At 40.8% G+C, this 72089-nt stretch overlaps 1 protein-coding gene across 1 annotated transcript; it reads right to left on the bottom strand.

Annotated features, from left to right (window-relative positions):
- Window positions 1-5907: 5907 nt before the first annotated feature.
- PLEK (pleckstrin) lies at window positions 5908-32947 on the bottom strand. Its single transcript, XM_043917612.1, has 10 exons — window positions 32828-32947; window positions 32121-32322; window positions 21508-21663; window positions 21085-21266; window positions 19077-19168; window positions 16915-17099; window positions 15156-15260; window positions 9860-9943; window positions 8959-9028; window positions 5908-7618 (listed from the first exon to the last, which is right to left on the bottom strand). The coding sequence occupies exons 2-10, from the start codon at window positions 32160-32162 to the stop codon at window positions 7482-7484; spliced, it is 1053 nt and encodes a 350-aa protein (XP_043773547.1). The 5' UTR covers window positions 32163-32322; window positions 32828-32947; the 3' UTR covers window positions 5908-7481.
- Between the last annotated feature and the right edge of the window lie 39142 nt (window positions 32948-72089).

Consider the following 72089-nt stretch of genomic DNA (forward strand, 5'->3'; position numbering starts at 1 on the left):
AATTCTAGACTTTCTACTAGAAATGCCTTAGCATCTCATTGCAGTTTTCATTTGCATTTCCCTCATGATGCTGAGCATCTTTTCATGTGCTTATTTGCCAACCATATGTCTTCAGCACAATGTCCCCCCTTTTATTATGTTTTGAAAGTGAAAGTCACTCAGTCGTGTCTAACTCTTTCCGACCCCATGGACTATACAGTCCATGGAATTCTCTAGGCCAGAATGTTGGAGTCGTAGCCTTTCCCTTCTCCAGGGGATCTTCCCAACCCAGAGATCGAACCCAGGTCTCCCACATTGCATGTGGATTCTTTACCCGCTGAGCCACAAGGGAAGCCCAAGCCTATACCTTCTTCAGTGGATCTTCCGGACCAAGGAATCAAACTGGGGCCTCCTGCACTGCAGGCGGATTCTTTACCAACTGAGTTATGTTTTAGTTTCTTATTATTGACAAAGCATGGCTTTTGAGCACATAGTAATTTTTCCTGTGCATCCACCCAGTGATCTCAGTAGTTAGGTTTAAAAAGTTTAAATACGCACATAAGCATACAAATAAATATATATACTGCATATGTGTCCATATATAGACACATACACAGTAGTCAACTCAGGAAATGTTTTGCCACATGTAACATTAAGAATACAATCCTCAAAAGCCTCAAAACCAGTATCAGGAGGGCAGAGCTATTTGCCTAGCTGTATCTAACCTTAGAGGTTTTCCTTAAGAAAAGCCTAGAAGGTAGCCGTGGCCTGACAGGAAACGGCTGCAGTTGACAGGGCAGGAGGGTGGGTGGAGTAAGCCAGGTGTTGCCTTAGCAACAAGATAAAGAGCAGAAAGGCAGTGAAAGCAAGGTCTACCACTACCGAAGAGAACACTTAAGCCCGGGGATTCAGAAGCCAGGCTGATCTGTGTTTGAATCTCCTTGGGCGACCACCTTGGGGCCCTTCCCCAATATGACTAAACACATTTCCTTCATTTGCAAACTGGGGACACAACCCAATAAATAACCCATTTCCAATCATTCCTCCACTCTGTGCCACAGGGAACACTTCTAGACCGTGCAACTTCTCTCTCCTTTCCAATCAAAGTACTGTCTTCCATTACTTGTAGATTGAGTATAAGGAAGCTAATTTTTTTTGAGGACTTATCAGATCAATTTGAAAAAGACGATGCAAAATAACATTCACCTAGAAAAAGGCAGGCATGGAGTCACAGCATGGTTGGGTTAATTCAAAGTGTGGCCATTCTACTATAAACTGCTATTAACTATAGTGAAATGATGCAAGTTCAAATCAAAACCTGGACTCAAATATATCCAAATTTTAGAAAAAAGTGAATTGTACAAATTAAGTAGAAAACTCATGTGGTATGTAGCCAAGTTCCTAGCATTCATAGTCAGCACCAATTAAACTCCAGCTCTTATGAAGGGGAAATTGAAAGTAGGGGTTAAAAGCATGAACTCTGGGGTCAGCCCGACCTGGCTAGAATTTCAACTTGGACAATTCCTAGCTATGTGTCCTTGGACAAGCCTTATCACCATTCCAGGCACAATTTTCTCATCTATAAAATGGGAATAATATGAGATAAACCTCCTAGATTTATTATGAACATTAGCTGAGTTCATATCTGCAGAGTCTTTAGAACGGTGGTAGCAGAGAGGAAATGTTTGCTGTTATAGCTGCAGTGATCTCTCTAAGCTCAAGACAGTGTATCTGGAGCCTCCTGTTGTGACTAGTAACTAATTCGTTCACATTACTTAACTAACAGCTATTTATAGTGCACCTGCTACACAAGTGTTAGGAAGGATTGAAAGAGTTGTAAGACACAGACAGTTCTCTGACCCCAAAGAACACAAACCCTAAAACAGGAAGCAGAGTTGGTAACTTCAGCCAACACAGTAAGCAACTGTTCATAAATGCCTGATGCAAGCAGATAATGGAGAAGTTCAGAGGTGTAAGGTCGACCACAGCCGTGGAGAGAGGAATATGAGAGAAGGGTGAGGCGCTAAGGAATCCAGCTGGACCCTGAAGGATGAAGAAGAATGAGGGGGCCAAAGAGAAAAGGAGCAGAGAGTGTTCTGGGCCTCAGGGGTCCCTTGGTGGTGCTGGTCTCTCAGGATCAGAGAGAGGGCAGGTGTCCGGAGATGGGGGCAAATGAGCAGTTATAGGAAAGGTACAGGGGGCCAGCTCTTGAAAAGTGTTTAAAACTAAGTTTTAATGTCTACACTAGAAGCAGTGGGGATTCAAGCACTTTATTGGTAGTTTTTAACTTTAATGTTGATTAAAATTACCAGTCTTGTTTTTGTTAAAAAGTAGATAGGCAAAACTTTAGATCCCACTGCACACTTAGGAAATCAGAATTCCTGACATGGAGGCTCAGGGAAAGAATTCCACAGGCTGTTCTGATATAAACCAGAAGTTGAAATCCATTGCTACAAAGCCTTAAAAACTTGGATTACCACGACGACTTCCCTGGTAGAGGGGTCAGGAGGAAGAAAACTAGGATTTGCTGAGCTCCCACGCGTGCCAGGGGACTCACACGTACTTTTCCATTGAGTCCTAACAACAGTCCAGTGAGGGGGTACTTTCTGATTCTCATTTCAGGGATAAAGAAGTCAATACTCAGATGTGTAAGTCACAGAAGTGAAGTGAAAGTCTCTCAGTCATGTCTGACTCTTTGCGAACCCATGAACTATACAGTCCATGGAGTTCTTCAGGCCAGAATACTGGGGTGGGTAGCTGTTCCCTTCTCCAGGGGATCTTCCCAAGCCAGTGATGGAACCCAGGTTTCCCACAATGCAGGCAGATTCTTTACCAGCTGAGCCACAAGGGAAGCCTGTAAGTCACAGTGGGGGTTTTCAAAGCCAAGTCCCAGGAGTCAGAATGACTGTACTTTGTACTGTATCACCTGATTACCCCAGAAACACCCGTACATCTTTCCCCTGTACCTTAGTGCAGTTCAAAGTCCAGCAGCAAAAGTGGCACCGGAAACACTCTCCCCCATCCCCATTTCTCTCTTCCAGTGAAATCTGAGTTTACCTTCACTTTGCCCTGAAGCTGAGCCAAAATCACTGAGGGCCATCATTTCAAATGGAGTTTATTCTTATAATCAAGCTTATTCCAACTTCCTTTTCCTTCCACTCTTTTCTCTGTGACATCTCCTAATCTATTCTATGCAGTTTTGTTTTGTAAAGTTTCTGGTGTACAGCATTATAGTTCAACATCTATATACACTACAGAATAATCACCATGAATCTAGTTGCCATCCATTACCATCCAGCTGACTCTCCTCACCCGTTTTATCCAACCCATAGCCCACTTCCCCTGTGGTGACCACTAATCTGATCTCTGTATGTAAGAGATTTTGTTGTATTTTGCTTTTTTAACTTTAGATTCTGCATATGAGTAAAATCAGACTGTATTTGTCTTTTTCTGACTTATTTCAAGCAGTGTAATACCCTTAATGTCTATCCATGTTATTGCAAATGACAAGATTTCACTCCTTTTTATAACAGAGTAGCATTTCATTGTATATATACATCATATCCCCTTTATCTATTCATCAATTGGTGGGCACTGAGGTTGCTTTCAGATCTTGGTTTTTGTAAATAATACTGCAGTGTACATGGGGAAAAACCCTATGCAGTCATGAAACTTCTTATTCGGAGCAGGACACAATGGAACATGAAATCTTAAATAATTCTTTCTGTGGTTTTATTTTTACCCTGAGGGTAACATAGGTGGTAGCTGGGGATGGGAGGGGGTTTGTCTATAGGGGACTTCACCTGAAATCCACAGGAAATGATATGGATGCACTGTTTAGCTCTCTCACCAGCAAGCGTTGGGAAACTGGTTGTTCTTTTAATCTAAGCCTGTTCTTCATTCTGGTTTTGAAAGACATCTCCCAAGGATAGGATTTTAGCCACTCTATGTGTACCTATGTGTCTGCAAGAGACACCTAACATCTTTCCTTAAATTAGTCTTGGGATTTCCACCTGCATGTAAGATTCTCACCTCACAAACTAAAATTCTCTCAGTTGTGTCAGACTCTTTGTGACCCCATGGACTGTAGCCTGCCAGGCTCCCCTGTCCATGGAATTCTCCAGGCAAGAATACTGGAGTGGGTAAGCTGTTCCCTTCTCCAGGGGGCCTTCCCAACCCAGGGATTGAACCCAGGTATCCTGCATTGCTGGCAGATTCTTCACCATCTGAGCCACCAGGGAAGTCCAAGAATACTGGAGTGGGTAGCCTATCCCTTCTCCAGGGAATCTTCCTGACCCAGGAATTGAACTAGGGTCTCCTGCATTGCAGGCAAATTCTTTACCAGCTGAGCCACTAGAGAAGCCTTCACCTTACAAGTCCTCCTTCCAGTTTTTGTTTTCCAGAAGGGTGTTAGATTTAGCAGACTTAATGCTTTATTTTTCTGACTTGCTGTCAGTTACATGATGTAAGAATCCATATTCCCCCTTTATATATATTCTTCTAATTATCTTATAAATTATTCTTTTCCAGTTTTTTTCTCCCCACTCTAAATTGGAATCTTGGGTGAATGCTGAGCAGCCCTTTTCCCAGCTTCTTATGTTCTTCAAACGGAATGACAGGTAGTACATTCCTTCACCCTCATCACTGAGGGCAATATTCATCACTCTGGGGCTCCGCCCTGTGTGGTTTGCTTATTTCTGCACTGAAAGGCTAATTATTTACTAGTAGTAAAGAATATGACTGCCAATGCAAGAGATGCAAGAGACTCAGGTTGGATCCCTGGGTCTCTACTCTAGGGGTTGGGAAGATTCCCTGGAGTAGGAAATGGCAACCCTCTCCAGTATTCTTGTCTGGAAAGTTCTATGGACAGAGGAGCCTGACAGGCTACATACAGTTCATGGAATTGCAAAGAGTCAGACACAGCTGAACCATTAAGCATGCTCACACAGATGATTTCTGAGCCAAAGCAATTCAGACATAATATCTATGCATGCTCAGTCACTCAGTTGTGTCTGACTCTTTGCAACCCCGTGGGCTATAGCCCACCAGGCTCCTCTGTCCATGGGATTTCCCAGTCAAGGATTCTGGAGTGGATTGCCATTTCCTACTCCGGGATAATATCTATACCTATACTCTACATATCTACTTTGGCAAGTGATAACCTTCATTCCAATTGCCCCCATTAGGAAGCCATAATGATGTTTTGAATTCTTTGCAGACCACAATATTCAAATGTGTAATGCAAATTCCAGGGGATGACAATCACCTAGACTACAGAGTGAATAAGGCCCCCTGAAGTTGAGCAGTGCACATCCTGCTCAACAATACTGAGCAGCCTTTCAGTGAGAAACTTCTTTCCCCCTAATGTAAATAGTTTTCAGCATTCTTAATAGGTAATGGCTAGGTATGGACCCTTTTGCTTGCCTAAACATTATAATCAAGTTCTCATAAGTTAAAAATTACTGGGACTTCACTAGTGGTCCTGTGGTTAAGAATCTGCCTTGCAATGCAGGGGACATTTATTCGATCCTTGGTTGGGGAACTAAAATCCTACATGCTGAGCAGCAACTAAGGCCACAACTAGAGTCTGAGTGCTACAGTGAAAGATCCTGTATGATGCAATGAAGATCCCACATGCCACAACTAAGACCCGATGCAGCCAAATAAATAAGAAAAGAAAAAAGTGTATAATGCAAGTAATTTATTTTTTTAATCACTGATAAAGGTTTAGGGACTAGAAAGATGTCCATATATCTTTCTAGTCCCTAAGCCTTATCTTTATTTTCCCTTTCGTCTTGCTCCCTAGAATACACTGACTTTGTTTTTTAAACAATTTAAAATTCGTGGGGATGACTTGATAGATGACAGATGGTGTGGAAATCAGTAAGGGAAAGTAGGTGGTAGAAAAGAGTCACGACAGGCAAAACGTCAGAGTCATCACACCAAGATGACACTCAACATGATAAAATTTATTTCAAAACTTAAAATTGACTACACATTAATAAATACTTCTAACATGAATGTAGAAAAACTACTGTGCATGTTCTAATACAGTTTACTAAAGAATCACAGAAAAGGTAGTCTTTTACCTCTTGGCCAATGAGAAAACAATCCGAGGGTAAGAATAGCCTCAAGGATATTGTGTGGAATTGGGGGAGGGAAAAAGGAGCTGATAAAATCAAGAAGAACTTTCTACTCTTCTTTCCTCACTAGGGCCTTAAAATTAAAAATCTAAACAAACATATTTAATTTCTTTCTCAATTTTGGTTTAGAATCATTAGTTGGCAGACAGGATAAAAAAAACTGGAAACAGGTACACAATCTGAATCTATATCAGATCCCTCTGAATGAAGGTGGGCCCATGAGGCCCCTTGTTGGCCAAGCAGGAGATGGGACAGCTTGTGCTTAAAGCACATGCTTTAAGGCATGACCACAATCTCAACAACTTAAGAACTGAAGGCATGGTGTGATGTGACAGCCGCCTCCATGTGCAAGCTAAGTCCTTCCAGAGCTGTCTTTGTATAAACTCATCATCCTGTCAGCTGGCCTGTGATCTAGACCCTCCACCTTCTGGAGCTGGAGTGGGGGTGAGGGTGGGGAGGGGCTGGGGGAGGGGACATTTCAATCAGGCAGCTGTCCAGCCCCCTCACCCAAGCAGAGACCCCACAGAGAAAACCCCTCTGGCCACTTTTTTCTGTAAACACTCAAATGAAGCAGAATCTCACAGTTTTAGAGTTCCTGCTCCTAATTAGAAATGCTCTCTGGAAAGAGGCAAAGATAGCTTCTTGTCTGACCAACCCCCAGTAGAGTGCAACTGCCTGCTCTGGGAGGCCTCAGGGAGAGGAGAGGACCCTCAGCTACCCCTGGCTTCCTCGGGTCTTTTTCTCAGAAGACAAAACTTTCCAGACTGAAGTCACAAGGCTTCAAGCTAAAAACCACCACTGCAGTGTGGGCTGTCAGGAAGTTTCCGGGGAGAGCAAAGAAGGAAGAAGAGGGTTCTCCTTGGTGTTGATACATAAACTTGTGCCAAGAGCAGGAGAAGGCAGCAAAAGGGAACAAAAGAGGCTTGTGCTACTGCTTAGTACAGATGGGCAATGGCTTTAAAGGGAACAGTTGTTTCAGGTTCTGAAGGCCAGGACCTGGTCATGGAGGGACTCCTGCTGCCCTGCCATGGGTATTAGATTGGCAGGCTTTTGAAGCTAGGGAGGACAGGACTCCTCTAGTTCAACTCCTTCATTTTCCAGAGGAGGAACCTGAGGCCTGAGAGGGTAGGTAGCATCCCCAGGCTACACAGCTTGGCATGTCTGCCCAGGGGACACAGAGAGTGGCAGAGAGGCTTCAGCGAGTGATGTGGTCAGTGTGGGCAAACATCACGCGGCATGTGGTTAGTTACATTCAGGACCCCCGAGGATGACAATATCCCACCCCTGGGCCTTCTGTTGCAGAAGTGGCCAGGCCCTGGACTGAGCTTATCCATGTGGTTCCCTCGGGAGGGAGTGTCTTCACTTCCCCGTCCGGGAGGCCACCTGGATGGCTTTGATCCACTCAATGCGCTCCTTGGGGGTGGCTGCTTGCAGGAAATAGTGAACTTCATCAGCCGTGATGATCTCAAAGAGGTTCTCTTCTTCACTCTTCTTGCCTGGTGAGAGAGAAAGTGATGACAGTGAGCCTGGGTACCAGAAAGGCCACCAAGCTCACCCTCCTTCTGCAAGCAATGAAATCCCCATTTTCCAAGCGTTCTAAGGAAATTAAATGTGATTTTCAAACTTACCATTATTGTATGCTTATACATTTATATATGTATGATTTATATATATATATATAGTACTTGTATAGACAGGTATGTAGTATGATTGTGTTTGTGTGTTTAAGAAGTAAGTATAACAGTCAGTCAAGAAGAAACATTTTCTTTTATAAGCAAACTAAATTTCTCATTTGTGCACTCAGTGTATAATGAGTAACCTATAATAGTGTCTGTGAGTACCTTTCCTCCACTCACAATATAAACCAAGAGCTGGACCTCAATATTAGCTTTCTTAAAAAAGAAATTAAAAAAAAAAAAAAAAGATGTGCCACCAGTACCATCAGTGTAGTCTAAACTAATTTTTATCAAGCCCTAAGTGAGCATTTCTACTGAAAGATCAGAAGGCAGAAAACTGGCTAATACTGTGACAAGACTCAAAACACATCCATCTCAGATCAAAAAGGAGCACACTCCCCACCCTGACAGTGAAGGATGACTCTAAGGGGAGAGGGGAGGGAGCAGATCCAGGAATAGTTAAAATCTAGGCATTTCCAGCTGCAGCATTTCCAGTCCACCTCTATAGTATCACTAGCCCAAAATGACAAAGAGAAACCAGGCTCTGGGGGTCTGAACTGCATCTCCTGCTGACACTACTCACTCATTCCTACACCTGAGAAGACAGTCATTTCATCACCAAATCATAGACTTGTGATCAGCTGGTAGAACTCCATCATTCTCAGAGAAGGAGCCAAGACCAAGATTAGTTAGGCAACTTACTCAAAATTGTGCCCCTAACTAAGTAACCTAGACCTAACATAACCCCAGAGCACTTCCTGTTCCCCACACTGCCTCCCGGCACAAATGTTCCTCTTGTTGTGGGACATTTCCTGGTCTGTAAAGGTACACTTAGAGGAAGGTTGGGCTCCATCACAGGCATCAGGAGGTAAAAAGTCTCCCCACCCAAGCCGGTTCTGAGGTGACGGGTTTTTCTCAGCATTGTGCTAGGATTTATTCAAGGCATCCACAAAACCACTACAGCTCCCCAAGACCCAGAGAGCCAGGGCAGCAGTTGAGAGAGAACAGCTTTGGTTCTCTCTGAAGTTTTCAGACAGTGAACTCATTCATGCCTGAGTAAGGGAGTGAGTGAGGGACTGGCTGCTGTTGGCTCAGGGTGCACAGGTGTGGGAAGGGAGCCCAGAGAGACACACCTGTCTCTCCCCAAAATTCATTCTTACCATCTGGGTTGCTCTCCACTGAGGTCACCACACAGCCTCTCAAGCGAATCGCTCCCAAGGGATCTTCCCCCTGAAGGAGAAAGGAGTCCTTCATTATGTTTCCAAAGTAAAATATAGGCGTATACTTGATCCTCTTGGTGCAAAAGCCACACAGGTTCACTGTGGTTTAGAGAAGAGTGGAAGGAGATTAAAGGGAACCCGTTCTGGATCCTCCACCCCTCTTCCCACTTCACACAGCGGGGAGGCGGGGAGGACGAGGAGACGCAAGTCAACCTGAGCTTTATGTCTGGAGGAAAGTGGCAGCTGGGGCAGGTAGGGAGGCCGAACCATCACACCCCCTGGGAGAATGGCCAGGTGTTTCCAGAGTCCTTTGGCCCCAAGCAACAGACATAGTAGTAGAACCCGCATAGGAGGGAGTCAAGAGAGCCCTGCAGAAGCTGAGGACCCAACCCAGATAGACATGACTCAACTTATTAAGGAAAAAGCCCTCTTCTGAATAGTCAACAGCCTACACGATTGGGCTCAAAAGATGCTCTCATCGAAATAGGCCTCGAAGAGGAATCATCACTTTTTTGCACATTAAACCAAGAGCACAGTGTTGGGTTGGTTGAGTTCCTCTGAAAATATCAGCTTGGGATAAATAATAAAAAATTATGTTGTGTTGATCAAATAAATGACCATATAATGATATTTTCTTCCACCCCCTGAGATTCTACTGGCCTCAAAGCCTAAGGTCTCAGATCTTTGCAATAAGAAGGGGTTGGAAAAGGTAGAGGAGGGTGAGGAAAAAGAAGACGGAGGGTGAAGACAGAGGGTGCAAAGCAGGAAGGGCCTGGGCAGCCCCGTGATTAGGAGCAGCGCAAGCTTTTCGTGGGAGGGTTTATGGAGCACCGTTTCTCACCCCAGCAGGGTCGTAGTAGTGCAAATAGGCAGGGTCTTCTCTCAGGATGAACTTCCTCACTTTCCAGTTCTTCCGCCTATGGCCCTATATCCAGGATCAACATAGAAAACAGAAGGATGAGTTTTTAGCCTCACTCAGTACACATCCCACAGGATAAGTCTACACATCCTACACGATAAGTCTTGTTGAATTGAAAGAAGAAAAAAATAAAGACATTCTATCTCCAGGAAAATCCAGGCCACAACCCAGGCCTTGTCAGAGATAGCACTAGAACCTATGAACAATTTAGATGTTATTAAATTGTGGGTTAAATTATTTCTAAGATCATCTCACAGCTTTAGCATCATATAAGGCAGCACCATGTATAACATGCTATGTTAGGTAATGTGGGGCTATCAAGAGATCTAAGACATGGCCCTGCTCTTCAAAGAGTTTATAATCTATGTGGAAATATAAAATAGCAAATGTCCAAATCAAATAATCTCTATAGATCAGAGTTTTTCAAAGGATTTTTCATTTTATTTTACGTATGATAATGTAAATGTCCATGGTACCCTCTGCATACATCTCACCCTCTCCTCCCCTCTCCTCATGTCCATAAGTCTATTCTCTATGTCTGTTTCTCCATTGCTGCCCTGCAAATAAATTCTTTGGTACCATTTGTTTAGATTCCATATATATGGATTCAAAGGATTTTTTCTTAATTTACTATTTATTTATTTGAAAACTTCATTTGTGTTTTTTTTTAATTTTCATTGAAATATAGTTGATTTGCAATGTTGTGTTAGTTTCCGGTATACAGCAAAGTGATTCAGTTATACACACACATGTATATTATTCTTTTTTAGATACCTTTCCATTATAGGTTATTACAAGATATTGAGTATAGTTCCCTGTGCTGTTCAGGAGGTCCTAGTTTCAAAGGATTTAAATGAAGGATATATAATTGTGGGTTTGGCACATCAAAGAGAGCCTCATAAAAATCTTCACTTATCCATGTGGGACACATAGACAGGTGAGAAAGAGGTGGGTGGGAAGACTGTTGACAACAAAAAAAGCAGCGGTGGGAATGTCTAAGGCATACTCAGAGCCTGACGAGTAAGACCATCAGGTTAGAAGTCAGGGTTCATGAGGTATAGTAGAGGCAAGTTTGGAAAAGTGGAAGGAGACAGTAAAAATAAGACACAGGGTTTGTCGTCACTGATAGCTTTTGAGTTGGAAGCAAAAAGATTACTGTAACATTTTAGAAGATTAATATGGTGACAAAATATAGGATGGATTAGCTAGGGGTTAAAGATAAAGCCAGGGGAAATATAATAAGGTAGAAAGAAGACCATCAAGAAATGATTACAATAATTCCAACATAAAATTAGTAGAGACTAACAACAGGGAGCAGCAATGGAAATTGGAAGCAGTAGTTGTGACAGACACAATGAGGAAGAACAGGACTTGGCCCTTCGCTAGAGAACCAATGACTCTTCCAATGTCAAACACTGACATTGTCTAGACTGTGGGTTTTGAGGCAGGATTTGTGTCTGTTTCTCTTTGTTCCTCCCATGCCCAGCACTGTGCCTGGCATGTGGGAGCCACTTCGTATCTATTTGTAGTTGCCTTGAATTACCCAGTTATTTCAATTAGCTGATAGTAGTTGTTTAAAATATTGTGCTAAACCTGATTCTATGATTTCCTACAGTAAATTCAAGTGACTTTTAACTCCAGAAGTTAAAAAAATTAGATTAGAAAATATATAGTTTCCATGTTGCCAACATAAAGAATATTATGTGTTATTTCTGAAGAACCGTGTATTAAGAGGCACATACAGAAAGCTTCCAAAGTTTTCCACTGTGTTTGTATAGAAAGCAATGGAACATCTGCGATTTTAGCAAACGATGTCTCCTTCATAATGCCAGGTCAGAGCACTTTCAAGAATGGGTTTAAGTCATCTGGCAGAGCATTTGGTCAAGGAGCTCATCTCCAAAGAACACTATACTTGCCTGAAGGATGGAGCCAAGAACACTGCAGAGTCATATGGGAGAAAACAGAATATTTCTATCTGCAATATTATATGGCTTTTGTAAAGCATCAATTCTAAAATTCTTTTTATTAGTCCCTGCTCTTTGCCTTAATTGATGTTACCCATAGGCTAAGAACACTAAGGTTACTGCCCCACACCATTTTTGCCAGATCTATAGGCACACAAATCATGTTCTCTTACACAATCACTGGGTGAGTATCAAGTACTCAGGAGTCAGTGGAAGAGGAAGGTACAGGAGGATGTGAAATCAGCCAACCCTGGCCAACTACCACATTGTCTTGAGGTCCTCACTGGCACACGGTGTGAGGCGCTGAAGAGTTGTCTTTCATTGACTGAGTGTTACCTGAGGCACTTTAAAGAATACAAGCACAGCTGGGGTTTCCCAGAATTGTTGCTGCTCTATCAACATCTTTTATGTGCGGCACAATTTTATATAAGGGACTTGAGCATCCACAGATTTCGGTATCCATGGCGGGTACTAGAACCAGTCCTCTGTGGGTACTGAGGAACGGGTGTACTTACATTCAACTTAGTTCACTCTAAAAATGTTTGCTGTCTATTACAGACTAAGAAGGATGCTGAACTCAGCAGCAGATATAAGAAAAGTACGTGTAACACATTGTCCTTTCTCATCAAAGAATCTACATGTGGTTGAGAAATGAGGTATTTTATTCATCATAGTCACAGAATGAATTATATAAAAAGGATTATGTTGAATATAATCCAGTATCATTCATCTTCAAACTGGCTATGTCCCCCAAACAGAATTAATGCCTCTGGAACCAGTGAAGGGGGTAGAATGAGGGTAGGGACTGACCCCCCAAGTGGATGCATCTCCTTCCCACCTATGAAGTATGGAGCACAGGTGCCCTTTTTTGAGATAAGGCTTCTACCAGGTAACCTGGGCTAACTCACAACAGAAGACACAGGGTTAATTAGTTTTTTTGGTATTTAAAAAGATTTTCAAAAATCTCTCAGATGATCCTGCTATGAGCTAGGATCATAAACCACTGAGATAAGGGACAAGAAACATTAAAGGGGGACTAAGGCTCAGACAGTAAAGCGTCTGTCTGCAATGCTGGAGACCCAGGTTCGATCCCTGGGTCAGGAAGATCCCCTGGAGAAGGAAATGGCAACCCACTCCAGTACTCTTGCCTGGAGAATCCCATGGACAGAGGAGCCTGGTAGGCTACAGTCCATGAGGTCACAAAGAGTTGGACACAACTGAGCAACTTTACTTATCAATTCAAGTAGAAGAGGTTTTTCTTCCCTCTCCTTCCCCTAAAAATTAGAGGCGGGGGGAATATTGAAAAAGAACAAAATTCCTGAATGAAAAAAAAATTGTTTTCTTCATGTTAAAAGGCGGTTTATGACTATTTAAACAGTGACATTTTGATAATAGGATAAACTAACTTTTAAGAAAATGGTGAACTCTGTAATTTTTTATATTGGCCACACACCAGAATCTCTTGGGGACCTGTAACATACAGAGACACTGATTTAACTGGCCTGGGGTGCAATTTTAACAGATCCCTGAAGGATTCAAATGTACGCCACCTGAGCTATTGAAGGCTGACCTGTACCTATCAACGGCCATGTAAAGAAGATGAAGAAAAATGGAAGAGTAAGCCTACATCTAGTCCCACTACTTTCAACACACACTCACACCACAACCCTCAGCTGACTTTTGACCATCCAGCATCTCCATGGCATCCTTTGCCCAGACCTCACTCCAGTCCAGGCTGGACTTCATCTATCCCTATTCAACCTTCATGTTCAGTTTTCTCAGGGTTCCACTCTAAATTAAGGCTTGTCAGATCAATTAATTCAAGAAAAGTCGTCCATGGCTGATAATAACATAGAATTATAGAAAATATCATAAGGAAATAATGAAACTCCTTTCCAAGTGACTCCTGCCTTAACAGCCTATGATCAGAGCCATATGCATACAAACATTCGCCAGAACCAGTGAGGAAGCAGGTGATGGGCAAACTGCCTATGGGCAACCTCTAGAACCTACCCTGTGTAAGGTTGACCCTGCTCCTTTGTTCATTCTTTAATCTAGTCAGTGGGCATACAAGTTATTAGAATAGTCTGGAATTTTTTCTAAGCTATGGCTTTTTTTATTTCTTAGGACCCTGTTCTCTCAAAATATAATGTGAAGGTAAGTTTTCCACATTAATGCTCTACTTCTAGTGAAACTCAAAAATCTCTATCTATACTTAGTCAACCCAAAGTTCTCCTTTTTAAATGTAAATAAATATATGCTCAACTTTGGTTCCTCCCTCTTCACCCAGAAGTTCAGGCTTCTATCATGAGATAAGTCGAATCTCTCAGTCCCGTGAGATCTATAGACAATGCACAGAAATCGTGCAGCAGCCAGATTCTCTCTTTTATTAACATATACGGAGCGGTGCCTTTGAGACAGCTCATGGCACAATCACAAGGGGCAAGACCTTGGCCTCATAAAGCAGCTTAGGCTTTTATGATAACATATACTAGCATCAGTTGTTTCACTCTTAATATTCCTGTTTTTCAATTGCTTCTTGTCTACCAGGTGCTGACCCTGGCTTCCTCACTCAGCTCCAGCCATCGGGTTCTCCTTCCTCTTGGTGTCCCAGGCCTTTGCACTTGGTAACTGACCAGAGTTCTTCAGCTCACCCCAGCCCCTGTCTCCCAGACTGACAGTGGCCGGTATCTGTTGATACCTGATAATGACTGAGTCTATGCCCTCTGACCGGATTTGACCTTCATCTGTTGCTGCTCCTGCAGAGCTAGCCTGGGTATGGGCTCACCGTGACCTCCCCACAGTCTGTAATGGTACTTTTTGGTCTCAATTGTTTATGATGTTTCTCTTCTGGGTGCGGCTTGTCTCTATTTCCTGCTTACTTTGTAGGGCGGAAGGATAGACCAATGGAAGAACTTTCATTGTGAAACATCTGTCTTTTGGATGGCATCTCTTTGCCAACTGATATCCTCCAACTAATGAAAAGGTCAGTATTTTCCTGAAACATTGATAGAAACTTCCCTATTTTTAGGTGCTTCTGCCCTGCCTGCCTCAGTCCTCCTGACGTAATGCCACTTTGATCATCTACTTAACTATTTGTCTGTCTTTCACCAGGTCAGTTTCATTCTCTAGTTGACTATTCACCAAACAAATTACCATTTGATCCTATAGAATACAAAATACCGTTTGATCCTACAGAATACAAAGGGCCCGGTTAGGGAGAAAGCCTAGGGTAGAATATAGTGACCACTCACCTGCTTCAGTAAACATCCCTGCTTGATAATGACTCCTCTGAATTCTTCTTTCAAAATCACATCATCATCACTGGAATTCTCTTCACAGAAGAACCCACTGTCTGGCTGTTGGGGAACCAAAGAGCCAGCTTATTTTTCCAGTCTTAGGCATAGTGCTAATTATACCACCTTCATCTCCCCCTTCCCTCTAGCCACTCCTTCTCCCTGTGATTCACATCCCAACCTAAACGTTAAAGGCTACTCCTTGGTTAGCTTGTTTCCCCTCCCAACTTTTCTTGTTTCTAGATGCCTATTTCTTCTTTTTTTGTTTTGTTTTGTTTTGACTGCACCATGCAGCATGTGAGATCTTAGTTTCCTGACAAGGAATCAAACCAGAATCCCCTGCAGTGGAAGCACAGAGTCTTGACCACTGGACCACCGGGGAAGTCCCACCTAGATGCTTATTTCTTGTTGCTAGATGCTCCCTTGTCTCCGTGCAAGTATGATCTGGTCAATATACTTTCATTTTCTTGGGTTCCCCAAGCTGTATTAGAAGTCTAGCTCAGCACATCTCTCCCTTCAAAGCCTTCCTTTTCTGGGGACCTCATGGCCACACCGCTGAAAGCGAGCTGGCTGGTTTATAAGACATTGTGCATACAACATAACCTCCACATGTCCCCTGCCACTTGGCTCCCCCACTTTAAGAGACCAAGAGCCCAGGTCCAGCCACATCCTCTGAGTTCAGGCAGGAACTGGGCCTTGCTCAGCTACACGAGACCAATGAATCACACAAGCCACTGTGCTCGGTATTTTTAGACCTACATTTTTTTTAGAGTCCTACATTTAAATAGCTATAAACAACCAGGTTGAAATTCTGAAAAGAAAAAAAATTCTGACAGAGGAACTTCCCCAAAGTGAAATGAAACTCTCTTTGGTACATTCACTTCATTTTTATAAGTAGCTTCCTTACTTTTGTGCTCTGACCCCAAATAGAAATAAAATTGCCAGAATCCCCCTAGAAATCCACTGTTGCCAGATGGCTCATGTGACCCAAGATTAAGTCCATGTTGTACTGTACAGTGTGTCCCAGTCTGTGGGAAAGCATGCCACTGGAGGTATCCATGATGACAGGGGGAAGGAATAAGGATGAACATATTTTGTATTGAGTCATGTATTTCAATGTATATTTGGACTCCCAGGGGCCATAATTTTGCCAGTTATTTTTCCCTCCACTACTGGATCTACTTTGACTAAGTGGGTGCCTGGCATGTGCTCAGTCCCTAAGTCACATCCAACTCTTCGTGACCCCATGGACTGTAGCCCGCCAGGCTCCTCTGTCCTTGGGATTTCCCAGGCAAGAATACTGGAGTGGGTCGCCATTTCCTTCTCCAGGGTATCTTCTCGACCCAGGGATCGACCCCTCATTTCCTGCATTGGCAGGCAGATTCTTTACCATTGAGCCACCAGGGAAGGCCCACCTGGCATGTTCTAGGGCCTAATAAGCTTTTACAAAAGAAAGTCTTGCTTAAAATAAAAATAAATATAGCAAATTTTTAAACAAAAATAAAACTATTCAAGTAAACAGTATTCTCCTTTAGACTAATTCACTGGATGTGACAGGCATTTTGGAGAGGGAGAGCTGTGAGGTCAAGGACATGGACCAAAGCTGTAGGGCTAGGTGCTTTCTTTCACATCAGCAGATATGAACTGAAATCAACCCAGAACCCACCCAGGCCAACCCCCATGCCCGGGGGAGTAGATGGGTAGCTCCCTCACTCACAAAGTAGTAGAAGGCATCAGGGTTGTCCAGGAAAGGGTTTTCAGCAGTTCCATCCACCGCGTTCTTGGAGAGGTCTCCAGCAGGCTGCAGGTACCCTTCGTTGAGCAAGGAGGAGGCGATCATGAGGCCTTCCTGGCGGTTCCGAACAGACTTATTGGAAACCAGCCAGTCAATGACACAGTTACCTGGATGGGACCATCAGAAAGCAGGTTAACTCTCTTAAAGAACAAGGCACTGACAGTTGCCCCTAGAGAGCTGCAGAGCACCCGGGTGTCTTACTTATTTCATCGTCCTTGTTACTCCAAAAAGGAAAAATGAAATTAGTGAGATGGATACCTGGAAACAAGAGGAACCATGTAAACGGTTTTAAAAAAACGTCTACATGCTCCTTAAGGAGCAATGTATGCGTAAAGAAATCATTTTTTACTAACCCACTCATTTCTTCCATTGATGACCCAGAAATTCTGCTGAGAGCTAAGTTCAGTAATGGCTGTTGGGGAGGCTCCCCCGGGGGAGTCTAAAAGGGAGATCTGGGTAATGAGTAAGTGTTGTAACAAGTGCCTTGCCCTGGGGTCAGTGCAGTGGAGCTGCTGGGTCAAATCTGCAGGAAGGCGTGGAGGGGTGGGTGGGGCAATGGGTACTGTTTCACAGAGGAAGTGACAATCTTTGTCAAGCATTTGCTTAGGCAGGGGCCAGAGGAACCAGCAGGAGCTGAGGGAGCAGCAGTGTGAACAGACTCAGACAGGCATGAGGGATCCCTGCGGGGGGATGGTGGGAGAGGGGCTGGTGGGCAGAGGACAAAAGAAGACAAGAGAGAGAGGAAGACACAGGGTGGGTGGGGAGAGCTTTGATGGTACATGAAGAATTTGACAATGAGGAGCTGTTGCAAGTTTTTAAGCAGAAAACAACATGTGCTAGTATGTGTATGTCCTAATTTAGAATTTGATGTCATCCCTTACATCGAATGTCACACCTTTGCAGGGTCTAGCTGGGACCTTGAGAAGTCATTCAGTCAGCCTTCTGAATCAAGGGAGGACTGTGAGAAGAATAAAATGAAACTGACCCACCAACTGGATTCTTAGCAGGCTACAATGAAGCTCTGTATTAAAAATATTTTGTACAACCAACAAGGACCTATTGTATAGTACAGGGAACTATACTCAGTATTTTGTAATAATGTATAAGGGGAAAGAATCTGAAAAAGAATATATGTGTGTGTGCACGTATAACTGAATCACTGTGCTATACACCTAAAACTAACACAATATTGTAAAGTAACCATACTTCAATAAAAGTAAATAAATAAAACAAATTTCTTTCAAACATTTATATATACTATATATATATATAAATTTATGTTATTAAATATACTTATACATTATTACAAAATACTGAGTATAGTTCCCTGTGCTCTATTATATATACTGTACAAATATGGCCAACCAAAGAGCCAACTTAACAGGCCCCAGGTCATCAAACCAGTAAGGTATACCATCTTTGAAACAAGAGTGAAAGCAGTTAGTTGATAAGTGCACCTTTCATGAATTTCATATACAAAAGGCTTTCCCAGTTTTCTTTCTCTGGAAGGAAAAACTAATTAATAGTGCATTTCTGCTTTTAATCCTTGCAGTGACCCTGTAAAAGAGGTAGGGAGGTAATTACAGACCTCTTTTAAGAATGACTCAATGGACATGAATTTGAGTGAACTCTGGGAGATAGTGAAGGACAGGGGAGCCTGGCATGTTACAGTCCATGGGGTCACAGAGAGTCGGACACAGCTTAGCGACTGAACAATAAAACATTATGCAGCCTCAGACATCCCTAATATTGTCACTTAAATCTAACATTCAGTGTCTTGATTCTTATTTATCATCTTGCTCAACTCTGTGTCTATTTCAACATCCTGCCATTTTCTGGGGAAAAGTGACCCTTTGACTGATATAGCTGGAACTTCTAAGATTTTACCTTGAACCACAAAGTATGGGCCTACCTTTCTTTCTTTCTATGCTGGGGAAGTCCAGTGATCAGGTCCACCGGTCTGTGTTCCATGACACCAAACCCCCCACCTCACTCCACATCCCCCCCACACACACTCAAGGCTGAGCAAGACCTCCATATTGCCCGCCCCAGAAGCCCCACATCAGACCCACAAGACCTTTTACCTGTGAAGCAGTGATTGAAAATCTTCTTGTCCTTCTCTAGGTTCAGTTCTTTTACTCCTTTTTCAGTGTCTTTCATGGACAAATACAAGGCACTGCACAGATGAAAACACGTGGATGAGCAGGAGCAGTTCAGTATAGCCCGTCCTCTCGGACTCGCCAGCTTGGAGGGGCTGGTCCTGAGCACAAGCTTCCCCTTCCCCAGGTGAAACCTGAGCCTAATCTCTCCACTGGATCATAAGTAGGTCATTAGAAGGCAGAGCTCATACTTGCATGAACTCTGTGGTCTGCACAGCATTCGGCAAAATGTACTGGGAAGGTATCTAATAGCTCTTAAATTCACTCAATTCTGTTGATTTAACTTTTAGTATCTGAGATGGAGAGTTGTCCCCAGTTAGATGTCAAAGATTAAAGGTTCTCAGGCCTCAATATTCATGTCCCAGTTCTTTGTACCCTTTAAGAGACCATCTGGTGTAGACATTTGACTCCAAGAAAGTGAATGTGTTTTGGTGGGGTGTAGGGGTGAGCGACTTCACTTTCACTTTTCACTTTCATGCATTGGAGAAGGAAATGGCAACCCATTCCTGTGTTCTTGCCTGGAGAATCCCAGGGACCGGGGAGCCTGGTGGGCTGCCGTCTATGGGGTCGCACAGAGTCGGACACGACTGAAGCGACTTAGCAGCAGCAGCAGCAGGGGGGAGTGACAAGGGGTTAAAGTTTCTTTTTTTTTTTAATGTGGACCATTTTTAAAGTCTTTATTGAATTTGTTACAATATTGCTTCTTTTTTTAATGTTTCAGTGTTTTGGCTGCAAGTATATGGTATCTTAGCTCTACAACCAGGGATTGAACTCGCACTCCTGGCATTAGAAGAAGTCTTAACCACCAGACCATCAGGGAAGTCCCAAGAAATTGAATGTTTTGACTAAACTTATCCTTTATCCTAAAATTTATAAGAGATAAAATAGTGAGATGTTCTCATTTTTTGTCCTTGAGTAATAAAGATAACCTTATCAGAAAAATTGCAAGCAACAATTTTGTGTGTCTTGTGGCTCCATGTAGCACAAACATCATTCCCACTTAGCTCTGACAGTTGTGGCCAGAAATGCAGTCACAGGGACCACCCACCCAGCAGCTACAGCTGGACTAGGCAACTCCTCTTGGGTCTTTACCAGAAAGCTTTCTTGGTGAGAGAAAGTGCTCATTCTCTCTAAGCTCAATGTGCAAACTTGATCAAACTCCTATGACCTGCCAAATCCTGCATTAGGTGTGCATGGGGCTTTTTCCATTCTCCTCCTAGGGACTCCCTGCATTTGGTAAACAGAATCCTGGATGGATGCTGTAAGTAGTCAATATGAAATTCTTCCTGGCAGAGCTCCTGTTACAGGGTACGTGCCACATAAAAGCAAAAACCAATAAAAAATGAATACACTCCTAAAGAAAGGGACTTAAGTGATATCAATCTTTAGGCAACAACTATCACCTGTCAACTATCACCAGTCAACATCGGAGGTCACTAAGCTAGGTCGGGGCACAAATGATTTCTGCCTAGGAGAGAGATTCACGCCTGCTGAACATGTGAACTTGAACTTGAAAAACCTTACTTGCTTGGACACATAGCTCCTATCTTTTCCTACCTATGTATAGATCCTGAAGCTTTCTTTTAAGAGTAATTTACTATAGCTATTTTATAAATGCAATGATGTATTATCTCTTTCTCTCCTCCCTCCTTTTGCTCTATCTCTCCTTCTCCCTGTCCCTCCCTCTGCAAAGATTACACAGACATGAGGGAATTCCCATGCTTCCTTTTAGGCTTTGGAGACACCATGATCACTCCTTCAGAGCCAGGTAAACATCTTAGTACATCAAGTGCAAGTACTAAGGACTGGCAAGGGTGTGCACAGCCTTTAAAGGTGCCCAAAGCAGACCTTGGAGTAGGGTCTGCTGTGAGATTGCCTCAAGGAGTGGGGTGGAAGGAAGGAAGGGTGAAGGAAAGTAAACATAGAAAGTCACCCTAAGTCAATCGTTTCCGGCAGTCGAATGGACCTCCTGGTGGATTTTCTCGCAAACTTCTGGCCTCCTTCAATGCATTTAGTGGCCTTCTTGATGTCCCGAACCCAGCCATCTCTCTCCTCCAGGAAGGCTGCCTGGAAGAAGTGGTCCTGCTGTTTGGTCGTAGTGATCTTAAACACAAACTGAAATCAAAACACATCCCATTAGGAATGACTCCTTTCAAGGGTGTGAGGGCGTTTATGAAGCACAGGAGTTGAGCAATCCCTGTTCTGGAAATGCTTAGCCAAGAAAGACCCAAATGCCCAGGGTGCAGGATGAGTGGTGGGGAGAGGGACTGGCCCACGGAGCTCCATTCACATTAGTAGGCTATGCAAAGGTCAGCGCCTGACAAGGTGTTCATCACAGTTAACGACGTCAACTCACCATCCTTTTTCCAAAGTCCTGACAAGGGCTAGTCAGAGTGCTTCCTTTCAAAGGAATCATTCCTTTGGGGCTGTTGTCACTCTTCTTCTTATAGAATTCAATTCCATCTTCTAACAATACAACCCACATGGCTTTCCAAGAGTTGAACATGCTCCCCTGTGATGCCAACAGAAAGATCCGGGTAAGGATGTTTGCTAAAGCTCTTCTGTAGATGCCACAGGGCTTGGTAAACAGCCTAACTTTGGCCAGTGTGGATGCAGGCGACCCACATTTGTGTGACCAGGGGAGAAGGGGAATGCCATTCTTCTGGAACTTCTTTAAAATTTTTAGTATAAAATGTATACACATCTATCATTAGCCCATAAGCCTCTCCTGGGCCGTTACCAAGGGAATATGGTATGGATCTCAACTCTCCTTCTTGTGCATTTCAGACTGACTTTCTGCAGCGTATTTTCTGCTCCTAATCCTGCCCATTGTTTTCAGTTCAACTTAAGGATGGCAAAAGAATCTACCTCAAGTGCCAACTCAGACTGCATAGTAGCTGGTGCTTGAAGCTGGACTCATTGGAAAAGCGCCAGCATCAGTAGCATGTACCATTAATGGCAGCATGGAAGCTCCACTTACTTCCATCCTTTGGTCTAATCAGATTTTATCTGGGTATGAATGTCAAGAAGAGACTCAGAGCACAGCCTTGTGTATAGGCATGGCTAGGAGGGATGAAAATCACTTTCAGAATGGTCTCTGATGCCAGCATGATGCTATCATATCAATCCTTACTTTAAAAGTTTTCAGTTTGGGTTGATGCCAACTGCGCCTTGAGTAACAGATAACCATTCTGACTAGGAAGTCTCTCTTTCTTGGCTGTATTTTAGGAGGACTTTGGAAAAAGAAGAGAATAGTGTTCTTCGCCTCTCATCTTTGAACTCCTGATTGTCACCCTGTCATGACTACCACAAAAATGGAATTATCAACCAGTTCCCAGAAGATCCTGCTGCTTATCTTAAAATACCAAGAGCCTCTATATAAAGGTCCAGTTGCCCAAAAGGAAAACTATTTATGCAAAGAAGATAAATACTCATGGAACTATCATTTTGCTGGTCCAAGTGTTTCCTTTGTTTTAGTTACTGAAAAAAAAAAAGTTTCTAATTAAAATACACAATCTCTTTTCTGTACAGGCAGAATAACTATTCATGCTAACACTGGATTATTTCCCTTTTTTAAAAAAATGGGCAAGGTCAGACCATATGCCAACATATGAAATAATTTCAATCAAATGTCTTTCTGTTTTACATCTACTGGAGAGAAACTCAGAATATAAAACACTTCTGCAAATCAATAAGAAAAAATACAAACTATCTATTTTTTAATGGGCAAAAAACTGGAAGAGGCATTTCATTAGAGATGGTATCCAAAAAGACTCTGAAAATATGTTCAATATGACAATCCATCAGGGAAACTCAGATTAAAACCACAATGAAATACCTCTGCACACACACTAGAGCAGCTAAAATTCTGAAAGATTGAGAAAAGCAAGACTTCACAAAGGTGGTAACTGGAACTCCCATACATGGCTGGCAGGAGAGCAATATGGTACATTCAATTAGGAAAACTGTGGAGAATGTTCTAATTCTTAGAATATATATGTTGATACACTTAGGCACAAGGGAGCAAGATGTCTGAAACTTATTGCCAAATATCTCAGCAAAAAAAATATGTGTACATATTTATATAGGAATATGGAGTGATAAGGCAAATGTAGCCATGCATTAACAATTAATAAATCTAGGGAAAGAGTATATAGCTAATTGCACTATTTTTTCCAGTTCTCTGTGAGTTTGAAATTTTTCAAAATAATTGAGGAAAAGTAACAAATTAACAATATGACACTACTACTTATTAAAATTTGGGATGTGCTTTTAGGGAAATATATAGACAAGTCTAAAAAAATCAAGTATCTGAAACTAGTAAAAGACCTACTTACAGAGCTAGGAGTAGAAGTTGGACCAGATGACTGCTGAAATGCCTTTCAAGGCTCAAATTTTAGATTCTACTTCACACCTATCAAAGATTTATAAATGCCAGAGTCACTCAGGGCTTTTGACCTTGGAACTGGCATAAAATGAGAAGTCAGCCAACACTGCATTCCTTCTGTAGACAGTTTAAATAAAACTACTATGCAGCCAACTGTTCAAAATGAGTTTGTGCTCTCCTAATTCAAATGTAGCCTCAAGGTCTGTCTGCTCACTCGGAGGAGGGTGTCATTTGGGATTCAGGGCCGTTGTGCTCATTGAGGAGGCTGATATTGGTAAAAACAAGAGAAATCCGGGGAGCTTATAAAGTGGGGACTTTCTTCCAGCCTTGGCAGCAGTTAGTTAGGTTAGGATGATGGAATTCTGGGCCATCACTCTCTGCATCTGCCAGCTTCTCCCTGGAGTAACCTGACAGCCCCTCCCCTCCACGATCCCTGTATTTACCCTTCTCTATCCTTAACTCTCTTGGTGCTCACACAACAGCAAACCCAGAAGTGTGATCACAGAGTGTCCATGCTAGAAAGACATTTAGTATCATCTACCATCACCCTCATCACACAAGTAAGAAAGTTGAAGCTAGTTTAAGTAACTGGGCCTAGTACACTCGACCAGTTAACGTGAGACCAAAATAAGAATCCAGCTCTCCTGATACCCAACTTTATTTTCTTTCCACTTCCTCTTAGATGCCATCTTCATTCTGGTTCTCACATAAATTTCAGTCATATTGGAATCTAAATCAATTTTTAGGTCACTTAGCCAGCTATATACATAACCTCATATATATGTGTGTGTGTGTGTATATAAAATCATGTGTGTGTGTTTATGTACTTAGTTACTCAGTCATGTCTGACTCTTTGTGACTCCATCAATCATAAAACATATCTAAATCATAAATCACATCATAGCATGATCATATATAAAAGATATGCTTTACGACACTGTACACATATAAGGTTTATCCATATAAATAAGTATATATGTGGCACATGCCTGTTTTCTTCCATTATAGGCCAAAATCTATACAATTATGTGTCAGAATCGGCAGGTTTTAGGTGCTGAATCAAATTTAAAGTTTCCCAGTGAGTCACTGTACATCATCACGGAAAAGGCTAGTTTCGTGCATAAAAGTCTGACACTATGTGACACCGAAAAAAGAAAACTTAAAGGTCAAGATATTTGACCATATAAAAAAATTGAATTTTTGTACAGTAAGAAAACAAATGAACAAACAGCAACAATAACAACAAAATCCCTGAACAACTGAAAAACAAATTAAAAGGTGTAGACATTTATGACAAATTACCATATAATTAAAGATTAATATCCTTAATATATTTTCAACCCTTTAGAATCAATAAGAAATATACAAACCCTATCAATTTTTTTAGATGGACAAACAATATAAGCAGTCAATTTTTTTTTTTTAAGCAGTCAATTTTTTTTTTTAAGCAGTCAATTTTTAAGAGAAAAACATCTGGGTCCAATAAATGTAAAAATGCACTGCTTCAACAGCATTCAAACAAATGCAAATTAAATAAAATATAATCTTGTTCTTTAATATGTTTTCTTAAAAGATTTATAAAATATATGAAGATTTGGGGAAATTGGCATATGGAGGACAAAAAGAAGCTCTATGAGTCAGCACTTTGATGTGGGATGTCAAAATGACTGAAGTCAATTGTGGGCTATATAAACAGAAGCATAGGAAAGTAAGAAAGGCTCTAACTTTAAATGGAGTCTAACCAGTAGTGACCATGGAGATAGGTGGCCCAAACTCAAACCCCAGCTCTGCCTCATTCTAGGAATGTGAACTTGAGGAATGTTTAAACCTCATTTGCTACATCTGGCAAATGGGAATAATGCTACTACATATTTCTTAGGATGACTGGCAGATTAACTGAAATAATCTATATAAATTGCTAAGGGCAATATCCAGAACATAGTAAGCATCCAATAGAACCTACCTAGTCTCTGTAATTCTGTGTTTATAGATACACCCCAGGGCTTTCCTGATGGCTCAGTAGGTAAAGAATTCGCCTGCAGTGCAGGAGACACTAGAGGCACTAGTTTGAACCCTGGGTCAGGAAGATCTCCCGGAGAAGGAAACAGCAACTCACTCCAGTATTCTTGCCTAGGAAATCCCGTGGACGGAGGAGCCTGGAGAGCTACAGTCCACGGGGTCACGAAAGAGTCAGACACGACTGATTGACTAACCATATAGATATACCTGGAGGATGAAACTGAGCTCCGGAAACCTCGAAGTGGCAGATCAAGTGAAGCCTGTTCTATACGCCAATGAAATTGTTTTTTTTTTTAAATAGAGAAAATGGCATCTCTCTCGGGGAATTATTGGAACTCACAAGTTTGGGCTCAAAAGGGGACAGACAGAGTACATGAGGGCTGTCTTCAGAGGTATGAAACACTGACTTGTTTTGAAGTCCCAGCAGGTGAAAGTTTCAGGAAAAAAAACAGTTTGCTGCATAACTTATGGGAGAAAGTCAAATTAGTGAGTTCCCTGGCACAAGAGGTCTTCTAGCATGTTTGTGAACAGATTAGCAAAAGAAGTGCAGGACACAGATGAGAAGTTCAATTAAATACTTATCAAAATACTTCACATTCCTTTCAATCCTCAGATTCTACACATCTGTTCCAAAAACCTGTTGTCCCTATTGTGCCTTTAGTCTTCTAATTCCTTATCCTCATCTGAACCCTTGGGCCTCATCTGCAAGAAAAACAATAAAAAAACAACCCCCACAAAACCCTCAAAAACATGTTTAACATGAATGTTTAAAAACGACTCCATTAGAAATTTTTTTAAGTTACTATAATACGAACCCCTGACATTTTGGTTTCTCTACAGTTTAGTTCAGTTCAGTCACTCAGTCATGTCCTATTCTTTGTGACCCCATGGACTGCAGCACACCAGCCTTCCCTGTCCATCACCAACTCCTGGAGCCTATTCAAACTCATGTCCATTGAGTTGGTGATGCCATCCAACCATCTCATCCTCTGTCATCCCCTTCTCCTGCCTTCAATCTTTCCCAGCATCAGGGTCTTTTCAAACGAGTCAGCTCTTCACATTAGGTGACCAAAGTATTGGAGTTTCAGCTTCAGCCATCAGTCCTTCCAATGAATACTCAGGATTGATTTCCTTTAGGATGGACTGGTTGGATCTCCTTGCTGTCCAAGAGACTCCCAAGAGTCCTTTACAGCACCACAGTTCAAAAGCATCAATTCTTCGGGGCTCAGCTTTCCTTATAGTCCAGCTCTCACATCCATACATGACTATTGGAAAAATCATAGCTCTGAATAGACTGACCTTTGTTGGCAAAGTAATGTCTCTGCTTTTTAACATGCTGTCTAGGTTGGTCATAACTTTTCTTCCAAGGAGCAAGCGTCTTTTAATTTCATGGCTGCAGGCACCATCTGCAGTGATTTTGGAGTCCAAAAAAATAAAGTCTCTCATTGTTTCCCCATCTATTTGCCATGAAGTGATGGGACCAGATGCCATGATCTCAGTTTTCTGAATGTTGAATTTTAAGCCAGCTTTTTCGCTCTCCTCTTTCACTTTCATCAAGAGGCTCTTTAGTTCTTCTTTGCTTTCTGCCCCAATTCCTAGTCTCAATTATTTTTCTCTGGATGTTGGTGGATGTTGGCAATCTATCTCTGGTTTCTCTGTCTTTTCTAAATCCAGCTTGAACTTCTGGAAGTTCACGGTTCACGTACTGTTGAAACCTAACTTGGAGAATTTTGAGCATTACTTCGCTAGCGTGTGAGATGAGTGCAATTGTGCAGTAGTTTGAGCATTCTTTGGCATTGCCTTTCTTAAGGATTGGAATGAAAACTGATCTTTTCCAGTCCTGTGTCCACTGCTGAGTTTTCCAAATTTGCTGGCATATTGAGTGCAGCACTTTCACAGCATCATCTTTTAGGATTTGAAATAGCTCAACTGGAATTCCATCACCTCCACTAGCTTTGTTCATAGTGATGCTTCCTAGGGCCCACTTGACTTTGCATTCCAGGACGTCTGGCTCTAGGTGAGTGATCACAGCATCGTGATTATCTGGGTCATGAAGATCTTTTTCATAAAGTTCTTCTGTGTATTCTTGCCACCTCTTCTTAGTATCTTCTGCTTCTGTTAGGTCCATACAATTTCTGTCCCTTATTGAGCCCATCTTTGCATGAAATGTTCCCTTGGTATCTCTAATTTTCTTGAAGAGATCTCTAGTCTTTCCCATTCTGTTGTTTTCCACTATTTCTTTGCATTGATCACTGAGGAAGACTTTCTCATCTCTCCTTGCTATTCTTTGGAACTCTGCATTCAAATGGGTTTATCTTTCATTTTCTCCTTTGCCTTTCCCTTCTCTTCTATTCATAGCCATTTGTAAGGCCTTCTCAAACAACCATTTTGTCTTTTGCATTTCTTTTTCTTGGGCCTGGTCTTGATCCCTACCTCCTATACAATGTCACGAACCTCTGTCCATAGTTCTTCAGGTACTCTGTCTATCAGATCTAGTCCCTTAAATCTATTTGTTACTTCCACTATATAATCGTAAGGGATTTGATTTAGGTCATACCTGAATGGTCTAGAGGTTTTCCCTACTTCCTTCACTTTAAGTCAATTTGGCAAGAAGGAGTTCATGATCTGAGCCACAGTCAGCTCCCGGTCTTGTTTTTGCTGACTGTATAGAGCGTCTCCATCTTTGGCTGCAAAGAATATAATCAATCTGATTTCACTATTGACCATCTGGGGATGTCCATGTGTAGAGTCTTTTCTTGTGTTGTTGGAAGAGGATGTTTGTTATGACCAGTGTATTCTCTTGGCAAAACTCTATTAGCCTTTGCCCTGCTAACTGGTTTCTCTACAAATGATGGTAAAGCAGCCCCCACATTTCAGACATTTGCCTTTGTATTGTGGTAAAAAAGTGAATAAAATGCTATCTTTACTCTCAAATGCTCACAGTCTAACTGGGGAGAGAGTGAACTTGACCTGCAACTCCAGGTCAGTGTGATAATGCACAAACTGAGACAGGTCTTCCTACACATGGACAATTTCACAGAAAGAAGTCATGACTCATTGCTGAAGGTGGAGAAGCTTGATTTTGTGTGGAACCCCCTCCCAGACACCTCCCTTCACTTCTCCTTTTCCTCAAACTTCTCTTTTCCCATGTTGACATACAACTAGAATTCAAAGGAAAACTATTTGATGGTCAAAACTACGTATTGAACTAAAGCAGAACTGGGAGTCAGTATCATCTATTCTCCCATGCTCGTGGGAAACGTTATTTTATGTTTGGTGTTACAGTCAGTGAAGTCCTTATTTCTGCTACATCATAGATGGCATCATTTAGTCATCCAGTCTGATCCATGACGTCACGGGTATAACATCCCAGATCAGTGGTCATTTTGTTCACGTTTGAATACTTTGAAGGCAAGGAAACTAATTTGTTCAGCAGTATATTTTTTTATATAAATAAACTTTTCCAGGTTGGACAATTTCTCAATGAAAACATATTAGGTTAGCAATAGAGAGATGTCACAAATGTTTAACAGCATGGTTTCTGGGGTCTTAGGGGTTTAGGTTCAAATTTCAACTTTGTCTCTTCCAGGTTACATAGCCTTAGGCAAGTTACTTCATTTTTTCCAAACCTTAGTCTCCTGGCTTGTAAAATGAAAATAATATAGTACTAATTTCCCATTGCTACAAAGATTAAATGAGATAATACACTTAAAGGGCTGATAACTTACACCTAGCTTGTAGTAGATGCTCAAAAAATGGTTACCATATAGGCAGATAAGATAACACAGTTTTGTAGGCAATACTGTGAAGTCATTCTAGCCTAAGGTTCTCCTGGGTACCACCCATCACAACAACGGGGCTTTGGAAAAGAAAATCACTGCAATCTGAGCCCATGAGGGCCACATAAAACATGGTTAGGCACGGCTTTCTGTGACACTGGGATCACACCACTGGGTTCCAGTCCAGCTCTGCCACTTAATAGCTGCATGACTTTAGGCAAGGCCCTTTACCTCTCTGTACCTCACCTTCCGGTGGCTCAGTGGTAATGAATCTGCCTGCTAATGCAGAAAACATGGGTTCAATTCCTGGATCAGGAATATCCCCTGGAGAAGGAAATAGCAACCCACTCCAGTATTCTTGCTTGGGAAATCTCATGAACAGAGGAGCCTAGTGGGTTACAGTCCATGAAAGTCAGATCTTACTTTCCTCTTCCATAAAGTATACATAGTAGTTGTACCCATTAAATGTACATAAAGTGCATTAAGTGGTTAGATCTATCCCTGCTACAAGGTAAGGACCACATATGCTGGCTACTCTGACAATGATAATTCAATGGGTGCAGATCATAGGGGATTATTTCATGGCATCTGGAAGACAAGGTTTGGAAGAATTGCTGGGCAGAGACCACTGAGTCCTGCTCTCTGTTTTGCCCCAGGCTTTCCTCCTTCTGCTTCCGTCTTTTGCAGCCACTTTCTTTCCTAAAAAAGTCCCTTGTCCTCTCTCTAACCACTCCCATTCCTATGCTTTCCCCAGCCTCACAGGCCACCTAAATTCCTAATACACTCTTTGGACCAGTCCTGCCACTCAACATGATGCCTGGATTGGTTGTCATAGAAACAACAGTTCATTCTATAAATTGTGTAGCAATGAAGTTAGTTTGGGAGGTGACTTGGTGGAGTCTAAGTTATTGGTTGCATATAACCTGCTCCTCTCTCTTCTTTTAAGCTATGATTACAAACATATCCAAATCAGTGGTATGCTCTAAAGGACCTCCAAAATATGTTTATGCTTATTGTCTGAAGTAACCCCCTAATCAGAGACAAAGAGAGGTTGAGGTCACTGCACATACTCTTGCCCACAGTCCAATTTGTCCAGGCCCCACTCTGGCTCTGCAAAGTTCATCTCACCTCCCTTTAGCTGACTGGGGAAACCTGCCTTTCAGAAGGCTTCCTGGGATCAACAAGATGGTGGTAGGCTTTGCAGTTAGGCAAGCCTGGGTTTGAATCCCAGATTGTCCTCTTATCAGTTGCTGGATATGGGCAAGTCACTTATTCTCTCTGAGAAACTAATTTATAGAGTTAAAAATACAAGTATACAATATAAGAGCAATTTAATTACAAGATGCTTAAATTGTTTTTAAAACAAACAGAAAACCTTTGCAGAAAATGTTTCCATTCACCTGCTCCTGTCAGGATACTAGCCTAAGCAAGCAGGAAAGAAATAGCAACATTAATTATTACTGGTTCTCAAAGAGATTATTACAGCCTACTGAAAAGTATCTACATACACCTCTGTGTATATATGTGCATCTTTTCCAAAGGATGTTTCAAAATATGGCTGATGAGACAGAATACCAGCTGAGGGCTCATTTATTCTCCGGCACCTACTTGTAACTCTCACAACCACAGACACATTACAAACCCTAATTTAGGCTGAATTTACTCTGAAGATCCCAGTGTACTGGAGACAGGCTCAGTGCCAGGAGACAGGGAGTAAGTTTCTGATCCCAACACTGTCACAGCCATGTGACTTTGAGCAGTCACCAGCTTCTGGGTCTCAGCTTACTCTTATGGAAATGAGGGAATGAGGTCAGATGGTCTAAGGTCCCTTCTAGATTTAAATCAAAACAGAATCAGGCAGCAATATGAGCAGTTTGACCCCCTCTTAGTAGAACACTTCAGGCTAAAATTCAGATTAAACCATGAATGGCCTAAACAGAGTTCCACTATGCACTCCATCAATTAAAAAACTGGGCCTCTAAAGGAATGTACTGAATTTGGTTCACTTCTAACACCCTGAGCTCACTTGGGTCAGTGTGAGTTACTTGCTCATAAAGGTGTTGTCCACAGGATGCCAACAAACCTATGTGAGAACTCACCCTCCTGGGAAGATTCACAGTGACCAGTGACGCGGCACACACCCACCATCAGAAGACAAACCAGCAGTGCTAATGAAGTTCAGTTTCCTGATGCCTAACCATTGAAACTAAGCTTTTCTGAGTAAACTCCTGTCTCTATTTTCTAACCTTTAAAATGGTGTATCTACCTACCATCTTAACAGCATGTTATACAAATTCCCTAAGAACTGTGAATAAAGAGATTTCAGTCCAATAAAAAAAGATAAATAAGCTACCATTACTGTATCACTATATCAGCTCATCTTTAATCATTCGCTTCTTCTTCCTTTCCAAAAAAAAAAGGGGGAGGAAGAATTTAACTAACAAATGAGTAGTTTCTCCTAGTAATAACCTCTATAGCAGAAGAGTTTGAGTCTTCTGGCATAACACACAGGCATGACTCTTGAAAAGGATGCTCTAAATCATGAAGGATTTCCAGACCCTGCATTCTGGAATTCTCAGTCCTACATAATCAAGCTATGTTGACACCTGGGGTGGAACCTTCCACCTTTAAGAACCAGAAGGCAGTAGAATGCATACTGCTTCTCCCCACAACCTTCCCAACCTGCAGCACTCTCCTATTTCAGCGGTAGAAAATTCAAAGCTGGACCCCAATCCTCCCCCACCCTATGCCCAGGGTCACCGTCGCAGGTGACGCTTTGCTTACCCTCTTCACAAGATAGCCCTCCCTGATCCGCTTTGGTTCCATGTCGGATGGACAGACAGCCGGGTGCCCTCACAGATGAGTCGTCTCAGAAGCTCACCCTCCTCTGAGAGCTGTGGCAGTTGTGGGCTGCTTTTCTAGAGCAAGATCCTTTTCACAATTTCCCCTCTGCGGGCGATCTCGTGATCACATCCTCTTCTCCTCACTGGGGTGGAAGATCGGAATAAGGAACTGCAGCTTGAAACAACCCATTCTTTGCTAATGTTGGAGACTTACCATAAGTACAGTTGGGTTGACTATTTACCTGAGGGTCAATTTTTATTACCAAAAAGGAAAACATTCTCCTAAAGGGAGAAAAATGGCAAAAGGAAGGCGAAAGTGAAAAAGAAAGCCCTACTCATGGAAATTGTCCTGGCTTAGGAATTATTCCTGAGAGCCTCAAAATGCTTAATAAAAATGCCAAGAAATTTGAAACTGTCTGGTGAACATAAAGGCAGCTACTATTAAGTAAACGTCTGTCCCAGGTATTCTCCGAGGTGTGTTTCAGCCGATCTCATTTAATGTAGCTGTTACAAGAACCACATAGGGGACAGTATACTGTTCCTTATGTAAAACTCTCAAGATGTAAGGGCACTTATGCTCAGAGAAGAAAAGAGTTGTCTTGAGGACACACAGCAGGTAAGGGACAGAAGAGTAGGGAGGGTCCTTACCAGGGTGCTGGGGTCTCCTATCCGGCATGAGATGCATATGTCACACAGAATGTTAATCCCACAGTAAAAAGGAGCCGGTATTCAAACATGTCTGAGAAACCGTACAAATTAAAGACCCCCCCCACACACACACACACAGACACACCCGCAAGTACTACAGCCAAGAATCCTACTGTCATGGTGTTTAAAATGTGTTTTTCAAATTCATTTGACCACAGAATTCTTTTTTGAGCAATTTCTATCAACATTCTTGTTATAAGTTGAATTGAAAAAAAACCCTCAAAAACATATTTTACATGAATATCTAAAAATGACCCTCAACCACAAAAAAAAGCCCTAACCCCCAGTACTTTAGAATGTGACCTTATTTGGCAATAGTGTTATTGAAGATGTAATTAGTTAGGATGAGGTCATACTGGAGTACGTTGGCCCTTAATCCAATATGACTGGCTTCCTTGAATAAGAAAAGTAAGGGGACTTCCCAGGTTACCCAATGATTAAGACTTCACCCTCCAATGCAGTGGGTGCAGGTTTGATCTCTGGTCAGGAAGCTAAGATCCCACATGCCTTGTGGCCAAAAAACCAAAACATAAAACAAAATATTGTTACAAATTCAATAAAGATTCTTAAAATGGCCACATCATAAAAAAAAAATCTTAAAAAAAAAAAATGGAAGAGGAGTGAGACACACAGGAAGAAGGCAGTTGTGTGAGAGCAAAGGCAGAATTGGAGTGATATCTCTACATGCCAAAGAATGTCAAGGACTGTCAGCAAATACCAGAAGCTGGAAGAGGCAGGCAAGTTTCTCTTCTACAGCAGTCATAGAGAACATGGCCCTGCCAGTTGATTTCAGACTTCTAACCTCCAGGATTGTGAAACAATGAATTTCTGATGTTTTGTCTGCTGCGGCCAGCACAGCAAGGTAGGAATCAAAAGTGGTCAACGCACAGTTTGGGAAAAAGAAACTAGAGACAGAATTAAGGTTTTAAAGATGGGACCGGGGAACTCAAGACCTCTTGGGTCAACAGCCCCATTCCTCAGAGTTACATCACTTTTACTGAGTGTCTTGGCAAGCAGAAAGTATCTGTTGTGCTATGATGAAATCATTAGCCTCCTGTGTCCCTGGTCACATCTCCCATTTTATTGATTACTTTAAACCATCTTTGTTATTTTCTTGTACATAGACCCTCATATGCCTTGGGAAAAAATCTTAGGGTGTGCACAAGCAGTGTTCTGAACTTATGCTGACCTGGCATTCCAAGGTCCTCACTATGTTTTTCCTTAGCTTAGCAGGGCACGACAAACCCAACTGATCAACCCAATGTACTTTTATTTGGGTTATGCTGTATTGCTATATTTTGCTTTTATTCTTTTCCCATGGTGATTTTCTCATGGCTTAGCCAAAATAACAGGTGGCTTGACTATTAACCCCTGAATATATCCTTTTTTGTTTTTGTAGCAGAAAATATGTTGCTCTCACAATTTCTTTCTTCATTAGTTCTCAGAGGGATTTTTGCATGTATCTGAGGACTAAACCGAAGATTATAGCTAAAACAACAAACAGCAAAACATAGCTAGTGTTTCAATGAGATCACCTCTGATGCCTTTGATCCATTCAAGAGGACTCAATGAGTTAAGGCTTTCTGCTATTCCTTAAAGTTTATCTATACCTGTTAATAGTCAAAGAGAACCATGCTGCATGCCAATGATTTTTTGCTTGTAGCTTTTTAATATCTAGAGGAAGATTGTCAGCTGTATGGCCCTGCAATTGCCGTCTAACTTTTTCCCAGGAGTGTTCAGATTGGTTATATTCCTGGGGGGTTACACAGAAAGTAGTAATGTTCCAATCACACTTTAAATGTATTTATAATTTAAGACATTGTACTTCATCTTCCAAGAGTAGCACTGCATTTTTTAAATCCACCAACCTGTTGTTAATCTCCTCATCTATGTGAGTTTGGGCTCCCCAGTATACTCTGAGATTTTTGTATATGTCTGGAGATAGTCTTTTTTACTTTGATGAAGCTGTTCAGAACTCATGTGTATTCAGTTTCTGGAGGGATGAGGCAGAGAGAAAAGGAAAATGTTTTAATTTTACCCACAGGTGTAAATCACTAAATTGTTTTAAACCATCAGTGACTTGAGGAGAAAAGCTTTTTTATATCTGAAAACAAAGATTAGAAGCCAGTAATGTGTCAGACTGGAGAGGGCAATGGCACCCACTCCAGTACTCTTGCCTGGAGAGACCCATGGATGGAGGAGCCTGGTAGGCTGCAGTCCATGGGATCGCTGGGAGTCGGACACGACTGAGTGACTTCACTTTCACTTTTCATTTCCATGCATTGGAGAAGGAAATGGCAACCCACTCCAGTGTTCTTGCCTGAAGAGTCTCAGGGACGGGGGAGCCTGGTGGGCTTCCGTCTATGGGGTCGCAGAGTCAGACACGACTGAAGTGACTTAGCAACAGCAGCAGCAGCAGCAATGTGTCAGACAAAAAGTCATGGAAATTGTATTCATACTTAGCAGTCTGTTTAATCTCACGTAACCAGTTCCTTTCTTCTGTGGTCCTTGCCTGACCACAAAGGACATCAGTGAAAGTGATGGTCTCCAAGAAGCTCATGAAATTTTTGCCAGTGTCTCTATGACCTGTCCAGTAAATTGGGTGCCCTGATCACTGGAGATTGCAGAAAATGTATTTTAACCTTTTTTTTTTCCATTGTGAGATTATTAACCCCACAGCCAGGAAAGGCTTTATCCTATCAAATAAAAGTAAGGTTTGTCAGGGAGCCGGGAAAAGCCAAGCGGCCATCTTGGATTTCCCATAGCCCCAACTGTTTGGTTTATAGACATTGTTTATCCATTTTAAATTTCCTGATGAGGGGTTAATTTTGTAGAAGCAGAATGAACTTTGTCTATGTGTGTCATAGTCTCCATAGATCATTGTGAAATAACACTCATTCATTTTATCAAAGTAACAAAAGATTTTAAAAGGAAATATGAATCACTTAAAGACAAAGAAATTTACATAGTCTGTTATCAAAGCCATATTCCAAGAAGACTTTGTTTTTTTTAACAGAAAAGAAAATCAAATTCCAGATTGGTACCAGCTTAAATTCATTGTGAAACAGTAGTTATTCATTTAGTCAAAGTAACAATGAAAGATTTCAAAGGCAATTTAATGTCTTATGAAACTTGTATCCTGCACAAAACTCTCTTCTACTTGCCACAAACCTTTTTTACACTTCTGTATTCATCACTCTATTTGCCCATTCAGAAAACAGCCACCTGCAAGTTCAGATGTACTTCCTTTTTCCTTAATAGAATCTAATTCCATTCCTTATACCTTTTTATTAAAAACACAGCTTACCTTCCTTTAGCAACCATGAACTGTACCTTATATCATCATTCTGTAGATTGGTAAATATAAACCACTCAAAGCTATGTCATTTGCAAAAGTATCTTCACAAAGTCAATAAATAAACATTAATACCAGGTATCAATTCAATAGTGAATATTTCCCAGTTTACACAAGCCTGAAATTCATTTTAGTTTAATTTTTTTGAATTTAGAATTGATTCATAAGCACTTATTTCTCTTTAGGCCAATTAAATAGAGCTCATTGACCAATCAGCCCTTAGCAATTTTGTCCAAGGACAAAGATACACACTGAGATACATAAATTTTGATAGCCATATAGACAGAGATCTCATAGTTTTCTGCTTGATATTTAAATTCTTTTCTTTTTTCTGCTTGACATTTAAAATGTCTCTTTGCCCCTTCTCTTTTTCTTGGTTTGAGTTCTACCAATTTGTTCATGGCTGGAGTCCCAGATAGAGTGGGCTGTGCATCCCAAGGACATAATAAGACTTAACTTTAGTTTTTTTCCTAGGCCTTTTTTGTTTCTTAGGCAGAAGTGGAACTCCAAAAAAGTATTTTAACAAGCCAACATTTTTTTTTTAATCACACGTGCAAGAAGAACCAGTTTTGCAATTTCAAAAAGAATTCATTTTAACCAGTTTTCTCTGGAGTCTAAAGATTATCATGGCCATTCAGTATCAAAAATGTCATCTCTCTTTTTGTAGTCATAGTTTCATAGTTAAAAATTACACCAGAGGATGTTCAAATTGGATCTGATGACAGGAGTGGACAGACTGATAAGAAGTTGTTCCAGCAGAGATTGTCTCTCTGGGCAGATGAGGTCTTCTCTTAAAGTAAAGAAAGCCTGTCCTTTAACCTCTGTTTTTTCCCAGGCTCTTATGCAGTATCACCTCACCTGTTCTATAGCATGATCTTCCATAAGCACTTGATCTTGAGTTTTCCCCCAATTTCCACTGCCTATCAATTGCTCTAAAGAGATGGGGATTAGCAAGGAAACAAAAACTTTAAATGATACAATGGACCAGTTAGACCTAATTGATATCTACAGGACATTTCACCCCAAAACAATGAATTTCACCTTTTTCTCAAGTGCACACGGAACATTCTCCAGGATAGATCACATCCTGGGCCCTAAATCCAGCCTTGGTAAATTCAAAAAAATTGAAATCATTTCAAGCATCTTTTCTGATCACACTGTGGTAAGATTAGATGTCAACTACAGGGGGGAAAAAACTATTAAAAATACAAACATATGGAGGCTAAAAAACATGCTTCTGAATAATCAAGAAACCACAGAAGAAATAAAAAAAGAAATCAAAATATACATAGAAACAAATGCAAATGAAAACACGACAACCCAAAACCTATGGGATTTGTAAAAGCAGTGCTAAGGGGGAGGTTCCTAGCAATACAAGCTTACCTCAAGAAACAAGAGAAAAATCAAATAAATAACCTAATTCTACACCTAAAGCAACTAGAAAAAGAAGTGAAGAAGCCCAGGGTTAGTAGAAGGAAAGAAATCATAAAAATGAGGGCAGAAATAAATGAAAAAGAAACAAAGGAGACTATAGCAAAAATCAACAAAACTAAAAGCTGGTTCATTGAGACGATAAATAAAATAGACAAACCATTAGCCAGACTCATCAAGGAAAAAAGGGAGAAGAATTAAATCAACAAAATTAGAAATGAAAATGGAGAAATCACAACAGACAACACAGAAATACAAAGAATCATAAGAGACTATTATCAGCAACTGTATGACAATAAAATGGACAACTTGGAAGAAATGGATGAATTCTTAGAAATGTATAACCTTCCAAAACTGAGCCAGGAAGAAATAAAAAATCTTAACAGACCCATCACAAGCACAGAAATCGAAACTGTAATAAAAAATCTTTCAACAAACAAAAGCCCAAGACCAGATGGCTTCACAGCTGAATTCTACCAAAAATTTAGAGAAGAGCTAACACCTATCCTACTCAAACTCTTCCAGAAAATTGCAGAGGAAGGTAAACTGCCAAACTCATTCTATGAGGCCACCATCACCCTAACACCAAAACCAGATAAAGATGCCACAAAAAAAGAAAACTACAGACCAATATCACTGATGAACATAGATGCAAAAATCCTCAACAAAATTCTAGCAAACAAAATTCAACAACATATTAAAAAGATCATACATCATGATCAAGTGTGCTTTATTCAAGGGATGCAAGGATTCTTCAATATTTGCAAATCAATCAATGTGATATGCCACTTTAACAAATTGAAAGATAAAAACCATATGATTATCTCAGTAGATGCAGAGAAAGCCATTGACAAAATTCAACATCCATTTATGATAAAAACCCTCCATAAAGCAGGCATAGAAGGAACATACCTCAGCATAATAAAAGCCACATATGATAAACCCACATATGATAAACCCACAGCATATATTATCCTCAATGGTGAAAAACTGAAAGCATTTCACCTAAAGTCAGGAACAAGACAAGGGTGGCCACTCTCATCACTACTATTTAACATAGTTTTGGAAGTTTTACCCGCAGCAATCAGAGCAGAAAAAGAAATAAAAGGAATCCAGATTAGAAAAGAAGTAAAACTCTCACTGTTTGCAGATGACATGATCCTCTACACAGAAAACCCTAAAGACCAGAAAATTACTAGAGCTAATCAATGAATATAGTAAAGTTGCAGGATATAAAATTAACACACATAAATCCCTTGCATTCCTATACACTAACAATGAGAAAAAAAGAGAAATTAAGGAAATAATTCCATTCACCATTGCAACGAAAAGAATAAAATACTTAGGAATAAATCTACCTAAAGAAACAAAAGACCTATATATAGAAAACTATAAAACATTGATGAAAGAAATCAAAGAGGACACAAATAGATGGAAAAACATACCATGTTCATGGATTGGAAGAATCAATATAGTGAAAATGAATATACTATCCAAGCCACCAACAGTCTTTTTCACAGAACTAGAACAAATAATTTCACAATTTTTTTGGAAAATCAAAAAACCTTGAATAGCCAAAGCAATCTTGAGAAAGAAGAATGGAACTGGAGAAATCAATCTGCCTGACTTCAGACTTTACTACAAAGCTACAGTCATCAAAACAGTATGATACTGGCACAAAGACAGAAATGTAGATAAATGGAACAAAATAGCCCAGAGATAAATCCACACACCTATGGGCACCTTATCTTTGACAAAGGAGGCAAGAATATACAATGGAGAAAAGACAATCTCTTTAACAAGTGGTGCTGGGAAAACTGGTCAACCACTTGTAAAAGAATAAAACTAGAACACTTTCTAACACCATACACAGAAATAAACTCTAAATGGATTAAAGATCTAAATGTAAGACCAGAAACTATAAAACTCCTAGAGGAAAACACAGGCAAAACACTCTCTGACATAAATCACAGCAGGATCCCCAATGACCCACCTCCCAGAGTAATGGAAATAAAAGCAAAAATAAACAAATGGGACCTAATTAAACTTAAAAGCTTTTGCACAATGAAGGAAACTATAAGCAGGTGAAAAGACAGCCTTCAGAATGGGAGAAAATAATAGCAAATGAAGCAACTGACAAAGAATTAATCTCAAAAATATACAAGCAGATCATGCAGCTCAATATCAGAAAAATAAATGACCCAATCAAAAAATGGGCCAAAGAACTAAACAGACATTTCTCCAAAGAAGATGTACAGATGGCTAACAAACACATGAAAAGATGCTCAACATCATTCATAACGAGAAAAATGCAAACCAAAATTACAATGAGGTACCATCTCATGCCGGTCAGAATGGCTGCTATCAAAAAGTCTACAAACAATAAATGCTGGAGAGGGTGCAGAGAAAAGGGAATACTTTTACACTGTTGGTGGGGATGCAAACTAGTATAGCCACTGTGGAGAACAGTGTGGAGATTCCTTTAAAAACTGGAAATAGAACTGCCATACGTCCCAGCAATCCCACTGCTGGGCATACACACCAAGAAAACCAGAACTGAAAGAGACACGTGTACCCCAGTGTTCATCACAGCACTCTTTACAATAGCTAGGACATGGAAGTGACCTAGATGTCCATCGGCAGATGAATGGATAAGAAAGTTGTGGTACATATACACAATGGAATTCAGAAGAGTTTAGTCACTCAGTCGTGTCCGACTCTTTGTGACCCCATGAACCACAGCACACCAGGCCTCCCTATCCATCACCAACTGCCGGAGTCCACCCAAACCCATGTCCATCAAGTCAGTGATGCCATCCAACCATCTCATCCTCTGTCATCCCCTTCTCCTCCTGCCCTCAATCTTTCCCAGCATCAGGATCTTTTACTCAGCTATTAAAAAGAATGCATTTGAATCAGTTCTAAAGAGGTGGATGAAACTGGAGCCTATTATAGAGTGAAGTAAGTCAGAAAGAAAAACACCAATAAAGTATATTAACGCTTATACATGGAATTTAGAAAGATGGTAACAATGACCCTATATACAAGACAGCAAAAGAGACACAGAGATAAAGAACAGACTTTTGGACTCTGTGGGAGAAGGCGAGGGTGGGATGATAATATGAGAGAATAGCATTGAAACATGTATATTACCATATGTGAAATAGATCGCCAGTACACGTTCAATGCATGAGACAGAGCGCTCAGGGCCAGTGCACTGGGACGACACTGAAGGATGGGATCCAGAAGGAGGTGGGAGGTGGGTTCAGGATGGGGGACCTGTGTACATCCATGGCTGATTCACGTCGATGTATAGCAAAAGCCACTACAATATTGTAAAGTAATTAGCCTCCAATTAAAATAAATTAATTTTAAAAAAAATGAAGAGATGGGAATCTGAGTGACTTGGTCATGAGCCACCATAATCAAATGGGAGCCCTCAGCTAGTCCCTGCACTATTTCCAAGGTCAAAGGAGACTTTACTCCATAATTTTGAACAGCTTGCTTAAGTTCCTTTAGTATTTTGAAGGGAATCTGTTTGTGTACAGCCTCATACACCCCATTAGGATTGTTAGGATCTTTCCCAGGAGCTATCTGTTCATGTATTGTCACTAGAAATGCCATAGTCATAGAGTCCAAGTCACCCTCATGTCGAGCCCACCAAATACCTTTCTGGAGGGGTGACAGAAAGAGGGGTCCGCAGCAAGGAAAGAAAAGCTTGAGTCACTCCAGCGGTTAAGACAGGAGGGGGAGGAAGAGGAGGTAAAGGAAATTCGTCCTCCCCAAACAAATGTGCAGAAGGAACGCCTCCTGCGTTTTTTGTTCTATCCCCTCGGGCTTTGCACTTTCAGGTTCTCCCTTTGATGGGGTTTCACCTTCATCCTCCCTTCCTTCTGAGCTTTCTGGGGTCTGAAGAGATTCTAAAATACATTTTATCAGTGTCCAAATTGACCAGATAGATATACAGGCAAAGGCACTCCCTTGTAAAGAAGTTTCTCTAATTCGTAATCTATCTTCTCCCACATTCCTAAATCTAAAGTACTGAGAGAAGGGAACCGTGAGCAATATTTCTCAATGGTGTCTAAAAGCTCCAATAGCCGGTGCTCACTTATTTTTGTTCCCCCTGCTTTCACTGCCTTAAGATGCATATATACGCCCAGTATTATTCCGAGCTTTCTGAATTGCCCATATTTAACCCCGGTTTCAATGCCTGAGAGAGCATGATTTACCGCAAAGGGGGATTTTCAGAGGCCTCACCCCACTCTTCCTCAGGGTCGTGCGCCGATATTTCAACTTCAGTTTCGCTCTCCGCGATCCTTCACTTATCCTTCACTTTCGAGCCCCACGTTGGGTACCACAAGCTGCAGCCAGCATAGCAGGTAGGGATCGAATGTGGTCAACACACAGTTTGGGAAAAATAAACTAGAGACAGAATTAAAGTTTTAAAGATGGGACCGGAGGACTCAAGACCTCTTGGGTCAAGAGCCCGGTTCCTCGGAACCACATCACTTTTATTAAGTGTCTTGGCAAGCAGAAAGTATCTGTTGTGTTATGATGAAGTCAGCCTCCTGTGTCCCCAGTCACGTCTCCCATTTTACTGATTACTTTAAACTAATCTTTGTTATTTTCTTGTACAAAGGCTATCACCTAACTGGAGGTCATAGACCCGCATATGCCTTGGGAAAACATCTTAGGGTGTGCACAAGCAGTGTTCTGAACTTGCGCTGACCCGGTGTTCCATGATCTACACTATGTTTTTCCTTAGCTTAGCATGATTCAACTGATCAACCCAATGTACTTTTATTTGGGTTATGATGTATTACTATATTTTGCTTTTATTCTTTTCCCATGATGATTTTCTCATGGCTTAGCCAGAGCAACAGGCAGCTGACTGTTAATCCCTGCATATGTCTCCTTGTTTCTGGTGTTTTGTTTCAGCAGCCCTAGGAAACTAATACACTCTGGAAAACTAGTATTCTATAAAACAAACTTTGAGAATGTTAATCTTGCCATGTGAAAATGACCACATTGGATTAATCACCTATACCTCAGTTTTCTCATCTGTAAGATGGGAATAATAACATTTATTCAGTGGGATCATTCTTATGTAAGCATTCTTTTTTATCTAAGTATTCTTAACTAAGAATACAGGCAACACATCATAGATTTACCAAGTCTAATTTCATGGCTAAATGTATATATTTTTGATTAACTAACCCACTGATTTCTAGTTTATAATGTTTTCTCTCTTTGTCCTAATATCACCAGAGGTCTTAACGAATCCTTTCTCCAAAATCTATCTCTTGAATGTCTACAGTGTAAAAACATTCCCTGTGCTCCAAGTAATTCCTTTAAAGGACTATGTATTGAATGCTTACCATGTGTGCCAGGGCCTAGACTAGGTAAAAATGTCTTGCCACCAAGAAGCATCCCAAGCTTGTTCATCAACTGAAAAATACATCACCAGGGGTGTATTAGATACCACCATTCTGGCTTCTCCTCCTGCCAGGGGTCTTTGTGCTTGCTTAGCTACCCCTAGTGGTCAATAGGGTGAACTGTCTGGATCAATGACATCTAGGACTTCTCTTAGCAGAATATTTAGCAAATCTTCTACTCTGGTAGTTCTTGCCTAGAGAATCCCATGGACAGAGGAACCTGGCGGGCTACAGTCCATGGGCTCACAAAGAATCGGACACGACTGAAGTGACTTAGCATGCACATGCCCGCTACTCTGTAGATGCCATTCCCAGATCACACAATTAGAACCTTTTCTATTAATATCTTTTTTATGTGTATGCGTCTAGACTTACTTTTAAGTCTCTTTCTGTATTCTTTTTGGACTTCCCCTGTCGCAAAGAGGTAAAAAAAAAAAAAAAAAAAATCTGCCTGCAATGCAGGAGATGTGGGTTCAATCCCTGGGTTGGGACGTTCCCTTGGAGGAGGGTATAGCAACCCACTCCAGTATTCTTGTCTGGAGAATCCCAAGGATAGAGGAGCCTGGCAGGCTACAGTCCATAGGGTCACACAGAGTTGGACATGAGTGAACCATATTCCTTTTAATTCTCCCACACTGGATCAGTACCTTGGAAACAATTCTTCTAGTATATTTTAATGGTGTAAGGAAATTTTAAGACTTTGGAATTAAAAAAAAAAATTATTGTGTGTCTCCAGTGGAAAGTTAGGCATCATTTATGGCACGACTTTGCAGGTTCTCTAATTCTATGAAGTTTGTGCTTTTCCTTGTATATGAATTATTTCACAACTCTATAAATTGTGGATAACTGATACCAATGCAAACAATTCTTGTCTATGAACATGCAAATGAATTGTGATGGAGTTGCAACCCCGCTCCACTCCCCAGGGAAAAAGCCAACTTTCTGTCCATTTGTAAATTGACTTACCCACTCCTTTCCTCCATATGAATTTGTCTCTGACTTCCTCTTTGAACCAGTTGTGATATCTGGCTGGTTCCCACTTTAATACATGAGCTAAATAAAGTTTTCACTTTATTTCACCTTGATGTTTTAATTTTTTTAATTTAAACTTCTAAAAACTTATTCTTCAGCATGGGTAACTCCAAAAAAGCCTTACACGTGGCTGAGAAGTATCAGAATACTGCTAGTACTCAACCTAAATGGAGGTGTCAAAATCAGAGAAGAGCCTGAGGTTCACCTATGTGCGATTTTACAAGTTTGTTTCCATGGTTTCGTGGAAGCTGACATCAGATACCAGACTTTCAGACCTTAGGATGGGACAAAGGATGTTGTTAATCACAGCACAGCACGCAGGATAAGCTTCATGTCTGTGTTGTTGCTCTCACCCCTGTGAGGACTGTGTGGGGTGAGGCAAGGACTGTGAGGCAAGATGGAGTAGCTCAAATGGATGCTGCACATGCAGGAGGTTTGCATCACAGCTGAGAAATCTCAAGCTTAGGGAACCCGAATATTTGATCACAGGCTACAAGCAAACCTGCCCAAACACTGCCTCAGAGGGAGACATTATCTTTATTATTGTTGTTGTTGTTTTTCAGCTGCTACGTCAGGTCTGACTCTTTGCAACCCCATGAACTGCAGCGTGCCAGGCCTCCCTGTCCTTTACTATCAACTGGAGTTTGCTCAAATTCAAGTCCTTTGAGTCCATGATGCCACCCAATGATCTCAACCTCTGTCGCCCCCTTCTCCCCCTGCCTTCAATCTTTCCCAGCTTCAGGATCTTTTCCATGAGTCGGCTCTTTACATCAGGTGGTCAGAGTATTGGTGCTTCAACTTCAAAATCAGTCCTTCCAAGGAATATTCAGGGTCTATTTCCTTTAGGATTGATTGGTTTGATCTCCTTGGTGTCCAAGGGACCTTCAAGAGTCTTCTCCAGCACCACAGTTTGAAAGCATCAATTCTTCAGTGCTCAGTCTTCTTTATGGGCCAACTCTCACATCTATATATGACTACTAGAAAAACAAGAATTTTGACTAGACAGACCTTTGTTGGAAAAGTGATGTCTCTGCTTTTTAAATACACTGTCTAGGTTTGTCATAGCCTTTCTTCCAAGGAGCAGCATCTTTTAATTTCATTTCTTTAGTCACCATCCACAGTGATTTTAGAGCCCAAGAAAATAAAACCTGTCACTGTTTCCATTTTCCCCCCATTTACTTGCTATGAAGTGATGGGACCAGATGCCATGATTTTTGTTTTTTGAATGTTGAGTTTTAAGCCATCTTTCTCACTTTCTTCTTTCACCTTCATCAAGAGGTTCTTTTTTTTTTTTAAAAAAATCAGTCTTGCAAGATAATTGTTTTCATATTAATAACTAATTATTAACAGTAAAACTTTTATTTTTTAAAATTAATTTATTTATTTTTTTCAGTGGGTTTTGTCATACATTGACATGAATCAGCAATAGATTTACACATATTCCCCATCCCGATCCCCCCTCCCCCCTCCCTCTCCACCCGATTCCTCTGGGTCTTCCCAGTGCACCAGGTTCGAGCACTTGTCTCATGCATCCCACCTGGGCTGGTGACCTGTTTCACCATAGATAATATACATGCTGTTCTTTCGCAACATCCCACCCTCACCTTCTCCCATAGAGTTCAAAAGTCTGTTCTGTACTTCTGTGTCTCTTTTTCTGTTTTACATATAGGGTTGTCGTTACCATCTTTCTAAATTCCATATATATGTATTAGTATGCTGTAATGTTCTTTATCTTTCTGGCTTACTTCACTCTGTATAATGGGCTCCAGTTTCATCCATCTCATTAGAACTGGTTCAAATGAATTCTTTTTAACGGCTGAGTAATATTCCATGGTGTATATGTACCACAGCTTCTTTATCCATTCGTCTGCTGATGGGCATCTAGGTTGCTTCCATGTCCTGGCTATTATAAACAGTGCTGCGATGAACATTGGGGTGCACGTGTCTCTTTCAGATCTGGTTTCCTCAGTGTGTATGCCCAGGAGTGGTATTGCTGGGTCATATGGCAGTTCTATTTCCAGTTTTGAGGTTCTTTAGTTCCTCTTTGCTCTCTGCCATTAGAATGGTATCATCTGCATATCTGGAGTTGTTGATATTTCTCCCACCAATCTTAATTCCAGCTTGTGCTTCATCCAACCTGGCATTCACATGAGGTACTCTGTATATAAGTTAGATAAGCAGAATGACAATATACGGCCTTGATGTAATCCTTTCCCAATTTTGAACCAGTCCGTTCTTCCAAGACCGGTTCTAACTGTTGTTTCTTGACCTGCAGACAGTCTTCTCAGGAGGCAGGCAAAGTGGTCTGGTCTCTTTAAGAATTTTCCACAGTTTTTGCGATCCACACTGTCAAAGGCTTTAGCGTTGTCAATGAAGCAGAAGTAGATGTTTTTCTGGAATTCCTTCACTTTTTCTATGATCCAGCAGATGTTGGCAGTTTGATCTCTGGTTCCTCTGTGTTTTCTAAATCCAGCTTGTATATCTGGAAGTTCTTGGTTCACATACTGTTGAAATGTAGCTTGAAGGATAAGAGCATTACCTTGCTAGCAGGTGAAATGATATTGGACAGTAAGCAAATCTGCCCTTGCTCTGGAGAGACACCCTCTCTCTACCTTCCAAGGTTGTTTTTCACTATAGAAACATCCATGAAAAGACAGTGCCTCTGCTTGCAAATTGTAGAAAAACACAAGAGATCCATGGAGAAGTATCTTCTAACAAAAGGAAAGCATTAAATTATTAATTTATTTAAACCCATTAGAGAATATCTAGTCTCTGCCCAGTGGGCCTCCAGTGCAAAGTATGTAACGAAGCACCCATCAGTTCAGTCGCTCAGTCACATCTGACTCTTTGTGACCCCATGGACTGCAGCACGCCAGGCTTCCCTGTCCATCACCAACTCCTGGAGCTTGCTCAAACTCATGTCCATCAAGCTGGTGATGCCATCCAACCATCTTATCCTCTGTCATCCCCTTCTCCTCCTGCCTTCAATCTTTTCCAGCATCAGGGTCTTTTCCAATGAGTTGGTTCCAATGAACCAAGTACACATATTAAACAGCAATTCCTCCCAACAGGAGTTGGTGATGGACAGGGAAGCCTGGCGTGCTGCAGTCCATGGGGTCGCAAAGAGTCAGACATGACTGAGCAACTGAACTGAACCTCCCAACAGACACAGAGACACAAAATTCATGTGGAAATGATCAAAGAAATATAAAAGTTTATCTATGCATATACTCATTTGCTTCAGTGAAAGCATTTCCACACATATATCTTCTAGCTTTGTTAGCTGAGGGCCAAGAGGCAACAACACCCTGGTAGCAACAGCCACAATACTATGGACTTTATGTTTATGTCCCTCCAAAATTCATACGTCAAAATTCTAACCCCCAATGTGATGGTATTAGAAGATGGAGCCTTTGGAAGGTAACTAGGCCATGAGAGTGGAGCCCACATGAATGGGATTAGTGCCCTAATAGAAAGACATAAGAGAGCTTGCTTTCTCTCTCTCTGCTTTTCTGCTACATGTGGATACCACAAGAAGACAGCAGTCTGCAATGGAGAAGAAAGCCCTTACCAGAACCCAACTATACTGGCACCCTGATCTTGGATGTCTAGTTTCAAGAACTGTAAGAAATAAATTTCTGTTGTTTATCAGACAGTCTATGGTGTTTGTCACAGCAGCCTTCCCTGGGGCTTACCTGGTGGCTCAGACAGTAAAGAATCAGCCTGTAATGCAGGAGACCCAGGCTTGAACCCTGGTTTCAGCAAGATCCCCTGGAGAAGGGAATGGTTACCCACTCCAGTATTCGTGCCTGGAGAATTCCATGGACAGAGGAGCTTGGCAGGCTACCGTCTATGGGGTTGCAAAGAGTTGGACACAACTGAGTGACTAACACACACGCACTGTGGTAGTTTGTTGCAGTAGCCTAAACTGACTAAGACACACACACCTACTGCCCAGATCTTGATGTACTATTGCCAATAAAATAAATTATGGCTCCATGGAGAAATAGATGATTCTAGGACTAGGACACGAAATATACAAGATGAGCCTGGAGCACCTTGTCATGTCAGAAAGTAAGGAAGTGCTAAAAAATTGTTAAAATAAGTAAAACCGCAATGATGGGTTATGTCAAAGAGACACAGGAGCCAACTGAATGAAACCCCAATGGCCAGATCTGGAACAATTTGAACTACAAAGTACATAAAGCAGTACTGGACTATAGTCCAAAGAATAAGATAGATAAACAAATGATTGAATTAAATTATTAAATAAATGAGAGAACAGGCAAATCTATTCCAAGAATTCCAACTAATTTGGGTAAATACTCCACCCTCAAGAACATGGAGCAGAAATCCCACTCCTTAGTCATGGGTTGTTTGTAGTAACTTTCTTTCAAAGAGTATAGTATAGGAAGGAAAAAAGAGTATGCTTATGGTGGGGAAAACTGACAAACCTTAGCCTGGTGATCAAGGTCAATACCAACAGTGAAAGCTCAGGCTGAAAGTATGTACTCTTGATGCCTGATCATGAGAAAAATGTTAGACAAGTCTCAACTGAAGAACATTCTACCAAATACTTGACTGGGACTCAAAGTCATCAAAAACAAAGAAGTTCCGAGAAACCACCACAGCTAAGAGGAGCCTAAGGGGATGTGATGACTGTAACATGGGACGGGATCCAGGATAAAGGACATTAAGGGAAATCTAAGTAAATCTAAATAAGGTATCAACTTTAGTTAATAATAATGTATTGATATCACTGAACTAATAATGACAAATAGGTCACACTACTGTAAAAATCTGTACACAGATCAAGAAGCAACAGTTAGAACTGGACATGGAACAACAGACTGGTTCCACATTAGGAAAGAAATACGTCAAGGCTGCATGTTGTCACCCTGCTTATTTAACTTCTATGCAGAGTACATCATGCGAAATGCCAGGCTGGATGAAGCACAAACCAGAATCAAGATTGCCTGGAGAAATATCAATAACCTCAGATACACATATGACACCACCCTTATGGCAGAAAGTGAAGAGGAATTGAGGAACCTCTTGATGAAAGTGAAAGAGGAGAGTGAAAAAGCTGTCTTAAAACTCAACATTCAAAAAACTAAGATCATGGCATCTGGTCCCATCACTTCATGGCAAATAGATGGGGAAACAGTGACAAACTTTATTTTCTTGGGCTCCAAAATCACTGTAGATGGTGACTGCAGCCATGAAATTAAAAGATGCTTGCTCTTTGGAAAAAAGCTATGACCAGCCTAGACAGCATATTAAAAAGCAGAGACATTACTTTGCCAACAAATGTCCATCTAGTCAGAGCTATGGTTTTTCCAGTAGTCATGTATGGATGTGAAAGCTGAGCACTGAAAAGTTGATGCTTTTGAACTGGGATGTTGGAGAAAACTCTTGAGAGTCCCTTGAACTGCAATGAGAGAGATCCAACCGGTCAGTCCTAAAGGAAATGAGTCCTGAATATTCATTGGAAGAACTGATGCTGAAGCTGAAACTCCAATACTTTGGCCACCTGATGGGAAGGGCTGACTCGTTGGAGAAGACCCTGATGCTGGTAAAGATTGAAGGCAGGAGGAGAAGGGAACAACAGAAGATGAGGTGGTTAGACGGCATCACCAACTTGATGGACATGAGTTTGAGCAAGCTCCAGGAGTTGGTGATGGACAGGGAAGCCTGGCGTGCTGCAGTCCATGGGGTCGCAAAGAGTCGGACATGACTGAGCAACTGAACTGGACTGAATGTAAAAATAGAGGAAACTGAGTAGAGGGCATATAGTACCTCTCCCTATTATATAAATTCTTTTCATCTAAAACTATTCTAAAATATAGTCAATATTTAGTAAAAATTTTTTAAAAAAAAGCATTTCCAATTCATCTTCATCTTCTTAACTTCTATCCTGTGCAGATGGAGATCCTGATGTAATCATTTCCATATTGCTATGTTCACATTCTATTTGTTCAGAGAGGCTTTAAATTAAATCAGGACCCTTTTGCAATGGAAAATTTGTTTCATCCGTTCTTCCTCTCCCTCTAAACATTTTGAGGGTAGAGAGCACTGCTTTTTAAAAGAGTGCACCTTTGTTAAGTTCAAGATTTTAATGCAGTCGTAAGTCTCCAGGTGTCTTAAGATGTGTTTAGTTGCTAAGTCGTGTCTGACTCTTTGTGACCCCCACGGACTACAGCATGCCAGGCTCCTCAGTCCTCCACTGTCTCCTGGAGTTTGCTCAAATTCATGTCCACTGAGTCAGAGAAATTTCAGATTTTTAAAGATGCTATTTTTTAAAAAGGACTTACATCATCACCACCAACAAGCAAAAACTAAGAGGATGGATAACCAGAAGAATCCCACTAACAAGGACAAATTGAAAGGACTAACTTTCGGAAGTATGGTCTGCTGAAGGTTGATGCCAATCAAATTCTAGTCTTGTTAGAACATTTGGAGAAGTGCAGCAAACCAAGCACCATGGAACAGTGCTGCTCGGCACTTACTGTCAGCCCACTCTTGGAGAAGTGAGTGGACCTGAAGGAGGAGAAGTGCAGTTCTACTACAGACCATGGGGACTATTGGGTGAAAGGGTGGGCTAGCGGGAGCTTCAGGCTCACAGAACACATGCACAGTTTGCCATGGCCACAATCGAGGCTGAGATCCAAGCTGTGTCTGACAAGACCCCCGGCGTTACTGCTCTGGGGAAGAGGTGCTTTTTTCTTGTATGCAACAGTACCTCCTCCAGTTAAACACTGTGGTCATGAGGTTGTTCTGCCCAGAGTAAGTGCCTTTGGCAGTGAAAAGACCTTCACAGGCTAGCTGCAGCCCAGGGGAGTTTCCCAAACAACTGCCAAGCTGCAACTCAAACAGAACCTTGGAGAAGCTCCTCACTTCCATATCCTGGCCACCATCCCAAACAATTAAGTTTCTGGTTTTAAAAAAAAAAAATAAAACAATAGTTAGTCTAAAATTTTCTCTACTTCCTTGAGTAGAGAAGTTCTATCCTCGCTTAAAAGATAAGAGCCAGGATAGAATTTGTTTCAACTCTGACACTGAAATATATAGATCCTTCTTTCTCCTAAAGGACAACAAGCAAACCCAAAAATCAGAACATATAAAAAGATTTGACAGTGCCAACTGTACCATGTTCCCAAGGGAGCTGGACCCAGTAAGGTACAATCACAAAACACCTATTCTTTTCCTTGGTGTTCCTCCCTCTGACAAACAGTTCCTTCTCAGCGCGTTGGATAAGATCTTGGAAAGTTTCCACGTATTTCCCAAGAACTCTTAGTTTTAAAAACAAACAATCCAAATCAGTCGAACAATCATATTAACTATAGTCCAGGATAATAATAAACACTCCAGACATTTTTGTTTAATTTACAGCATTTCCTCATCCTCAGTTTGAAACCTGGAGTGAAGAGTGAAGTTTCTTATCAGCTTCTTTACACTGTCCTAGCTCCCTCTCCTGACCTGCCTCTTGAGAAACCTGTATGCAGGTCAGGAAGCAACAGTTAGAAATGGACATGGAACAACAGACTGGTTTCAAATAGGAAAAGGAATACGCAAGGCTGTATATTGTCACCGTGCTTATTTAACTTACATGCAGAGTACATCATGAGAAATGCTGGGCTGCAGGAAGCACAAGCTGGAATCAAGATTGCTGGGAGAAATATCAATAACCTCAGATATGCAGATGACACCACCATTATGGCAGAAAGTGAAGAAGAACTAAAGAGCCTCTTGATGAAAGTGAAAGAGGAGAGTGAAAAAGTTGGCTTAAAGCTCAACATTTAGAAAACTAAGATCATGGCATCTGGTCCCATCACTTCATGGCAAATAGATGGGGAAACAGTGGCTGACTTTATTTTTTGGGGCTCCCAAATCACTGCAGATGGTGACTGCAGCCATGAAATTAAAAGACGCTTACTCCTTGGAAGAAAAGTTATGAGCAGCCTAGACAGCATATTAAAAAGCAGAGACATTACTTTGCCAACAAAGGTCCATCTAGTCAAGGCTATGGTTTTTCCACTAGTCATGTATAGATGTGAGAGTTGGACTATAAAGAAATCTGAGCATTGAAGAACTGATGCTTTTGAACTGTGGTGTTAGAGAAGAGACTTGAGATTCCCTTGGACTGCAAGGAGATCCAACCAGTCCATCCTAAAGGAGATCAGTCCTGGGTGTTCACTGGAAGGACTGATGTTGAAGCTGAGACTCCAATACTTTGGCCACCTGATGCAAAGAGCTTACTCATTGGAAAATACCCTGATGCTGGGAAAGATTGAGGGCAGGAGGAGAAAGGGACGACAGAGGATGAGATGGTTGGATGGCATTACCAACTTGATGGACATGGATTTCGGTGGACTCTGGGAGTTGGTGATGGAGAGGGAGGCCTGGTGTGCTGCAGTTCATGGAGTCGCAAAGAGTCGGACACAACTGAGAGACTGAACTGAACTGAAACTACATTCAGTCCCCTACAGATGAATGAGTTCTATTCTGAGAATATGTTTTAAGTCCAGTTTGTTCATAAGTCCAACAAAATTAGCCTAGGTACCCAAATAACACAATTGGCTATATAGTACTGTACTGTAATAGGTTTATTGCTGGGAGCCATTATGGGAGATCCCGCCCGTGACGAGGTCATGAAGAAAATACCCTCCAGGGACCCTCCAGATTGGCCTCGGCCTCTACCCCACCCTGTATCCTCCCCCCTTTTCTGTTGTTGTTCTTGTTTGCCCTGCTGCGAATTCTTGTGTTGCCTGCCGAGAGTTCTCCTGCTCCTCTTTCACTGAATAAAGACCAACTTAAAACCCTAATTAATAAATCTCCTAGACGCTGGTACCCTATGAAAGGGCCAGGGATGAAGAAAATGCTTCAATTCAAACCCTTTTGCTGGCATTCTGGCTTGTTTGATAAATGTGTGCTCTCATTGCAAAAAATGCTCATGATTGTTCTAAACATCCTAAGCACAGTACGCTAACAAAAGAAACTATTAAGCATAGGTCCCTCCACGGGGTGAGAAAAGCTCCACAAATATTATAGCCACAAATGTGCCTAATAGAAAATAGTTTAGATAGAGATTAGCTGGTGACTTCTTGCAGGTAATTAACTTTTAGACTAACAGCCTGTTTTGTGCCATATCTGTTGTTTTTGCAATCCTTTGCATTTCTGTTCTGTAAAAATGTAATCCTATCTAGTTCCCGTGGAGATGACACCTAATAGAAAGAAAATAGATTAACCACAAAAAAGACAGGGTTGGCTACTAAAGTTGCACCAGGTGCAAGCCATAAATTGTCAACAGGCCTGAAAGCCAAAAGATATTATACATAGAGATTAACCATAAAAAAGGCCCTAATAGGCACAAAGCCCTTTGGGGGGTGAGGAAGCCCTATTAGAGAATAAAAAAATATTGTTTTAAAAGTAGTTATTAGATCAACGTTTGATTGATGTTAATGTGCTGAGGTTGTGCAGTGGAAACTATTGTTAATATAATTGGAGATCTAGAAAAATAAGAGTTTAGCCCTAGTGTGAAAACAATAAAATAATTGTTAATTTTAACCAAGAGTGCTAAACAGGGGCTGCCTCACCAGGGCCGCAGAGTCTTTGTGTGTTAAACTTTTTAGATAAATTTAGCTGAGAATTTCTGCAAAAAGACTGACTTTTATGTTAACAGGATTGTATTTCTATTATGTTGCGACTTGCTGTACCATGAGACTGCCACTTTTCTGTTTTCTGCTAACCTCAAGGCCAGAAGATAACGTACAAAAAAATCTGTGGAAAAGACTCTCCTAAACAAAAAATACACAGAGCACACCTGGTTTCGTGAAGGACAAGCTGATATAATGTTAAACTCAGTCTGTATGCTTATCTGCCCCTTAGAAATGTACCAACTTAGGGTATAAAGGCTACAGTGAAAAATAAAGCAACTGCCAGACTCTGCTGCATATCCTGGTCTGGTCTCTCTCTCTCTCTCTCCCCCTCGCAGACTTGGCCCCATCAAGGCCGGTCCTACGTGTCTTCTCTCGCTGACGCCGTTCATCCTGAGGGTTCCCCTGGATCCTGCTGGGTCTGGACCCCGGCAGTTTATAAAGCTTTTCACACATGAAAAACAAACACAGAAAAATTAAAAAAACATTTTTAATCTTATGGTACAGTACCTTGAAAAGTACAGTAGTATAGTACAACAACTGGCATACAGGGGCACGTTCCCATCTATGGAAGTTAGCAACTTGAAGGTTCATATGTAGGGGACATACCCTGCATCTCTTCACTTGGTCCAAGGAGAGGGGAGCATGTCCTCCCTTTCCAAATGGGAGATGGAGAGAAGGAATGCGAATAGCGCACACTGATGATGCCCCAAGGAAATCTCCCCAGCATTTCTAATCTCAGGACTCAGGTAGGAGCCAGGTGGTTGCTGATGGGAGTAGAGCCTGTTTGCCTCTTTTGCAAGTGGTCTGAGAATGGTCTAGCATAGGGGCAGCAGACTACAGCCTGCAAGCCACAGCCCCTCATCACATGTTTTTAGTAGAGCCCATCTGCTGAGCATGGTTTTTCCATTTTTAAATGGTTTTAAAAAAGAAGAGTTTATGACACATGAAAAGTATATGAAATTCATATTTCAGTGTCATAAATAAAGTTTTATTGGAACAAAGCCACTTATTCGTCTGTCTTGTATATGGACACTTTTACATTAAAATTGTAGAGTTGGGTGGCTGTGACAGAGATCATGTGACCCAAAATGTCTAAAATATTTACTCTGTTGCCTCTGGCAGAAAAAGTGAGTCAGTCCCCTGGTCTACAGCTTCAATCAGAATGTAAAGGTTTTTAACATCAGTTACCTCCTTCCTTTCTGGCTAAACACAAAGACCTGGTTTACCATGTGGTTACAAGTTCATCGGCTCAAAAGAACAGCAGATGGGAGCTGCAGAAAAGTGAATCAATGAAACAGAAAATGAGTTACAAAAATTGTCTACAACACATAACAAATCTGTCATATATGTTCAAATATTCAATATCAACATGATACCTTCATATGTTTAAGGATTTGGAAAGGATATACTCACATACTTTTTCTGAAAAAGAAAAAAATAAATTACTTGATGAAGTATATGACTCAAGTAAAAAATTAATCAAAATAACCCAAACTATTTACAGGAAAGGACATCAGTGAGAAGCTTATCTCTTGAAGCCCAGAGTATGAGCTGTGACCAAAAGATATGTATGAAAGTCTGTTTATGGACAGGTTGCATCCTCACTCTCTCCCAGCCAGCACAACCCAAAGACTGGCCCACTTCTGCTCCAGTAGTAAAGGTTTATTTTGTAGAGCAATAGTTCTCAAATATTTTGGTCTCAGAACCCCTTTATATCTTAAGAATTACTAAAGAGCCTCAAAAGAGCTTTGGTTTAAAGAAATTTTCAATCAACAGATACACACTACTGTATATAAAATAATTAAACAATAAAGACCTAATGTACAGCACAAGGAACTGTATTCAACATCTTGCAATAAGGTATAATGGAAAACAAACTGAAAAAGAATATATATACATAACTGAATCACTTTGCTGTACACCTAGAACATTGTAAATCAGCTATACTTCAATTTCAGAAATATGACAAAAAATAAATAAAATAAAATTATGCTTAAAAACATTTGCTAATTCCATTAAAAATAATGATAATAGCCCCATTACATGTTAACACAAATAACATATTGTGATGAAGTGAAATAAAAATAATTTTACAGTAAAGTGAATAAAATAAAATAGTGATGAGTGGCATTATTTTCTATTTTTTCAAAGTTCTTTAATGATCTACTTAATAAAACAAGACTGGATTCTCAGGACTACTACTGTATTTGAATTTCTGTGATATGCTGTTGTGGTTGAAGTAAATGAAGAAAACATGACATCACATAGATTTGTAGTTGGAAAGGGAGTATTTACTTTTTTATTGAAATGTAGTTACATATATATACATATATACATTCTTTTTTGTAATCTTCTGAAAGGAAATATATTTCAATAGCCCTTCTAGGTAATTATAGATATTCTTCATACAAACTACACCAAAACTTGAGAAGTCTCTTAGAGGTTAGTTCCAATGTAGAATTTAAGCCATATCAATGAACTTTTTGGTACTCTGTTCTATTAAAATTATTTATATACCTTGCACTTTGAATGGAATTTTTTAGTCCCTGAACAATTTTGCAGCAAGACTCACTTATCATTTTAAAAATATTGGTTCAACAATATATGCAGAATTTCCAATTGTTGACAATTTATTCTACCATAATTTTTCAAATCACATTTAAAAACTATCATCATCAATCTCACTAAAATAGCTTTAAAGTATTGGAAAGCTATCAAGATCATGGTAGCAGGTACAAATTTTCCAAATTTCTAATTTTCACTTAGAAGTTTGAATTATATCATTGCAACCAATACCATTTTCTCTAAATTGACAAGTTCACTTTATTCATTTTCAAGAGGATATCTGCCAAATACTCAAGTCTGAATAACCAGCTGGTCATTCATTCTTTTAAGTAAAAATTGTGTTTCTGCAAAAAATAAGCTAGTTCAGCTCACAGCTCCAGGAATCACACAAGCACCTTTCCTTGAGACATTACGATATTTTGCTATGAGATAGAAGTACTTTATGCATACTCCTTATTTTGTCAAACAGAATAGTAAAGACATATGTACTCAAGGGTAAAGAGTTAATAACATTAATAAATTTTACTGCTTCATGAAGGACCTTCCTAAGTAAAACTGGTTTTTCCTTTTTTTACCTATGGCTATTTCACAGTGAAAAATATAAAGCTACAGTTTGGTGTCCTTTTCATTATAGGGGACTGAAACGCAAAAGTAGGAAGTCAAGAAACACCTGGAGTAACAGGCAAATTTAGCCTCGGAGTACAGAATGAAGCAGGGCAAAGGCTAATAGAGTTTTACCAAGAAAATGCGCTAGTCATAGCAAACACCCTCTTCCAAAAACACAAGAGAAGACTCTAACATGAACATCACCAGACGGCCAACACCAAAATCAGAATGATTATATTCTTTGCAGCCAAAGATGGAGAAGCTCTATACAGTCAGCAAAAACAAGACCAGGAGCTGACTGTGGCTCAGATCATGAACTCCTTCTTGCCAAATTCAGACTTAAATTGAAGAAAGTAGGGAAAACCACTAGACCATTCAGGTATGACCTAAATCAAATCCCTTATGATTATACAGTGGAAGTGAGAAATAGATTTAAGGGACTAGATCTGATAGACAGAGTGCCTGATTAACTATGGACAGAGGTTCGTGACATTGTACAGGAGATAGGGATCAAGACCATCCCCCCCAAAAAAGTGCAAAAAAAGAAAAATGGCTGTCTGAGGAGTCCTTACAAATAGTTGTGAAAAGAAGAGAAGCAAAAAGCAAAGGAGAAAAAGAAAGATATACCCTTTTGAATGCAGAGTTCCAAAGAATAGCAAGGAGAAATAAGAAAGCCTTCCTCAGCGATCAATGCAAAGAAATAGTGGAAAACAACAGAATGGGAAAGACTAGAGATCTCTTCAGGAAAATTAGAGATACCAAGGGAAAAATTCATGCAAAGATGGGCTCATTAAAGACAGAAATGGTATAGACCTAACAGAAGCAGAAGATATTAAGAAGAGGTGGCAAGAATACATGGAGGAACTGTACAAAAAAGATCTTCACAATCCAGATAATCATGATGCTATGATCACTCACCTAGAGCCAGACATCCTGGAATGAGAAGTCAAGTGGGCCCTAGGAAGCATCACTACAAACAAAGCCAGTGGAGGTGATGAAATTCCAGTTGAGCTATTTCAAATCCTAAAAGGTGATGCTGTGAAAGTGCTACACTCAATATGTCAGCAAATTTGGAAAACTCAGCAGTGGCCACAGGACTGGAAATGATCAGTTTTCATTCCAATCCCAAAGAAAGGAAATGCCAAAGAATGCTCAAACTACCTCACAATTGCACTCATCTCACACGCTATAAAGTAATGCTCAAAATTCTCCAAGCCAAGCTTCAGCAATACATGAACAGTGAACTTCCAGATGTTCAAGCTGGCTTTAGAAAAGGCAGAGGAACCAGAGATCAAATTCCCAGCATTTGTTGGATCATCAAAAAAGCAAAGAGTCCCAGAAAAACATCTATTTATGCTTTATTGACTATGCCAAAGTCTTTGACTGTGTGGAAAATAAACTGTGGAAAATTCTTCAAGAGATGGGAATACCAGACCACCTGACCTGCCTCTTGAGAAACCTGTATGCAGGTCAGGAAGCAACAGTTAGAAATGGATGTGGAACAACAGACTGGTTCCAAATAGGAAAAGGAGTACATCAAGGCTGTATGTTGTCACCCAGCTTATTTAACTTACATGCAGAGTACATCATGAGAAACGCTGGGCTGGAAGAAGCACAAGCTGGAATCAAGACTGCTGGGAGAAATATCAATAACCTCAGATATGCAGATGACTTCACCCTTATGGCAGAAAGTGAAGAACTAAAGAGTCTCTTGATGAAAGTGAAGGAAGAGAGTGAAAAAGTTGGCTTAAAGCTCAACATTCAGAAAGCTAAGATCATGGCATTGGGTCCCATCACTTCATGGCAAATAGATGGGGAAACAGTGGAAACAGTGGCTGACACTATTTTTGTGGGCTCCCAAATCACTGCAGATGATGACTGCAGCCATGAAATTAAAAGATGCTTCCTCCTTGGAAGGAAAGTTTTGACCAACCTAGACAGCATATCAAAAAGCAGAGACATTACTTTGCCAACAAAGGTCCACCTAGTCAAGGTTATGGTTTTTCCACTAGGCATGTATGGATGTGAGAGTTGGACCATAAAGAAAGCTGAGCGCTGAAGAATTGATGCTTTTGAACTGTGGTGTTGGAGAAGACTCTTGAGAGTCCCTCAGATTGCAAGGAGATCCAACCAGTTCATCCTAAAGATCAGTCCTCCGTGTTCATTGGAAGGCCTGATGTTGAAGCTGAAACTCCAATACTTTGACCACCTCATGCAGAGTTGACTCATTGGAAAAAACCTTGATGCTGGGAGGGATTGGGGGCAGGAGGAGAAGGGGATGACAGAGGATGAGATGGCTGGATGGCATCACCGACTCGATGGACATGGGTTTGGGTGGACTCCGGGAGTTGGTGATGGAGAGGGAGGCCTGGCGTGCTGTGATTCATGGGGTCAAAAAGAGTCGGACATGACTGAGATACTGAACTGAACTGAACTGGACTGCATCACACCAGGCCACCCTGTCCATCACCAACTTCCAGAGCTTACCCAAACTCATCTCCATCCAGTCGGTGATGCCATCCAACCATCTCATCCTCTGTCATCACTTTCTCCTCCTACCCTCAATCTTTCCTAGCATCAGGGTCTTTTCAAATGAGTCCACTCTTCACCTCAGGTGGCCAAAGTATTGGAGTTTTAGCTTCAACATCAGTCCTTCCAGTGAACACCCAGGACTGATCTCCTTTAGGATAGACCGGTTGGATCTCCTTGCAGTCCAAGGGACTCTCAAGAGTCTTCTCCAACACCACAGTTCAAAAGCATCAATTCTTTGGTGCTCAGCCTTCTTCCCAGTCCAACTCTCACATCCATACATGACTACTGGAAAAACCATAGCCTTGACTAGATGGACCTTTGTTGGCAAAGTAATGTCTCTGCTTTTTAATATGCTGTCTAAGTTGGTCACAGCTTTTCTTCCAAGGAGAAAGCATCTTTAAATTTCATGACTGCGGTCACCATCTGCAATGATTTTGGAGTCCAAGAAAATAAAGTCTGCCACTGTTTCCACTGTTTCCCCATCTACTTGCCATGAAGTGATGGGACCAGATGCCATGATCTTGGTTTTCTGAATGTTGAGCTTTAAGCCAACTTTTTCACTCTCCTCCTTCACTTTCATCAAGAGACTCTTAAGTTCTTCCTCACTTTCTGCCATAAGGGTGGTGTCATCTGCATATCTGAGGTTATTGATATTTCTCCCAGCAATCTTGATTCCAGCTTATGCTTCTTCCAGTCCAGCATTTCTCATGATGTACTCTGCATGTAAGTTAAATAAGCAGGGTGACAATATACAGCCTTGACGTACTCCTTTTCCTATTTGGTACCAGTCTGTTGTTCCATGTCCAGTTCTAACTGTTGCTTCCTGATCTGCATACAGATTTCTCAAGAGGCAGGTCATATATTTGTATGTATTTCACCTGTTAGTAGACATTTGAGTTATTTCCAATTTGTTATTTTTACAAACAATGATCCTATGAATGCTAGATATTTGTCTTCTGGGTATCTATGTGTACTTGTTTATACTGGGAATATATCAAGGACTGAAGCTACTAGAGCATATTTTCCACAATAACACCAAATTGTTTAGCAAAGGCCAAATTAGAAAAATTGACAAATTCATTCTCTCATAAGTAGAATTTTGGTTTTTCCATATTTTTGCCAACAATCCATAGTAGCAGACATTTAAACTTTTGTCAATCTGGTGGATGTAAAACAATATCTTATGGTTTTGTTTGTATTCTATCAATATATTTGAGTGTATTTTTATTTGCTCATTAGCTGTCTTAGCATAAAGGTAAGCTACTTAAAAAATAAACCAGAGGATTCAACAAAATACGTTTATTCCTCTCTCATATGGCGAACTGGATCTAAACAACCCAGTGCCACAATACAGCTCTGAAGTGTCAGGATCTGGACCCTTCTAATCTGGTTGTTCTATCTCCTTGACATATGATTTCCATCCCACATCCTAACATGTCTGCTCTGGCTTCCACCACAAGGTGAATGTTCTTGAAGGCTGCTGAAAATACAGACTCTGAAATCTCCTTTCACACAGATGGTATATTCAAGCACCACCACCCCTACTCATGTCAATTTTTGTTTCCAAGGACAAGAGTGGGCAGGAGGCAGGATGTGGTCCAGAGCAAACAGAAAGGGATATTGGGAGATACAAGTGTCCTCCAGACTCAAGGATCCCATTAGAGACCAACCAGCACATTAATGCCATATCCCACTATGATGCACCAGCAAATTTAGGATGGAGGAAGGGAGTTTTCTAAATAAGCACAGTCAGAAAACTGGGCGGGCTTAAAGGAGCAGGCCGGGCAGTGGCCTGAATACAAAGCCCTGTGACTAGCCAGGTCTTCCCAGCCCTTCTGAGCTCAGGCAACTTTTCTGAGAGCTCCCCCTTTTGAGAGAATTCTTCAAATCAGGAAATGCTGGGGAACTGTAGATGAGAAAAAACATGGACTTTGGAGACAAATTCACATTCAAAGTCTAGCTCTCTCTCTCACCTTGAGTAAATGCCTTGACCTCTCTTGACCTCTCTGAGCCTCCATTTTCTCATCTGTAAGATGCAGATAGCTACAGTACCCACTTCTAGGACTGTTGTAAAGATGACAGGAGGTACTAAGTGATGCCTGCAAAGAAGATTATGTGAAAGAGTGGTGAAGATCATGGCACCAGACCAAGCTGCCTGGGTTCTAATCCCAGCTCCGCTATCCTAGCCATGTGATCTTAGACCACTTACTTGGCTTCTCTGTGACTCTGCTTCTTTGTTTGTAACACTAAGGTAATAATAGTCCCCACCTCAACATCTGCAAACTATTATATATGGAGTGGATAAACAACAAAGCCCTATTGTATAGCACAGCAAACCATATTCAATATCCTGTGATAAATCACAGTGAAAAAGAATATGAAAAAGAATGTATTTATATGTATAAATGGATCACTTTACTGCACAGCAGAAATGAACACAACATTGTAAATCAACTATTTTCCAATAAAATAAATTTTAAATAAATAAATTCATATCTCATAAACTTGCTATGGGAATTAAATGAAGTACTGTATGCACAGCTCTTAGGTGAGTATCTGCTACGTACAATCATAAGTGCTTAGCAAATTTTTTTTAAGTTAAAGCATAAATAACAGCCTGGAAAAATATTTGAAATAAGTATGAAATATAGTGGTGCTCAGTTCAGTTCAGTTCAGTTCAGTCGCTCAGTCGTGTCCGACTCTTTGCGACCCCATGAATCACAGCACGCCAGGCCTCCCTCTCCATCACCAACTCCCGGAGTTTACTCAAACTCATGTCCATCGAGTCGGTGATGCCATCCAACCATCTCATCCTCTGTCGTCCCCCTCTCCTCCTGCCCCCAATCCCTCCCAGCATTAGGGTGTTTTCCAATGAGTCAACTCTTCCCATGAGGTGGCCAAAGTATTGGAGTTTCAGCTTCAGCATCAGTCCTTCCAATGAACACCCAGGACTGATCTCCTTTAGGATGAACTGGTTGGATCTCCTTGCAGTCCAAGGGACTCTCAAGAGTCTTCTCCAACACCACAGATCAAAAGCATCAATTCTTTGGTGCTCAGCTTTCTTCCCAGTCCAACTCTCACATCCATACATGACTAGTGGAAAAACCATGGCCTTGACCAGACGGACCTTTGTTGGCAAAGTAATGTCTCTGCTTTTTAAAGAATTCTGCCTGCCAATACAGCAGACTCAAGAGATGCAGGTTTGATCCCTGGGTCAAAAAGATCCCCTGGAGAAGGAAATGACAACTCACTCCAGTATGCTTGTCTGAAAAATTATGTGGACAGAGGAGCCTAGTGGACTACACTACACTCCGTGGGGTCGCAAAGAGTCAGACGCGACTAAGCACACACACACAAGCACAAAAGTTCTTCTTCATAATATAAGAAGGTCACCTACCGGTCAGGTAGGAAAAAAGTCCAAGAGAAAAAAATGGGCAAAAGATATTAAGAAAGCATTTCACAAAATAAATATAAATGGCCAACAAGAAGGAAAAACTAATCACCTCAGGAGTAATTTTTAAAATGCAATTTAAGAAACAACAAAGTTTTGCTATATAGCACAGGGAACTATATTCAATATCGTACAAAACTATATTTGAAAAAAATCAGAAAAATAAAAAAGAACATAGATACATACATATATACGTATAACCAATCACTTTGCTGAACACCTCAGGGTAACACAATATTGTAAATCAACTATGATAAGTGCTAAGTCGTTTCAGTCGTGTCCGACTCTTTGCAGTGCCGTGGACTGTAGCCCACTAGGCTCTGCTGTCCATGGGATTTTCTAGGCAAGAATACTGGAGTAGATTGCCATTTCCTCCTCCAGGAGATCTTCCCCACCCAGGGATCAAATGTGTGTCTCCTGTATTAACAGGTGGGTTCTTAACCACTAGCACCATCTGGGAAGCCCCAAAATCAACTATACTTCAATTAAAAAATAAAATACAACTTAAAACAATTAGAATGTGCCATTTTTTGCCCATCAGACCTAATTTTTTTTCATATTGGTGAAATCATGAGTGCACTTTCATATACTGTTAGTGAAAATATAAATCAGTAGAAATTTCTTTGAAGAACAATGTGGTTGGTATCTCTCAAAATTTAAACACATGCTGTGAGGTAAACTAACTGTTCACCCCCAAAGATTGTATCCTTTTCAACTTGTGTATCCCATAAAGGACCATTGCTCCTTCTAAGAAAAGTATCCTCTACTTGCCAAGATTTCACTTGTGGTCTGCACTGCAGATTCTCTGATTTCTCTCTAAAATCCCTTATCTTTACTTTTTCTTAATGTTTATACATTTTATTCTTTGACTGAATCCTTCCTGTTTAAATGGAAATACTGTTGATCATTCATCTTTAAATTAATAAACAGATTTGTTCTCTTAGTAGTGAAATTTCATCTATTTTTACATTTGAAAATGTAAATCAGGGCTTGATACACTTTTTCTGTAGAAGACCAGATAGTAAATATTGGATTCGTCAAAAATTTCATTCAAATTTTTCCGTAAGATTTTATTAAAAAAAAAAAAAAACCTGAACAAACTTTTTGGGCAGCCCAATATTTCAGGTGATAAGAGCCGTATGGTCTCTGTTACAACTACTCAACTCTCCTTCGTAGCACAAAAGCCACCACTGACAATACATGAATTAATGAGTGTAGCTGTGTGCCAATAAAATTTTCTTTTTTAAAAAAATAATTTATTTGTGTATTTATTTTTGGCTGTGCTGGGTCTTCCTTGCTGTGAGGGCTTTCTCTAGTTGCAGTGAGTGGGGTCTACTCTCTAGTTGCGGAGCAAGGGCTTCTCATTGTGGTGTCTTCTCTTGTTGTGGAGCACAGGCTTTAGGGCACATGGGCTTCAGTAGTTATGGCATGGGCTCAGTAGTTGTGGCTCCCTGGATCTAGAGCACAGGCTCAATAATGGTGGCCCAGGGGCTTAGTTGATCTGCAGCATGTGGGATCTTTCCAGAACAGGGATCAAACCCATGTTTCCTGCATTGGCAGATGGATTCTTTACCACTAAGTCACCAGGAAAAGTCCCGTGACAATACAATTTTCTATGTGAACTCTGAAATTGAATTTCACATCATGTTCTTGTCTCACTAAATATTACTAGCGTGCTAAGTTGCTTCAGTCACATCCGACTCTTTGCAACCCCATGTACTGTAGCCTACCAGGCTCCTCTGACCATAGGATTCTCCAAGCAAGAATACTGGAATGGGTTGACATGCCCTCCTCCAGGGGATCTTCCTGACCAGGGATCCAACCGCTGTCTCAGGCATCTCCTGCATTGGCAGGCAGGTTGTTTTACCACCAGTGCCACCAGGGAAGTCCATCATTAAATTTTAATCTTTTTTTATTTTACTATAAAAAAATGTAAAAGACATTATTAGCTCACAGTCCATTTAAAACCAGGTGACAATTTAGCTCATGTGCCATTTGTCCACCCTTAATCTTAGGGATGGAACACCTGCTTTTTGCAGATTAGATAAACAAGCTACAATATGATCTTTTGTCCTTAACTCTAGATAGTAGCAGAAAAATCCTCAACTAAATTTCTAACAGTTTTCTCAGCACTCTGTAATATGCATACATTATAAAAATATAGTAAATTCCTTTTTTATAGTTTTGGGGAACAGGTGACATTCCTTAACAGTCACGCTGTTTCTAACATGCTGCTGCTGCTGCTACTGCTCCTGCTAAGTCGCTCAGTCGTGTCCGACTCTGTGCGACCCCAGAGACGGCAGCCCACCAGGCTCCCCCGTCCATGGGATTTTCCAGGCAAGAGTACTGGAGTGGGTCGCCATTGCCTTCTCCACATATGTGTAAATAAACTCAGGGATTGATGGGATTATCAAAATAGTACAAACCAGGGACTTCACTGGTGGTTCAGTGGTTAAGAATCCACTTTGCAATGCATGGGACATGGGTTCAGTCCTTGGTGGGGGAACTAAGATCCCACATGCCTTAGACAAAATAAGCCCATGAGCCACAACTAGGGAACCTGAGCGCTGCATGGAAGACACTGCATGCTGCAGCTAAGACCTGATCTGCTGTGTGCTCAGTTGCTCAGTCGTGTCCAACTTTCTGCAACCCATGGACTGTAGCCTGCCAGGCTCCTCTGTCCTTGGGACTCTCCAGGCAAGAATACTAGAGTGGATTCCCATTTCCTTCTCCAGGTGATCTTCCTGACCCAGGAATTGAACCCAGGTCTCCTGCATTGCAGTCAGACTCTTTATCAACTGAGCTACAGGGAAGCCCTAAATAAATATTTTTTTTTAATTATACAAACCAGTAGACATTTCAGACAGTACAGAAAGGAATGAGATAAATATAAAATGAAAGAGGGTGAATTAATGTTTTAAGTGTTTTCCATTAAAAGCAGGGATTTTATATTAATACTTTGACAGAGTTGTTTTCGTCACATCAGAGAAGGTAGATACTTAAATCTCAGAACTGTCTTCTTACAGGTGCACTGGTCAGGAAAGCAGAAGGAAACACACAAAACTGTTAAAACATCGGGAATTGTTTGGTGGCCCAGTGGTTAGCGGGATTCCCTGGTGGCTCAGATGGTAAAGCATCTGCCTGAAATGCGGGAGACCTGGGTTCGATCCCTGGGTCAAGAAGATCCCCTGCAGAAGGAAATGGAAGCCCACTCCACTACTCTTGCCTGGAAAATTCCATGGACGAAGGAGCCTGGTAGGCCACAGTCCCTGGGGTTGCAAAGGGTCGGACAGGACTGAGCAACTTCACTTTTACTTTCCAGTGGTTAGTACTCCTCACTTTCACAGCGACGAGGCTGGTTAACATAATCCAAAGTGTTTCAGGAAATCAGGGAAATTGGAACGCTTTCACTTTACACTTTAATCACTGCTTTATCATTTGAATTTGTTATGAAGTGCATGTGTTCCTGCTTATGCATTAATCCAATAAGCATTTATTTTAATGATTTTTAAGGTGTCATCAAGAGCATGGTAGGAGTGTAAATCAGTCCCACCATTAGAGAGGGAAACTAGATCACCGGTAGCAAAAACCTTAAAAAAAAAAAAAAACTCCTTTGACTCAGGGCTTCCCAGGTGGCACTAGTAGTAAAGAATCTGCCTGCCAATGCACGAGATGTAAGAGATGCAGGTTCGATCCCTGGGTCAGGAAGATGCCCTGGAGGAGGGTATGGCAACCCATGCACAGAAGAGCCTGGCAGCTACAATCCATAGGGTCGCAAAGAGTCAGACATGATGGAAGCGACTTAGCACGCATTAGCATGTGGGGGGAAATATCAGCATGAGGATGTTCTTTGCAGCATGGTTTATAATCTGGCCCTCTATATCCACAGGTTCCAAATTCAAGAATTCAATCAACTGCAGATTGAAAAAATACTCAGAAAAAAAAATTCCAGAAAGTTCTAAAAAGTAAAACTTGAATTTGCTAAGCACTGGCAACTATCTACATAGCATTTACATTGTATTAGGCATTATAAGTAATCTGGAGATGATTAAAGTATTCAGGAATATATGCATAGGCTGTATGCAAATATTATGCCATTTTATATAAGGAACTTGGGCTTCTGCCAATTTTGGTATCTGAGGTGTGGTCCTGGAACCAATCCCCATGGATACCAGGGGACGACTGGAATGAAAAATTAGGGTGAAATCTAAATGTGCAAGAATAAAAGGTTGGTTGAATGAATTATGAAGCATGGACAGACTGAATAAAGGTATTCAACAGAAATAAGTGGAAAAAACAGGATACAAGCCAGTTCAAAACTTTATGTGATAATTTTTGCACAACAGACTTGGAACTTTAATTAGGCTGAAAAGTGTTGAGTTCTGGGATGATCTAGGTGCTGTGGAATCAACTGTTTCATTTTTAATAAAAGCATGTTTAATAATGGTCCATAAGAATTTCATTAGTTAATAGGTACAGAGTGCTAGAGATTTGGGGGTATAGCTTTGGTGTCCAATTAACAGATGAATAACATTAACAAATGTCAAAATGCCCTCTGCTTTGGTGTTGCTTCAGCTACACCAAAGGCTCCAGAAGGCCAAGCGCCGCTCTTAAGGGACTGGCAGCAGCAGCCTCTGCAAGTGGGGAACGTGCTCTCAGGGCAGACGTCAGCATCCGTGGCATCACACATCCCTGGCCAGGAGGGATGCAGCAGACCTAGGCAGGCATCACCTGCTGCAGTGGCAGCATGAACTGCAGGAGACAATGGTAAGAAGGGCCAACAGGGGAAACCCATGGTAACTGATAGGGCTGGCCATGAGTCCATGTGAATCAACTGCATAATTTCCAAAATACACCAGGGACCAGGGAAGAGAGCCAGAGTTCGCATCACTGAAAGTATGTGCAGAGCTCAAGAAATACCACGTACAACTGTCATTGGGTAGCTTCATTTTCCCCAGGTTTGTAGGGCTGGAGCTATACAAATTCTATATCTGCATCACGGTCACTGGATACCAAGGGTATCTTCCATCTTCAGCTTGTTCAGACAAGTTCTTTCCTAAAACGGGCTTCTGAAGACACAGCTGCTTGGAGTTGCAGTTGTCACCCTTCCTTCTTACATTTCTTGCCCGTGTCCAGATGAGCTAAGAGGCATTAAGTGTAGCTGAGGTCACTGAAAAGATTTTTAAATAAGCTATTTTAAAAGTTACTGACATCATCAGCTCAGAGCTGTTATTCCCGGGTCAGCACAACGTCGTCTCTGCAGCAGTGCTGATCACTGCCTGCCTGCACAGGACCGCAGTGGGTACCAGATCTCAGTGCGCCAAGAACACAGTGAGATCACGGGACTTCTAGCAACTAACCTTCCATAAAAGACAGAGGAAACTATTTCCCAACAGAATTTAAACCAAATGTTATATCAGATCATGACTTGGTCCTGAAAATATTTGACACTTTAGAAATAGTAAGTATATATTTCATTCTGATTCGAACTGACTTCTGATTTCTTTAAAAGATGCCTTAGTCTCACAGGGAAAAAAGTTAAAATTGAGGTTTATTTAAACAGTTAGCAAATAACTCTGGGAAGGAAAACTGGACCAGATAACATCCAAATTGTTTTTTGACACCTAGATTCTGTAATTCTATGAAATGGATAGGATTCACTCACATTTGCTTTGTTTAACTTTTTCAAGCCCCCAGTTTCTAATGTTAAAGATGATAGCAAAAGAGAAATAATTCACCTCTTCCTGGAAAGGACAGAGGTCAATGCATCTAAGACTTGTATTAATCTTCCAAATGCTATAAACCATTTTTTAAATGGCAAACTTATAAACATTTGATCAACTTGAATCAATAACAATAATAATAAGCTAAGTTTTATTGAATGCTTGCTATGTTTTGGCATTGTACTAAAATCTTCATTTATTTTAATCTCATCTAATCCTCCCAATCTAACAAGGCAAATGTGATTATTATTCCTGGCTCATAGATGAGGCAGCCAGCATAGAGAAGTTAAATGACTTGCCCAAGGACCTACAGATTATCATATTAAGTGAAGTAAATCAGACAAAGACAAATATAATATGACATTACTTATATGTAGAATCTTATCTCTAGTAGGAAATGTCAATCTACTCCAGTATACTTGCCTGGAGAATCCCATGGACAGAGGAGCCCTAATGGGCTACAGTCCTTGGGGTGGCAAAGAGTCAGACAAGACTGAGTGACTAATGCACACATGAACACATATATAGAATCTAAAGAAGATACAAATGACTATTTACAAAACAGAAACAGACATACAGACACAGAAAACAACTTACAGTTACCAAAGGGGAAAGAAGGGAAAGGGATAAATTAGAAATTCAGAATTAACAGATACATACTATTATATATAAAATACATAAACAAGGTCCAACTGTAGACCACAGGGAACTATATTCAATATCTGGTATTAGCCTATAGTGAAAAAATGCACATATAACTGAATCACTTTGTTGTACACCTGAAGCATTGTAAGTCAAATATGCTTTAATAAAAATACTTAAAGGACAAACATTATTCATAAAAATAAATGAGAACACTCAGAAAATAAATACATACATACATACATACACAAATACATGGCTTGCCCAAGGCAGCTCAGCTCATAAGAATGGTAGGCTGAGATCTGATCCAAGTCTACCTCTTTCTAGAGCCTAAAGCTCCATACAACACCTGGCATATAGTCAACTTAAGGTCTAGTGTTTGGCAGCCAAGAGAAATCAATCATTAAATTCATACCAGCCTCCAAAAAGAGCCACCATTTCAACAGAAGAAACAAAACTTCATTGAGTCTTTATTTTTAAAAAATGCTTACTGTGTATTTTTTCTATCAGTTCAGTTCAGTCACTCAGTCAAGTCCGACTCTTTGTGACCCCATGGACTGCAGCACGCCAAGCCTCCCTGTCCATCGCCAACTCCCAGAGTCTACTCAAACACATGTCCATAGAGTTGATGATGCCATCCAACCATCTCATCCTTTGTTGTCCCCTTCTCCTTCCACCTTCAATCTTTCCCAGCATCAGGGTCTTTTCCAATGAGTCAGTTCTTCGCATCAGGTGGCCAAAGTATTGGAGTTTCAGCTTCAGCATCAGTCCTTCCAATGAATATTCAGGACTGATTTCCTTTAGGATGGACTGGTTGGATCTCTTTGCTGTCCATGAGACTCTCAAGAGTATTGGAGAACCAATACCACAGTTCAAAAGCATCAATTCTTCAGCGCTCAGCTTTCTTTATATAGAAGTCCCTGAATAAAATATCCCTACAATAAATGCAATCTTGTGTTCTGGATAGCAATTTCTTAAAATTTCTCAACAAATCTGAGGTACAGAAATACTCACCTTCAAAAAGATGTTAAAACAGTAGGAGTTATATATTAAGCTCTATGTCATAATCCAGAAATAACACTTGAAAACACACACATGCACACACACATATATAAAATCTCAGAGGAATATCCTTTAAGCAATTGTGCATGTAAATCACCTTTCATCAAAGTGCTTAAGATAAAAATTTGAGATTATAATCTTTGGCAAAGGACTTAAGTGTATTTATTCTAGTTGGTCAACTAGGAGCAGATGTATATCCTCTGAAATAAGTCTTTATTCAATAAATCAAAGTGGTGATAGCCATACAGAAAAACATACATTTAGATTCTACATTTCACACCTTATATCTCAATGAATTTCAGCTGGATCAAAACTATAAATATTAAAAATGATATCAAGAAAGTCTCATCAGAAAACATGAGATAAAGTTGTTTTTATCATCCTAGAGTGGTGATGCCATAAGAAATTGATGGATTTAATTACATAAAAGTTTTTAAAAACTATGTGTGAGAAAAGCATTACATACAAAGCAAAAAGATGTCAAGTCAAAAATCATTGTACTACACATCCCAGACAAAAGACTTATTTCCTTCACACAAAGGAATAAAATACAGAGACCACAGAAAATGGGCAGAGAACATAAACAGGAAAGGGAGTTCAAATGATTTCCTAAACTTATGAAAAATGTGTGAACCCATAAAAGGAATCACTAAAAAGAGATGAGATGCTATTCTTTACCTATCAGATGGCTCAGAGTCAAAACTTAGATGGCACCTTGTGTTGATGAAGGTGTAGGGGAATAGACACGTGGCTGGGAGGAGTGTAAAGGAGAGCAAATTCCACAGAATGAAATTCAGCTATATTTAGGAAAATTCCCCAAAGCATATACTCTTCGACCCAGCAAATCTGTTTCTGAGCAAAAATCGTATAGATATACTCACCTGTATGCAAATAAGAAGTATGCAAGGACTCTGCTCATCGAAGTATAAAGTAGCACCTTGCATCATTTTCCATTTCTTTCTCCTTCTTGGTCATCATAACACTTAGTGAAATGTTCTTACAATACTCAAATCTGTTTTGTCTGTCTCCCCCTCAAGTGTGTGCATATGAAGAAAGGGTGACCAGCAGGCTTGCTTGCGGGACTGATCCTGGGTTTGCTTTCTCACAGTGCTACTTCCTTTCATAAACGTGGACTATTACATACTACGTTTTTGTTTTCTGTCTTGTTTACTGAAAGAGAAGCAGGCACTCAAGCCTTGGACTGACATATCCAGAATCATATAGAGAGACAGGAGGGGAACTAGAGCAGAAAAGTTTCTGTTTCAGAATGAATCACAGATCTCCTGACCTTGTTCATGGAAACTACGTTTGCACTCCCTGTTGGATCACTGATGAATCCGAAGATGCTTTTCCTGTTGCTTTCCATGGCCTGTTTCTATGGACAGAGTAAGCTTAGCACTAGATTCAGTCCCATTGAGTCCAGCCAGTTGGATTGCCAGTCTGGCAATCTACCAGCTTCTCCTGGTAGAAGGACAAAGCACCAAAAAGCAGGCTATGTGCACAGCATCTAGACCAGCACCTGGCACATATTAAAGTTCTATAAATAGTATTTAAAGAATAAATGAATAGATGAATGAATATACTGGTAAGTGAAAAAGTGCAGGGTACACAATGGTGACACTGCATGCTGTCCTTTGTGCAAAAAAAACTATATTGCTCCCATCTGCACAGGCTAACATCTGCATTTGATGGTTGCAGAAATTTTTATG

This window comes from Cervus elaphus, chromosome 11, assembly GCF_910594005.1.
Source record: "Cervus elaphus chromosome 11, mCerEla1.1, whole genome shotgun sequence".
NCBI lineage: Eukaryota > Metazoa > Chordata > Mammalia > Artiodactyla > Cervidae > Cervus > Cervus elaphus.

Coding starts and splice junctions, on each gene's coding strand:
- PLEK (XM_043917612.1), bottom strand. CDS start 32,162: ATGGAACCAAAGCGGATCAGGGAGGGCTATCTTGTGAAGAGG. Junction 21,664..32,120: donor AGGGCTATCTTGTGAAGAGG/GTAAGCAAAGCG, acceptor TTGGCATCACAG/GGGAGCATGTTCAACTCTTG. Junction 17,100..19,076: donor TTTCAATCACTGCTTCACAG/GTAAAAGGTCTT, acceptor GGTCCCATCCAG/GTAACTGTGTCATTGACTGG.